Source organism: Lipophrys pholis (genome assembly GCF_963383615.2).
Source record: "Lipophrys pholis genome assembly, chromosome: 14".
Lineage (NCBI taxonomy): Eukaryota > Metazoa > Chordata > Actinopteri > Blenniiformes > Blenniidae > Lipophrys > Lipophrys pholis.
Genome location: NC_137633.1, coordinates 15,501,106 through 15,573,194, shown reverse-complemented (window position 1 = coordinate 15,573,194; position 72,089 = coordinate 15,501,106). Strand labels below are relative to the sequence as shown.

The following is a 72,089-nucleotide window of genomic DNA, read 5'->3' as shown; positions in this document are numbered from 1 at the left end:
TTACAAAACTGAAGCCTGTATATTTACGTTTCCAATCTTAAGATTTAACCTTGGTAAGCCAATCACGGTGTCTGAAGAGATTATTTTTTTATTTTTAAGAATTTTAAATAATTCAAATTGAATACATTTATAAACGTAAATATAAAATGATGCATGCAGCAAATTAATCAAATCATTCATTATTTATTTAGTTTACAGCCACCTAAATACTTGAAATTTGGTTTCATCATTGCATCTTTTCTTGATTTTAATATGCTTCATTTGCACATTACATAAATTTGTTTTTTCTTTCCTTTTTAAATGCATAGACTTCAAGCTTCCCTTCATTTTAAAGAAACATCATTCTATAACAGTCATTTAGAGGGTAACATCTGTCTCATGTGTGGAGATAAAGTCATTATATTATATAGAGTCACTTTAATTATTGTTATTTTTACCAATATTCATTTTATTTACTTAATTTTTGGGGGGCATAGAACTCCAAGATGGTGAGTAATTGTTTTCTGAATGGAAACATAGTGCTGCTCTCTTTGGAAATATACATAGAGGTTGACTGATATTAAGATTTTATCACACGTTGGGATGAATTAAGTGTTTTGCTGGTTACAGTTATGTTACAGCCACAATTAATCTCAGTTGACCTCTAATATATGAAGCTATTGGGCTATTGTTATATTTCATTGCACTGCGGTGAGAGCTCCACAGTTGGGTCTACTCTCTTATCGCTTAGTTTTTGTAGTTTTCTTATAGTCATATAAAACAGCCCAATAACATTTGAGTGGGATGGTTACTGGCTGGTCTGGCTTAAGTTGCATGTAGCCTCAGGTATGAATTTCACTCCACACTTCGACTCGTGTGACACAAAGAGGGACCGAGCCGTCCCGACGTGCAGCAGTTGCTCTGCAGCGTGCATGCTGACATGCTGACATCATTGCATCATCATGACTGAAGCTCACACGGCTCACTGAGCGCGGCGAAGCGTCAAAGCCAAGGAACTGCTAAACTGGGTCACCAGCCGCAGCTCCCATCGGACGCTCACCCAGCTGCTACCCAGCTGGATTGGCTGTGTATGTGTTTGCTTGCAAAGACGTGGAGTTTCCCCGCAGTCTCCTTTTAATGATCATTACTTCACTCAAAACAAGTGGCAGCAAACACAGCGGCAGCTGCAGCAGCTGCAGATGATGCTCATGAAACAATGAGACAGCTAAATGCTGCTGGGTACAGCCGGCAAATCCTCTCTTACTATGAGATGGCAGAGATTAAAGGACAGTTTCACACCCTCAGAGATGATCGCTCCGCCATGCTTTCATAAACTAAGCTCAAGTTAATGGTCCTAATTACAACATAAACAGTACAAATGAGTATCTCTCTTGATTGGAGAACACTAAATATCAGCTGCATCTGTATAATTATTTCACTGATCTTAAGGAGGAAAAGACAATTAAATTTCTGTAACAAATTTCATGCTTTAAAAAAAAATGACAAAGTCTAAGAAGTTATTTATCACATGATGTTCTGAACACAAAAAAACTCAAGTAACTATATTAACTTCCTCAGAAAGAGTCAACTAAATAAAAATGTATCTGGGATGCTGTATGAAACTGAAATCCAGCTAATTACTCTAACTTTATATGGCAGGATTTATGTATAGATGCACTTTTTTGTAACAGACGATCTCAGTAAATGTCAACAATAAAACTAATTCAGGACTGCAGGCAGCTGTAGCTGATTGCAGCTGACTATGGACAAAAGCGGAATAATCCAGTCCATCACAGGGCACACACAGACGCACACACAGACGCACACACAGACGCACACACAGACAGACAAGTTTGCTATTCAGAGTCACCAACGCGAAATGCAAGATTGTGACCAGAGAAGATCCATGAATGCACAGTGAAAACATTCCACCTCTTCAGAGAAAGGCATTAGTGCTAACCACTGCACCACTGTCAGTGAAGTTACACCAACTCTTAAATTGTGTATGGAACATTTGTTATTTTGCCTAGTCTAGTTCGATATCTGCCAAAGGCAACATTTTAAGCAATAAAATAGTTGTACATAGGAGTACCATCAGGTTGCATGAAAAGACATATCAGTCTTTTACAATCCACATTTCACTGTGCATGAGTACATTATAACAATTTAAAAAAGTAAATAAAAGTTAGTATTATTTATAAATCAGAATGAAAGAAAACGTCATATTTCAATTCTTTTATCATCATTATACAAAAGAAAATTATTTGACACTTAGTACACAAATTTCTAAATTTAACTCCAGTTTTTTTTCCCAATATGATGTATTTCCCACCCATCAATACATTTATTGTCTCCTTTAATGCTTAAATCAATATACTACAATAAACTACAAGGAAAAAATATTGAGTGATTAAGCTTTTTTCATTTCATAACAGGTGCTCATGATTTGGCAAAATATGAATTCAAACAAAAGAAGTGAAAAATATCCTCCTCATCTCCAGTGGCTGCTAATACATGTACCTGCTCCACCGGTTCTCCAGAAGATAGGCTGAATGCATGCTGCGGCTCACTGTAATAAACCTAAATGAACTCACTAACACGATGCAGCTTTTGAGGAGAAAAAAAAAGAGAAGTTTACTCTGCTTTGAGTTTGCTTTACACTGACATGATGGGGTGTGGTTGAACATCATCTGCTGTTTGTATCTCAATAGTGATCACCTCTGTCTCATTCACTCATGCTCTGTGTTTGGGGCAAAACAACAAAAAACAAATCAGCGGCTCCCAATACACAAGCATAATGACTTCATTTTTCTGCTTGAGAAGGCAGTCCTTTCAGGTTTTTCAGAGTTTTAGACCAACTCTAATTGAATCCCGACTCATGGAGGCAGAATTGAATAGTCTTGCCATGGTAACAAGGCTTCTTTGAAGCCATTTTCTAAGGCTTCCACTCCTTTTAAAGCGGTCTCCCACAGAGACAAAGATGCATGTGGCTTGCTGCCTGCATTCAGAGAATGTACAAGAACTACAAGAACGCATAAGTCAGCATCCTATTGCTCCTTTGTAACATGTAACGTGTCATACTAGACACACTTCTGCAAAAAATAAAATGTAAATGACATGAACGGCTATTGCTTGCAACAATAAATCCCCTCATGTAAGATTTGTTTGACATGTGTGTTTGTTAGTTTTTTTTAAATCCTGGAGAGGAACCCTCACCGTTGTCTCATGTGTGGGCAGGTTATGAAAGTCTGGAGGACAACTACGTTCAAGACAGCAAGATGGGCTTCGTCATCAATGCCATCTACGCCATGGCCCACGGGCTGCATGACATGCACTCCCACCTCTGCCCGGGTCACGTGGGGCTCTGTGACGCCATGAAGCCTGTCGATGGGAGCCACTTGCTGGAGTTTCTTCTCCACACGTCCTTCGCGGGTGTTTCCGGGGAGGACATTTGGTTTGATGAGAACGGAGATTCACCCGGAAGGTAACCCTGCTTTCTATTTACTTTCTGCTAAGACTCTATGTACTTATCAAAGGTATTCTTGGGAGAATGAAAGAAAATGGCATACATACAGTATGTATATTTTTTCATCTAGTCCATATATCAAAAATGTACAATTAGTTATCCACAGCCATTTTCTGTCATGGTGATCTTTAGTGAAGATGTGGTAAACTTTTTTTTGGTAGAAACTTTAATTAAAAACTGATGGTTTGATAAGGACTCAAACACAAAGGACAAGTGGAGACTTGATGGGACACAGGTGGAAATGATCAAGGTGAGAAAGTTGAACAGACGGACCAGTAGAACACATGACATTAGATGAGGAGACCGAGACAGAAGCAACAGACGTGAAAACGGACAAGACAACACAAAATTAAAACACCAGAACAAGGGAAATCATGACAAAATCAGACATGATTGAAACACACAAAGCACAAAACAAAACACCAGGACCTGGACCTGGACATCAGCAGCAGTAAAACGACATCTATGAACGCAATTCATTTCTTTATTTTTATTAATTATTGTTTACATCTTGTCTATTTGTGATTTTCATTCTGGGTGTGTCTGCCTGTCAGCCTTTGTTCTTAATGCTGCCATTTTGGCCATTTAGTAGTTTGCACAGTCAAGATAACTTCCTCTTGCGATGATCATCCGTCGTCTTTGCGGAGGGGAATCGTGATGATGATGAAATGCTGTGGTGAACCACAATGACTTACTGAATGGGGAAGTTCAGAAAAGGGTGACTTCAGTGTGACCAGACTTGAACAGACGATAGTTCCGCTGTGAGGCGAGAATGCTCGCCACTATACTACTGTATGGCTTTTACATTCATCTGGCTGTAATTATGTGTCGTGGTAGGAACTGCTGCCCCACAGAAACAATATGTTGGGCTAAAATCCAGTCTTGACTTGAGCCTTTATGTGTGGAGTCTGCACGTTTTTCTTGTGCTGATGTGCCTTTGGCTTCCTCTTACAATCCAAACACATGGATGTTATTATAATTGATTAATCTAAATTGGCCACGGGTGTGAGAGTTTGTACATCTGGGTTATTGTCTGTTTTTCCTTGTTTTTTCCTTGATACTCTGAGTGGCTGCTACCAATGGGTCAATTCGGGAAGGAATTTCCCCTCTGTGGATTACGCATATTCGTGCCATAACATAAAATAAATAAAAATTAAATAAAAAATGGGAGACTTCTGTGGGTTCATCATTTAACATTGCTACGGTTAAGAGTGGCTTGAGGTGAAGACCACACTTGGTGATCTATTCATCCATTCATCTCTGAATCCAGCTTGTATTGCTCATAAATATTCTTTTCTCGCTTTAGTTTTCTTGTTGCAGTGAAACTCTGATTCTCTTTTTAGGGAGATACACTTTATGGATCCCCTGAAGGAAATCATTTCTTAAATCATGAGTTAACCATAACCACATGTTTCAGGAGCAGTGGCCTGTGTGGTGCCCGGGGAACTGTTGTAGGTTAAGGGCATTGCTCAGGGATCAACAATGGTAACCTGGCAGCAGTTACATTTTCCTTTGACTGTTGGTATTGGAGACTCACCCTCAAAGATCAAAACAGACTGGATATTGTAGTAAAAGTGTGCTGCAAAATAGCACAAAATACACTCAACAACCTGAATGATTTATAAAGGACCTCAATCATGAAAAAGGCAAGAGCAATTCTGATTGACACCTCAACTATTTCACTTCAGCCAGCAAAGGCAAGGAGGAAATCAAAAGACTCTGCAAAACCAGGATCTGAGGTGGCAGCTTTCTACTGTTCTGGTTGTGTTTAGAAGATAGAAAGAGAGAAAATGATCGAGAGAGAGAGAGAGAGAGAGAGAGAGAGAGAGAGAGAGAGCAACAAGCCATATATACTGTACATTGTCATAAGAAGGTCTTCTTATTCTGTGATTTTCTGCTGGCTGTACCACAAATGTCCCAACAGAGATATTAAAGTTCACCTTGATAGTGCAGTGGGATTTGAACCAGTGAACTTCAGATCATAAGCTCACTTTTCTAACCTCTCGGCCCAACACCATCATGACCCACCGAGCTGTAATGATCGGCTTGCTTGGCGTCCTCTCAACCTGCGTCTCTACCCACTGTCAGGTACGAGATTAAGAACTTTCACCGTATGGAGTCCAGTGGTGTTTATGACTACATCAACATTGGCTCGTGGCATGAGGGCATACTTACACTGGATGATGAGATGATCCAGATGAACCGCAGTGACATGGTCCGCTCTGTCTGCAGCGAGCCCTGCTCCAAAGGAGAGATCAAGGTGAAGCACACGTTCTCGACATCACTCGTAAATCAACTCTGGTGAACTACATCTGTACCTTTGAATATTCATAAGATCTAAAATCTGAGCTATATTCGATGGCAAATCACTGATACATGAGGATTTCTAACTATGAATTTCCTCGGTAATGCATCCAGTGCCATAGCTTTGTCTATCTGATGCACATTTCTAAGTTTATTTTTCCCATTTTTAAAACAAATATATCATTATTTAAACAGAACGAGCCTCCATCGAGAGTAGACATAGGCAATCATAAAAATCTATTCATTTTGTTCATGTTTTATCAACCAGGTGATAAGAAAAGGAGAGGTGAGCTGCTGCTGGATCTGCACTGACTGCAAAGACAACGAGTATGTCCAGGATGAGTTCACATGCAAGGCTTGTGAGCTGGGCTGGTGGCCAGATGAAGAACTGGAAGGTAAGATTATCCCTCTTAAGCTCCACTTATCTGCTTTTGAAAACATTGTGGGGTACTGAAGAGAATGCCCGTTGTTTTTTTTTATGTTTTCTTTCTTCCTTTTGTAACTTCATGTCATTTTTTGTTTGTTTATCACTTTCTGTGACCTTTGCAGGAAAACACACATAGTCGGCCACAGAGCAGCAATGTGCTGAGCAGCCTATTTTCCAGTCAGTCCTTAAAAAAGATGGATGATGCAAACAATATGTGTTGCTATGCTGCTTCCCTGATTTGGAGATCGTATAAATCGAAATGTCTGCACCTAAAGTGCATCCTCATTGGGATTATAACTAATTCACTGTGGTTGTATACAAAGCCAAAATGCCCAAATTGTGTCGAAACATTTATGGACCTGGCTGTAGCCCCACACAAAAAATGTGTTTCCATTACTGGTTTCACAATAGAATGGTAAATACAAAATCACTGGAGTGTGACTCAATGATGGATAGTGTAGATGCAAAAACATCCAGCTCTCTATAATCCATCAGCAAAAAAAGTGTCCAACTGCAGCTCCAGATCAAGAAAACACCTGTTAGTTGACAAACATTCGGGCAAAACAAAGTCCCTCATCAGATAAGAACAGGCAATCTCGCTGTTGTGCAGGTTTGTCATCTAAATTTAGATGAATGTATGTTGCTCCAGTGGCCACAGGCACAGATCCTGTTGCATGATTGATGTTCCCTGAGATGAGTGGAGAATTTCCTGGTTTTAGAGTCCATGCAAAAAAAGTTAAGTTCCTTCAAGGTCTTTATACCTCTCCTCTTTCTACCTGTACCCTGTGCAGATTTTTGTAGCTCTATTTGACAAAACCCGTTCTGTCCTATTTTCATTGCTTTCCCATGACACCTGAGAGCCATTCATCATCTTCACCATTTTATCTGACAGCAGCCCTACTTTACTTACCACTCTTCTGGCCCACTTTCACCTTATATGTTGTTCAAAGACAAGACACTTTCCTAATAGGATCCTTCGGCCTTCACGCTGTTGCATTTTTTACCACTGGAAGCCCGGAGACACCCAGAAGTGGTGTAACGTGAAGTGCATGGATGAGGAGAAAAAAAATGTTCCTGGGCAGTTTTCTAAACCTCACTCTCTCACTGTTACCCAATTAATGAATGAAACACCACAAGTTGGATATGCAAAGTGTGTTCTCAGCATGACGCAGGAAGGAGATTTTATTTGGACCCATGAAAAACGCATGTCATTTACTTTGCCCTGCTGCACTGGTCTCCTTCTCTGCTGGCTGCAGTTCAGCCTGGCCGTGGCTGAGTAGAAACTGGTTTATTTATAGTTGAGCTAAAAACCTACTTAGATGCTCACTGCATTTTTGTGTGTGTGTGTGTGTGTGTGTGTGTGTGTGTGTGCGTGTGCGTGCGTGTGTGTGTGTTTGAGATAATTCAATCCAAGTACTGATGTATGGAACTGTACAATACAAAACCTAAGCTCCTATACTTTCCACTTTCCTTTAGAATACTGCACCTTATTGAATTGGTTTTGTTTGAATGAGAAGGAAAAAAACATTGAGCTGAAGCTGAAACCATTAAACATTTAAAAGTAGCTTTTAGGGTATCGTGACTGTGTTTTTATTCTCATGTTTTCCCCCATTTTAGGCTGTGAGCCAATCCCTCTGCGCTACCTGGAGTGGAGCAATCCAGAGTCCATTATCCAGGTAGTCTTCTCCTGCATGGGCATACTGGTGACGTCCTTCGTTGCCTTGGTCTTTGTCTTATACCGAGACACGCCAGTGGTCAAGTCCTCCAGTCGGGAGCTCTGCTACATCATCCTTGCTGGGATCTTCCTGGGCTACCTGTGTCCTTTCACTCTCATTGCCCGACCCACCGTGGTCTCTTGCTATCTCCAGAGACTCCTTGTCGGACTCTCGGCCGCCATGTGCTACTCGGCGCTGGTAACCAAAACCAACCGCATTGCCCGCATCCTGGCCGGAAGCAAGAAGAAAATCTGCACGAGGAAGCCAAGGTTCATGAGCGCTTGGGCTCAGGTGGTCATCGCCTCCATCCTCATCAGCGCCCAGCTCACTTTGGAAATCACCCTCATCATCATGGAGCCCCCCGAACCCATCAAATCCTACCCCAGCATCAGAGAAGTCTTCCTGATCTGCAACACCAGTAACGTCGGTGTTGTAGCGCCACTGGGCTACAACGGTCTGCTCATCATGAGCTGCACCTATTACGCCTTTAAGACCCGCAACGTTCCTGCAAATTTCAACGAAGCCAAATACATCGCCTTCACCATGTACACCACGTGTATCATCTGGCTGGCGTTTGTGCCGATCTACTTTGGCAGCAACTACAAGATCATCACTACTTCCTTCTCCGTGAGCCTCAGTGTGACTGTCGCTTTGGGGTGCATGTTCACACCAAAGATGTACATAATCATCGCCAAACCGGAGCGAAATGTTCGCAGCGCGTTCACCACCTCTGACGCTGTGCGCATGCATGTTGGCGACGGCAAGGTTGCCTGCCGAAGCAACAGCCTGCTCAACATGTTCAAGAGGAAGAAAAACACTGGAAACGGCAGGTAGGTTCGTTAATTGAGTCTGTGAGTGCCGCTCCTGAGGCACCTCAGGGATGCTGGTTTTACTGTAATTCCCTCTCTTTGGGGATTTTTTTATGTCTTACTGTACTTACATTCATAGGAGCACCTGTTGTAAAGTGTGATGGATATAGGTCAGTACCCAATTTCAACCTTTGAACTGTTAAAACGAGCATCTCTGTGTGCTGAGGGATGGAAAGTTAGATCATGAATGCAGAAAACAAGATTTCTTCATAATAAAAAAAAAACCCCATTAACAAATTGCATTACAGCCTTGTGCTAAACATGCAGGATTTGTATGGCCTTAATGCCTATTTTTTTTTATTTTGAGAATTCTCCGAGACCTTTTTTGAGCTTTGGAGTGGAGAGAGACAAGACACCACAAGCCTTGGCTTTTTACACTTTAAACTATGCACGGATTACCACTTTAAATCTCTTTATTGGCTATTTTGAACACCGGTGCAACAGTCTGTTTCATACCTCCAGAAAAGGTGTAATGATTAAAGTATGTATATTGTTTCAGTAGCACAATACCCTCTTGGTATCCTATGCTCTATTAATGGTAATTTAATGATAAATATATATTTTTTTGAAAGTTATTTTTATTTGAGAGAATACACACATATTACATAGAACATTGAAACCCATAATTGTATAGTATTTAACTCTCAGAAATACACACAGCAGACGCAAACAGACACAAAACCTTAAAAGACCCACACTCTTTTCTTCACATTTCCAAAAGGCGCAATCACTGAAATCTCTCCCATTCTGAAGATGTTGAATCCATCACTGTCTTGGAAAACCTGTAGATAATATGATATATGACTGAGTAATAAACCATTTTAAAGGGTATATTTAGTGAAAGTTGTTTTTAACAACCCAGAATCCAGAAAACATGGGATATGAAGGAAGATTGACTGAAAGGGAAACCTTATGATGATGAGACACACAAAGAATATTAAACTTGGGGGTCACTGGTTGAAATGAAGTTGTCTGAAAGATGTAAAAGAAATTACAGCGATGATCAAGGTCAATTCTGTCTCATAAATTATTGACATTATTTAAAAAAAAAGAATAGAAAAAAAGCTACTTTTAAAACAATGTTCCATTCTTTTCTGGACTCTGGAAATGTTGTATTTGTGTCCACCTTTGTTGGTCCCAGTGCAGTAACAGCCGTTTTTATTTTGTTCATAGTTCTAATGGAAAGTCTGTGTCATGGTCTGAACCAGGTGCAAGACATCCTCCAAAAGGGGATCATGTGTGGCACAGACTGTCAGTGCATGTGAAGAGACAGGAAGCAGGTTCCAATCAGATGGCTGTCATCAAACCCTTAACTAGTACCTACCAAAACACAGGCCTGGAGTTCTCTGACCTCAGCACCAAGACTTTGTACAACGTGGCCGAGGAAGATGAGAGTGAACCTGTCAGATATAACTCCCCTGCCACTCCCCCCATGATGGCGCACGGGCAAATGCCTCCCTTTGGGCTGATAAATGATGTGCACACGGAGGTGCAGCTGTATTCCCCCGAGCCATTGCTGCACAATAGTATCATTCCCCAACATGCTGTCATGTTCTGCCGACAGGAGGAGGTGGTGGTGAGCAAGCTTGACAGTCACATCCCCCAGCTTCGAGATATGATTAGTATGCCCGAGGCTGTGAGCGGTGGCATGCCGGTGTACCACCAGGCTCACATGATCCAGCAGGACTCTGTCCTGCCCATGCACCTCGATCCGTTTGATGTGGAGCCTGCCTCCCCTCTGCAGGAGGAAATGGAGAACGAGCGGTTCGGCCTTCTCCATGGCTACATGTGCAACAACGCCCAGATGCACGAGGAGGAGGAGGAGGAGGAGGAGGAGGAGGAGGAAGAGGACTTTGTCGCTGCTAAAGTAGAAATGGAGGACTCTCTGGCTCTGATGCCTCCCTCCCCTTTCCGTGATTGCACTGGACCTCCGGTGAGCCCGTTTCCCAACTCACCGGTGTCCGAGTCCATTCTGTGCACGCCACCGAATGTGACATATGCCTCTGTGATCTTCAGAGACTACAAGCAAAGCGCCTCCACTTTGTGAGGGCACACTCTAAGTTTTTTTTTCCCGCTGTACTATGTTTCCACATGTGAAATGACTTGTGCCGTATATGATGGGATATACTGTAAGGGAAAATCATTATGTGGTGCAACAAGCAATTTTTCACTCTATATAATAGATTTTACATTATAAGGGCGAGAGACAATGTGCCACATTCTATTCTTACATCTGTTGTATGAAGTAGTGAAAGAGTATCCTTATTACAAACATGGTGTATATTTCCAACATAAGCTTTAAGGATAAACTAAATATTGCTCTCAAAAGATGGATAACTAAGTTTATCTATGTATGTACATTTATGACTTAATGTTATATATACATAAAAAATAAAAGTGAGGTAACAATCAGAGGAGATGATTTCAAACAAGTTGACTTAATGTTGAATTTAGTTTGTGTGTAGTGCAAAAAAGAACTTTAACAATATCCTAAGAAATTAATGTTTTTTGTTAGACATTTATGTTCCCTCTATCAAGCATAATAGAGAAAATGGAAGCAACCGTTTGATCATTTGGGGGAAAGTCACCTGTTTTGCAAAGTTAGATGAGAAGACGTCACTCTCCTGATTTAGGGCCAAATCTCACATGAGTGATTTTAACATTTCTGATTTTTGTTAAGGCATGCACATTACTGTCTGCGAGGTAGCACTTTATGCATTCTGCATTGCTTTTTTTTTTAACGAATCTGATTAATGTGTTTCTGATTGAGAGATCATGTTCTGTTTACATGAACACTGAAAAAACTGCTCCGACTGATGAACACGTATGTACATGTCCATAAACACTACCAATAATATCTGATTCAATCAATGGCTCAAGCCCATATCCAACTTGATCCAGTTGCTTGCCATTTTTGAAGATTGACTAATTAATGAGTTTATTTGTATAAACGCAGCATTGTTTCCTGCTTTGATACTTGTGCTTTGCTCGTGCCGTTTTTCAAAAAATGCTGTTTGCAATGTGAAACATTCTGAGGTTAGTTAACAGACTTGTGCTCAAGGCAAACAGGGTTACACCACTTCCTCCAATCGGACCCTAATCTAAATTTCGAAGGCTAATCAAAGCAGATAAAAGTGTTTGCATGACACAATTTTAACCTGATCTGTGTTTAATCGCAGGACTTATGGTCATACATAGAACATATTTTAGTTTCGACCATCGAGAATTTGTTGTCAATTTTGTTGTTTACATGTATTTCACAGTTAGTGGTCATTAATTTCTAAATACCTAATTTGGAAATAATTAGTCTATTTATGCAATAATTGTTATTTAATCAAGCAACAGCCATGAAACACCAGCACAAAATCAATGACAAAAAATGAAAACCTGCATTCTGTTATAAAACAATTTGACGTTTTGACACACACACACACACACACACACACACACACACACACACACACACACACACACACACACACACACACACACACACACACACACACACACACACACACACACACACTTCTCTAACCTCGACGCCACCACTGCCCTGGCTCACCTTTACTCGAGTCAGAAAAGACACACAGTACAAGAAGTATCCATGTTCCGATCGAATTCTATAGATCCCCGAAATATCAAACTCCTCTTTCAGGATTAGATCATTGTGATACTAGTGATCAGTGATTTGTTGTGATTGATTGAGAGATTGATTACTGCCAGGCACTGACTGTATCATGAATGTAGCAGAGGATGAAATCAAGTGCCACGTATTTATTCAGAGGTTTGTTTGTCTTTTGTTTTTGTTTTTTTATTGTACATTTATCTTATTTATAATGCAAGTTTGTATCTTTTATATAATAATTAGACTTCTTATTGCATAACTGCATAGATTTTTGTATAGGATATGTTTCGTTAACGTATGAATTGTGTATCATATTTTGGTATACAGATGATATCAACAGTATATCTATAAATGTTACAGTATTAGAAAAAAAACATTACCTGTGGTTGCTGTGTGTTTGGTGATGTGCACCAATGGATTTCCTGAATACTAAGACTATGACAGCCTATTAAACCATTTAATGTGATGAAGTGCTACTGCTACCACTAGTAAAATTATGAATAAGCTACTTGCAGCCTGATAGAGGGCAAAATAAACTAAGCCTGATATTTTGAACAGTATTTGATGTAGACAAGCATTTGAAGGACACTTGTTCGATGGGAGTAAACTAAATATTTTGTATGCTTTTGTGTTTTGTTTTTTCAAGAAGTGGCTCTGTCTCCTCCCACAACTGTGCCATATCGAAAGTCAGCATTTGATTGCATGAGCTTAAAGGAAGAGAGTCAAAACATGATCAAAAGAAAAAGGAGGCGGGGAAAATGAAGTAAAACCAACTTTAATGTGTTCATTGGTTGTTTTGTATGCAAGTTTCAGCAAATCAAACAGTAAGATACTATTACATGCAGTAAAGCAAACTTTTCCTCCCTCTTCACTCGCCCTCACCAAATAGAAAAACATGTTAGAACAATAAAAATAAGATGAAAATAAAGTAATAGTCGTCGTCGTCGTCGTCGTCGTCGTCGTCGTCGTCGTCGTCGTCGTCGTCGTCGTCGTCGTCGTCATCGTAGTAGTATATATATATAGAGAGAGAGAGAGAGAGAGAGAGAGAGAGAGAGAGAGAGAGAGAGAGAGAGAGAGAGAAAATGACATCATCTACAGAATCAGCTCCTTTATTACTCATTGTTTTGGCCCTGCACAGTGTCGAGGGGAAGAAAACTTTTAATTTGAGAAGAGTCGTGTTTGTCTTTCTTTTCATCCACAACATTTGGGCAGTGATCCAGCCTGGTAGAGTTCCAATAGCATATTGCAAAAACTGTAACAATACAATTATGTTCGATCTAATCCAGAACCGGTAAGTATTTTCTCCAGCTCAGTCTTGAATCCAGATTTATGCACAAGGCTGTGGTAAATAATGTATTTATTCCCTCAAGGTCCAATTTTAGGAACATGTTCAGAGCTTACTACAAGGGTGCAAAATAGGCAATTGTGGTAAACGTAAAGGATCTGGAATGTAAGTTGTGTTTCAAAAGTGGACATCCAGTCTCTGTTCTGACCAGGAGACGATTGAGGACACTTCATCTTCTCTCCACATGAATTTTGCAAGGACAAAGACTTCCTGGCTGGTTTGAGACCTCTGCAAAAGTGACAGCATGAGCAAAAATATTACCATTTCTAGTATGCTGGTTATGGCATTCCCCTGACCTCCAGATTCTCCCCTGCAGCTCTCCTGAGCCACAAAGTTGTGTTTACAAAATAAACCAAACTGAAAAGAGTATTCATACCCCCTGAGTCAATACCTTTAGCTGCAATCACAGCTGAAAGTCTTTTGTAGTTTGTCTCTACCAGCTCTGCTCATTTAGAGACTGAAATTTTTGCCCATTTTTCTTTGCAAACTCGCTCGAAATCAGTCAGATTGAATGGAGAGCATCTGTGAACAACAATTTTCAAGTCATGCCAGAGATTTTCAATTGGATGAAGGTCTGGACTTTGACTTGTCTATTCTAACACATGAATATGTTGTGATCTAAATCAACCCATTGTAGCTCTGGCTCTATGTTTAGATTTGTTGTGCTGCTGGAAGATGAACCTTCGCCTTTTAGCGACCAACAGGTTTTCCTCCGAGATTGCCCTATATTTGACTTCATCCATTTTCCCATCAACTCTGGCCAGCCAACTTGTCCCTCCTGAAGAAAGGCATCCCCACAGCATGATGCCGCCACCACCATGTTCCACAGTGGGGATGATGTGTTCAGGGTGATGTCGGCTGATTCGCTGATCAATGCTCTCCTCACATCAAACGATTGGATGTCGAGCAAAAGTGTTCATCAATTCTGCATTTCTGCAAAAGCAGCACCTTTCTCAATAACCAGCATAACTATAGAACCATGTATACTGTGGCTCTCATTGATTTACTACGGTTAGTTTTTTTGATAAGTAAATGTCTTTAAGGTCATTATGGTCATTTGCTTTAGAACTAATTAATGGAAAATATAAGGAAAACAAGTTGTATTGAGAAGGCCAAAGATTAAAGTCGCCCGGACTTCAAACCTAAAAGCAAAAAGTAACACAAAGATAAAACCAAAATATGTGCTGATAACTCTTGAGAGGTTTTCTACTGTCGTTTTCAGCTTAATTTAACCAATGAATAATTGACAATCTGACAGATTATTTATTTATTTCATAGTTATACTTTAAAGCTACAGCTGGCCTGTGTGAAGCCACTAGTGGATCTTGTGGGTCACAATTATGCATGCATGAGTTTAGTCCATGCTGTAAGTGTGAACTCTAACTCTGCAGCTACATAGCCAGCTCCTGAAAATGTGTTCAAATATTAACAAACAGGAAAAACATGCATTGGGGTGGGGGGGGGGGGTCCAAACACTGAGCCACACAGTTCCATACACAATGATTTAAATCATCTCCTCCCTATTATCGCCATTATCATCATCTTCATTCTCCATGAAGCAGTTTCAGACTGAATTGATTCTGTGTTATAATAACCTTATATTCATATTCTGGTCATGTTTTCTCAATCATGTCAGTGCGGTAAGCCTCATAAAAACATCCTTTGGTGTGAAGCTAATTTTTCTAATGACGCTGTGCATACAATCAGGATAATAAACAGATCAGCACGACACAAAGCCTGCTGGGAAAAATCTGTGACACATAAGTCTGCACAAGTGATACATGTTATAGATTGACCTGCTGGAAGTGTAAGAGCCAGAAACTCGAAACTGATCGAGATTTTTCTTTTTTACAAGAAAAACTTGCTCCGTCAAAATTCATTATTGAATGTCAATCTATTCGAATCCATCTTTCAGTGTTACTTGCCTGTCGTGTATACAATTATCTGGTAATCACTTTGTGGCGACATGAGCTCAGATCCCTGCACAAGCGTATCCGCTCAGATTGATGCGGCCAAAAGCAGAAAAGCAAAAAACTGAAAATGATCAGCCTGACCTGATTTAACTAAAGGAAAGAGATTTGTGTGGATGCCTCGAGAGGATGGGCGTGCCATAATATGAACAGAGCAGACTGATACCACCATCTAGATGGATAGCAAATTACAAAAGCCTTGCAGATATTCTGAATTTTCCTATCTTGTACAGAGATTAAAACAGAATGGAAATCTGTGCCATGCCGTGCAGAAAAGAGGTCATTCAAATGTCGAAGAACAAGTATTTTGGCCTTTTTGTAGTAAAATATACCAATAGTTTAATCAGCATTATACACGTCCTGTTATTTATCCAATCCTACATTTTTTTTTTAACGATGAATAACACAGTGGTATAGTGGTAGGCACTGAGGAGTCAGAGCCAGAAGAGTTGGTTGGTTTCTAAAGCTGCTGAGAATCGATATATTTTTGAGTTTTCATTATACAAGTTATTTTTTGAGACAATTGTGAATCCTGTATCTAGTTTACAAATAAAAGTAACGCTAGAACTGATACTGAAAATCCACAAATATGATGTTAAAAGAAACAAAACGATCAAAACTAATTGAATTTAATAATACAAAATCAAAATGAAATGAAATGAAATGAAAGCTCAAACTAATGGAAAATACAAAAGTGAGGCCATCACAATCTTCATCCTTTCAAATCCAAGATGGTCTCAGGCCGTCCAATCGTCAGTCAATGTGTCTTGGGATTTTAGGAAGTAGACAATTTTAGGACAATTACACAAATGTTATGTTTTGAAAACCTGTATGAAGCTTGTTGCAACGAAGGAGACCACACAAAAAACCAGAACAACCTTCAACCGTCAACAGGTGATAGTTGAAAGAAAGAGAACTGCTGGAAAGCGAGTGGAGCAGAGTTTATGCAGCCTACTATTTATAGGAGGAACCGAACACCTGAGAAAAGCTCTACATTCCCTCATAGGCAGTACGATCAGGATTGGGTCCAACCCTCCACTGTATTGAGTAGAAGGGGAGATGGGTGGATGGGTGAATTGTGTGAAATTAAAGTATAATTAATCCAGAGGTAAGCAGAAAAACGGTGTCCTGTGTATTCACTGACATGTTGTGCATTACTTGGGGTATTTTTGTATACCAATCTGTTCTTTGCTGTCCCGATGTTTTACTTTTCTGTGTCCTTGCTGTGCAACAAGGGAACTGTTCTACATCCTGCCACCCGGTACCTGCACACTCTAGCCTCGGTCCAACTTCTGGGTGTCTCTATGTGAATCTACTAAATGCTTTTATTCAACCCTGAAAAAAGCCCTGTGTTTTTTGTTTTTTTTATTTCATTTGAGCATTTCCTGTGTTCAAGCTCACCTTCATTATCAATTATGTTACTGAATATTTTAGTTCTCTGATTCACCAAAGAACTGCTAAAATATAATTTTATAAAAGCACACTTATCAAAGACGAAATAGATAATCAGAAATCTTCGTGGAGATGAAAGTAGTTTTTATCATGAAAGCAGGGTGGAAGTTTACCTCATACGGCAAGAGAACAGGAAGAAGTAACACACAATTGCTAATTATGGATGTATGTCCCAGATACCAGAGACCTCGATTCAGGAGTCAAACAGGGATGGTGGCCCCGATACTTCATCACGTCGGACACAAAAGCTCTGCCTCATAACTTGTTGTTTATGAATATGACAGTCAGAATGGAAGTCACAGCCTCAGAAACAGATCCCCTTTCTTGTGCATTATTGATACAGCCCCATTCTATCTGCCCTCCAGTGTGCATTTTCTCTGACAGCATTTGTTTATATATTCATGATTCCATGAAAATTTCAATTTGGACAAACTTGTGAATAGGTTCATAAAGAGTAAAGCTGTCTACAGATCCCCTGCTGCACCTCGAGTCAAAAACACATACTTTGTCAGATAAACAAAAAAGTAGGACATGTTTTCAATAATATGTTTTGATTGTTTATTTTGCAGCCACAGAAGCAGTGTAGCAATCAGTAGAGTAGCAATCGTTTGAGTCTGGCTGTGGTGTTTCACTAGTGTTTCTGCAAGTTCTCCCTTTGCATGCAGCTGTTGTGCCCAGAGTGACACATTTTATGTTATCCCGTGTTTATTCAGTATTCACTCCCTGTAAAGCAGATGTTCTACAGCTCAGACATCACGTACATTGAACTGGTTCTTTGACATTCCCAAGTCCATCTCAATGTCAAGATTGTAAATCTTAAATGAGTGAAAGAACATATTTGAATCGACCACATCATGTACAACTAATTCACACAATAAGAGCGTCATACGCTGCTGTCCATGGTTCTGAATATTGGCTGGAAAACATCCCTCAAATACAACTGCATACCGTAAGGCGTGAAGGCTGCTTAACGCTGGTTGACTACGCCATCTAGTGTATAAAATATGCACGTGCAATTATAGAGAAAATGCTTTGACTTGAGAAATGCAACATACAGGATATGAATGTATAAACAAATACTTAGTCAGATAAACTAAAATGTAGGATAGTTTTTTTTTCAATATTATATTCTGATATTTAATATATCAGCCACACAAGTCGAGTAGGAAAGTGTAGTACTTTGTCTCCACAGCATGAAGATCCCCGGTTCGAGTCCGGCTGTGGTGCTTCTGAGCAAGTTCTTCCTTTGTGTACATGTGTTCCATCCAGCTAATCTGCTTTCTTTCCACAGCTCAAAAACCCTGATTTATATACATCGGTAAGTATGGAGGATGGATGGATCAGAGGTCATTTCTGATTTTGACTGTTCGCTAAAACTTTCAAAGAAAAAAAACAACTGAAAAAGTAAAACTGTATTATCTTGTACCTTCCAGGTGTATTTACAGTATTTGTTATGCAGGATGCTCCCCTTAAACTTTTATTTAGTAATCGTATTCATTTCCTGTGCTAATATGTAAACCTGATGCAGATAATTCAAGTTTTTAGATGACTTAGTTAAGAAAAACCAAATCCATAAATTAATAAGGAACCAAATAAATAAATAAATCAATAAACAATGTATAGCTCTTTGAGATGAATCACCTCAGTGCAAGACCCGTAACATGAAAAATCTAAAGAGCATACACATACAGATACACATTATACACAAAATCAGGACACCACATACAAATTTATCATCTTTTGTTGTTTTTGTTGTTGTTACGTAACTTAAATTATACTCATTCTTTTGTAAAAGTACTCGAGAAGTCAAAGGCATCAGTACACTTCTAGAAAAACTCACCTAAAGGTTCAATTATTTGTAAATGTAATACAACAGCAGGTGTTTGAATAACTATGAACTATGAAGTGTATAGAAATTGTGTGCAGCAGGTATTTTCTATTTTGAAAGAACAAATGAATCCCCTATAAAAGTTCAGATCAAAGTTTTCAATAGTGGGCATACTCGGTGTCGCCTTTTGGAAGGACATTATATAGAGCAAATAAGTATTAATACTTACAAAAAATGCGCATAACAAGTACCTTAAAATACTACTTAATTACAGCAATGTGAGCATGTTTGTAATTATCTCCTTCCACTTCTCTTATAATAGTATTATACTAATATAACTACATTATAGCCATTTATTGCTACAGCTCACTATTGACCATATTTCATTGAAAAAAAACAACTCCAGAGAATTAAAATCCAGGAATCAAACAGAAAACTATGTTATTTCACAATTTTCTTGAATCCTATGAGTCTCCACAAACAGTTGAATGTGTTTTACATAAAACATAGAATGGACTGACTGCTTTCTTATCGATCATGTATGATTTAAAGGTAAAGGCTTCTAAATCAGTAAAGAAAAGTAAGCCAATGGAAATGTAGGCTGTCTTTAAAAAAAAAAAAACCTGCAGATCACAAAGGTGATCGTCTAACCAGGTTTAGTGTAGAATTCTCTGTGGATGTAAAACAACCCATTTTTTCCTCCTCTGGGAATGTCAGACAGGAAGAGAAATGGCCTATTTCAATCTCCTGTACAACAGATTGAGAAACACGACAAAAGGTGCTGCCCTCATATCATATTTCTGTGGAAAGTTCTTTGGCTGGTATGTTTTGATCTGCAAGCACATTGACTGCTGGTACATTGTATGAGGCGAGGACAACTGTCAACAAGTTTCAGGTTTATTTGTTTCAATCAGGACCTTTCAGCAAGCAGAGGGTCGCAGAAGGGTCAGAAACTTCAGATTGATCTGTTGAAATGTACTTTTTCTTTCTTTTAAAAATGTTTTCAAAACAAATTGTTTTAACTTTGCTCACAATCACAAAGATTGTTACAAATAAATGACAAATATGTCTGTTCTTCTGACAAAATAAATGTGTTACATTTCTAAAACTGCATGCTTTCGTACTTTTTACTTTTTAAAATTACACTTAGAATTTATGAACAGCTTCACTGCCACAATATAATGTCTCATGAAATGATGAAAAGACAACTTTTCAACCATTTGATATTGCACTAGCACTTCAAGGTGGCAAAAGTACACATTTTCATGGATTATTGCGAGAATTAGCATAGAAAAGTAAATATATGAATTTTGCTGAAAGAGAAAAAAGCAAAAGGCTGTGAAATGTAGTTAAAGTGTAAACGTGGCTTTATGAAGCACACTTCTTATTTCACATGCATAGGATTGATTGCAGCAAAACAAGCTATTCAATATTTGTGTGAACTCATACAATTTTAGGAACAAACTAAAGATATGCATTAGTGGGCATTGCTAAAATGAAATAAATTCAATAGAAAAGAAATTATCCCATATAAGTGTCTGTGTCAGCATTAATCTATAATCGTCCATCATGTTGTTTGTATAATGTATGAGCACAATATTTTTAGAATTCTGCATAAATTTTAGGAAACCAGGTGATTAGTTTGAATGGTTAATGCTGATGTTGATAATGTATCAATAATGCTACTGCAGGCTATATTTGTAATATGTATTGTAGTGTTGTGTTCCTGCCCGGGGACTGCAGATGGAAACTAGCAACAGCTAAATCTGGTACAAAGCTGGTATTTTTCTTTAAGATTAATGTTTTGTGTACATGGTCTCTGAAAGATAAACAGATAAACTAATTCAAGGTCATGGAGAGCTGGAGCCAATCCCAGCAAACTCTGAGTGAACACAGGATACACAAGAATAATTTATAGGTCTTTCACAGGGCAAAGCGACAGTCACACACTTTCATTAACACCCCTATGGAGAAGTGACGACTTCTGCATATTTTTGGACTGTGGGATGAAACTGGAGTATCTGGAGAGAACTCAAGTAGTGCAATGAGGCAAAAGTGCAAACCACTGGGTCACAGAGCATTGGCGCTGATCCCAGCTCACTATGGGCAAGGCCAGAATACATCCTGGACAGTTCACCAGTCCATCACAGGACAAACACACAGAGACAGACAACCACACACACTCACATTCACACCTAGGGGCAATTTAAGAGTCACTGGTTAACCACACATGCATGCTTTTCGACCATGGGAGGAAACCCATGCACACACACACACACACAGGGAGAACATGCAAACTTCACATAGAAAGGCCTGGATGGTATGTGAACCCATGACCTTCTTGCTGAGGCGAGAGCACAAACCACTGTGCCAACATTCAGCATTTTGTCAAGTGAATAGAATAATAATCTTTACTATCTGACAGACCTCATTCAGTGTATCTAACCTAACATACATACTGTACATACTTGTAAAAATCACCTAACGAAGAGGGTTAAGTTTCAATTAAATAGTGCTGTTATTGTAAATGTTTTGATGTGAGGTGTTAAGATAAAAAATGTATTTTAACGTCTGTCCAGGCAGAAAGGTTGGCGGCGAGGACAAACAGAATCTATTTGTGGTATCACTCGCTGGTCATCACATGATCTGACACGGTCACAGAATGGTCCGTAACACCCGGCCAACATCCGGGTGCTCCCAGAGCGCAGGCTCAGTCCCCGCTGCAGTTCACTGCGTTTCCGTAGCCGAGCTGCCTGCTACCCGCTGAGACTGTTCTGCTGGGGCAAACTGCTCACGGAAACGATTGATCCGGATTGAATAGAGCCAGAGCCGGACACATAAATGGCGGATTAACACCCACATCGGAAAAGGACTCGTTAAATCAATGATCGTGGGCCGGGTGGTTTTGGAGAGTGCGCTCGAGACACCCTCCGTAACATGTGAGATGTAGACTGGAGGATATTAACTGTGCGTTATTCCGGGCTAAACTAGCTAGCGGCTACCCCCTTCTATCCGATTTATGGTGGCTGGCTCGATCCGTTTTCTCAACCGTCGCGTCTGTACCGGAGGAAAATGAAGAAGTTTAACATTAGGAAGGTGCTGGACGGCTTGACAGCGGCTTCTTCGTCCTCCTCCTCCGCCGCCGCTCAGCCGGGTACTCCCAGTCAGAACGACGTTGTCCAGGAGACTCTCCAGTCGGAGCATTTTCAGCTTTGCAAGGTGGGTTTCCGTTATTATATATGAAAAAAAAGAAGGGCTGCTTTTGCACTGTGACAGTCAGATGACAGCGGCGTGACCGAACACTGGCGTTGTTTTCATCCCCATCAGAGCTGCTGCTGCTGCTGCCTCTCATTGGCATGACTATCAGTCCATATAGTGCGCACACACACACAGACACATACATGCAAATCACACACATCTAAAGTCTTCATATTTAAAGCACAAGTTATGGCTGCAGTGGCGTTTAATAACAGGGGGCGAAATCAATTCGAACCACTTCCACAGGCTCTTGTCTTGTGGGTTGGATCCAGTTTCTCCAGTCAGCCAGCTCACATAATCAGCTCATAATCTTACAATACAACACTCGCATGCCTGTGGCTGGAATAACTCCTCCGCTCCCGAGGAGAGGGGACATAATCCACACGTCAATTCAAGTGTCAAAGTGGAGTTGTATTAGCTTTGGGACACAAGGAACACACAGTTTCTCTCAAAACTAGACTGTAAATGTAGCTGCTCCTGAATATGCCAAGGAAGATGTGTGGATTTTTTGTTTTGTTTGCATTTTTATTTCCTGTGCCGCCCCCGCCCCCCTGTCTTGAAGAGGATAACACATATAACCTAAACTAGTGGTTTCCCAGGTCTACGTTCATTCCTGTAGGCAAACTAGGAAGGTTCCAACAAATGAAGCTTGTCAGCCACCATCCTAAAATCACAGCCATCGTTTGAATCCCAACCTGGCAGTCTCATCATGCAAGATTTCCTGTTGCTAAATTTTGCCTGGTTGAGTCATGCTGGCTCTCGGGTCTGACTGTGAAGATTTTCCCTGAGATGTGTTGAAACCTCTCTGAGAGCCCCCCCCCCCCCCCCCCCCCCCCCCCCCCCCCCCCCAGCTGGGAGCAGAACAGGTCAGCTCCCAGGTTACGGGCCGGGGCATTACCCGCTACGTAATCCTGCTACAAACTGTACACAGCTTAGCGGTTGGTGGGCTAAATTCACCAACCTGAAACAATTGAGTTACAGAAGCCTGATGATAACATTTTGGTGGCTGGCCTCCTGAGAGGCGCTTTCAATGATGCTGCGGGTGATTATCAGCCTTCGGATGGATGAAGATTGATTTATCGCCGTTCTGTGGGGCTGAGTTTACACACATACATGTCAGGTAGTTATTAGGGAAACATCCCAGTCTCCATTTGCACTAATGTTTATGCCTTATCTAATTTATTTTCATAATGAGACTAATTTTCCACATTGATGGATTACGTATGAAGGGCATTAGGATGTTTTTTGTTTTTTTTTCTCTCTCTCAGCTCATGCCAGCTTGACCGTGTAGGAGATGATTGATTAGCAGAGTGGAGGTCTGATATAAATTCTGCTCTTTCCTTCAGACTGTGCGTCATGGCTTCCCGTATCAACCGTCCTCAATGGCTTTTGACCCTGTACAGAAAATCTTGGCCATCGGGACTCAGACTGGAGCTTTGAGGCTGTATCCTTTTTTTTTCCTCTCGCATGAAAATGAAGATGGACACAAAAGGAAAGTTAAACCTGAGTGATTCAACAGTTGTTGTTTTTTTTAAACACCCCAGTCCTTCATATGCACACATATAAACACCACCAACATCACCCCTGGGTCACGAGCCATGTCCAAGTTCCTGAGATTGCTTCACATCATATGACCAAGCGACTATTAAGCATTCTGGAGAAATCACATGATACGTGATCACGTCTGCCCTTTTGTCATCCATTGAAAGGAATATCCAGACTGCAGTTGAGGGAAGTGGAGGGTTTTTAGAGGTGGATGCTTGGTGAGGAAGTGTTTGTGTGCAGCCAGCAGCGTTCTTCTCCTGGAGCACCCGGGCTCATTAGTGGTATCTCTGCAGTAGCATGAGCAGCTCCTCTGCCATATGCCGAGGAGCCAACCTCATCAACTGCGCTGCCCATCCAGTGCCAGAATGCCACTTCACATGTTCTATAAACATAAGTGGACTTACACAACACAAACAGACACGCACAACCAAGCTGCTACTGCATGATGTTGCCCCCCCCCCCCCCCCCCCCCCCCCAGGCACTGGGAAGTCATTTTTGTAATTGTTTGTATTCGAGGATTTAAAAAAAAAAAAAAAAAGTTTTTACAGCTAAACAAGTGAGAATAAGTCGAAGCAGCAACACTAACCTCTGGATTCGGTACTTTCAGACGTCACGTGAGTTGGTTCATTCATATCCATGTTGCTCTTTCCCCCTATGCCCCGCTCAGGAGGTCCATCTGCTTTGTTTAGATTTCTATTAGAAGCGCTCCCGTCCTCGTCTTTATCCACTCTCCAGATTAAGAGAGTGCTGTGTTTTCTCAGTGCAGAGGACACACACACCGCTTCCATGTTGTCCTAATGTGCGAGGTGGAGCTGATGGGGATTATTGTCATTCAGGCAATTGGTCCATTTATCAAAAGACGGGCTTTATCGATCCACCTCATTGCCCCTGGAGTTTGGAAACGCTGCCACAGCTCAGTAGACAGAAGCTCAATGAGGTGTCTACAAGCAATAAATGTCTGCTTTTACAAGATCTGTCTCTACTACAGTGTTTTAATCAGCGTGTTACTGTAGTCACTTCCAGCGCTCGTTTTGAACCCTAAACATCAATTGTACGTCATGTTTGGGTGAGAAGAAACTCACTTGGATCGTGGTGAAAGGAAAGAGTTTGAACTTTCCGAACAGGACCTCACATTTCCTCCCTTTTCCTGATTCAATTTTAACACCTAAATCTATACTGTATAGATATTTTGATGTGAATTGGCATCAGTTCAGGAGGAGGAAGTTTTGTGATGCATTTTTATCCATTGATCTTTTATGGTGCATCCTGGACAGCTCACCGGTCCATGACGGGCCAAACTAAAGGAGAACGATAATTTAGAGCCACGGCTCTGGGAGAAAACCCGAGCGCATGCAGGAAGAACATGGAAACTCGCACACAGGAAGGCCTCTTAAGCCCAATACAGACTTGAATCTTCTCAACAAAAACATAAATGAAATGAGTATAACGGCTTTCATATGGAACACAGTCACAATAACTTCTTGCTCTCATGATCATCGGTCTTCTTTGTCAGGGGGAAAAACTGCTGATGTTGAAATGCTGTGGTGCACCACCATGGTTTACCTAATGGGGAAGTGTTGATGTTCAAACATTGTGACTTAAGTGTGAGATGTCTGAAGACTCCCAGGAACAGAGAGGAAATCATTGATAAGCTCGACGGAGCAGAATGGTGTCGGTCTCATGTGATCTTAGATTTTAATGATTTACACAGGCTGCGCGACATATTTCTTCCCTTTAGTGGATATTTAACTGATCTATGAATATTGGGAGGGGTTTAACTAGAAACAGTGAGTCAGTTATTTTTACAGTTCCTGAAATGTCTTGTTTGCTGAAATATTACAATATAGTAAAAATAAATACTGCCTCAAAGAGTCTTATAGAATCCGCATATGAAATGTAGAAGTTAGGAAATCAGAAAACAATTCTGTACGTTACATGGTCTTACTTTCTCTTGCTTCTCTGATCACAGTGGAGTATTTTTTGCTCCTCATGTGTGGAAGGAAGTACAAAAAAAATGCCTTTACTTGCTCACAGCAGTGATAAAATCTTGTTTTGAGCTCTGTCTTGGTAATTTCCTGCTAGCCCAGAAAGTCGCTTTGCTCAGCAGTGCCATTAACCTACATTATAACAGAATCAGTTCAGGGTCTGCACACCTTTTCTGTGCATGAGCTCATGCTCACACGAAAATGAAAAGGAAGAAGGTGCACCTTGTTTTTACTGTGACAGAGTGATTCTACTGCATTATGATAATACAAATATGCAGCGGCGTTAGATTTGAGCATCCTTGTGCTTCCGACTGCTTCTCTGGTCTTATTTATGCATGACCAGAGGGCTCGAAACAGACTTAATGACTCTTCGTCCTCCATTGTGGACCGGTGGAGACATGAAATCCATTAATAATTCTGACAAATGCAGTACAGGATTGGTGAGGCCACGAGCTAAAACTGGCCGAAAAGGTTATGGGTGAGTGAGAGTTCAGTTGCCAGCAGCCCTCCGCCTGGCGCCAGCTAAAAGTCTGTCCCTCGGCAAGGGAGATGCCCGCTGGTTAGGCTGTCCTGAAACCGTCTCCCGCAACCCCACCTTAGTTTGTTTAAGGCACCGAGGGATTGTTTGATCACAGCTTGGTTTAATCCTGTTCAGGGCTATTATGCTGTCTCAGCTGAAAACGGACTTAGACGGCGAACACCGTGGAGCTCCTCTTTGACGCGACCGTTCAGAAACAGTCCACCTTTTTTTTTTGCCTTCGCAGCCAATCTGCCCGTCTGGCGGTTGCATGATTAGATCCTGTGCTGTTGCTCTCTGCTGCAGGTCTCTGTGCACAGGATGTGTCTATAAGGCTGATCACACGCTGCTGGAGAGAAGCTCCCCTTGTAAAACTTCTCACTTCACAAATACGTGGCGGTGGCGCACAGCTGTAGCCACAACTTTTTTTTTTAACATGCATGCTGTTTGAGTGTCTGGCTTCAGTGATGAAGTTAGCAGTACGAAGTGAGAGTTAAGTTAATCACACTGCCGTCACTCTGGCTGACGCATGTGAATAAATACGGAAGACGGGGCCCACTGAATTTATTTATAACTCATCGGTTTGGTTTTCTTCATGATCTGGTTGTTGTCCTTTTTTTCTTTTTCTTTTTTTAAGACGGCAAATTTAGAATGTCAGCTTTCCTCTTGTTCAGCAAAATGATCAACATTGAAAACCCCGGGCATCAACCCAGAAACGGCGGCTTCGCCATGTAAACCATCAGTCTCACATTTCCTAAGAATTTCTTCCCAGTTTTCTTTGACTAAACTCTCCCAGCTTTGGCCGAGCGGGCGTGGAGTGCTACTGTCAGCATGAGAGCGGCGCTGCTGTCATCCAGCTCCAGTTCCTGATCAACGAGGTTCGTTCTCACTAACTGTTGCTTCTGTCCCCTGCCCCGCCCTGTCACTCCTTATTTGTCCTCTCGTCTCCCGTATGTCTCTGCCCAAGTACGTTTTTTTAGCCAGTATCCATGGCAATTAATTAGAATTTCATAGCCACATGTTTCTGTGATGACCGTACTTATGCACATATGCTAATAATACAGTCATATAAAAAAAAATTTAAAACCTGTCAAGCCACAAGATTCTTTGTAAACACTAATATGTTGTTGTTTTTTAACCACAGGGGGCGCTGGTGAGTGCCTTAACTGACGACAGCATCCACCTGTGGAACCTGAGGCAAAAAATCCCAGCGATCCTGCATTCGCTCAAGTTTAACAGGGAGAGGTACGGTAACATGCGGCAGATTATGGAAGATCAGCATTTAGTTACATCTGCAGGTTTCTTCATTTAAAAGCAGGGGAGGTGCTTTGTGACTGCAATGAAATATTAATTTTTTTTTTTTTTACTTGGGGCAGTAACTATAATCACATTTCTGTTATCTTCAGTGCTCTTAACCTTCATGTCCACACACGAGGGACATTTTGCACTTTTCTAATAGAACAATAAACTACTGACAACTCCCCAAAAACTACTAATAAATAATACAAATTCATACTTTTGCATTAAAATGGTTAAAACTTCTGATCAACTTTCATCCTGATCAAAATGATAAAATATCTCAACCCTTAAAATACCAGCTTGATGACTCAATGCTTATTTATCAGTAATATATTCTGCTGTTTGTTAATGTTTAAGTTGAACTTGGAGGTTGACTGTGGTTCGATAAACTGTAAATGCATGTCAAATAAATATTCAATTATGAATCAGATAATGATTTTCTTTTCAGTCAGTAGAAAAATGCAATTTTAGCTGTAACAAATGACAGGCATTATATGCGCAGGTCTACAATGAGGAAATAACTGATTTTAGTGGTAAACAGTAAAAAATGCCAAATTAGTCATTGACTAAAGAGTAGAGTAAAGTAAAGTGATCCCTGAGGGTTAATAATTAGCATATATCTGCATTGTTGTAGTGTTGCTTTGACACATTAGCTGATCTGTATGTGTCCTTATAACGACTCATTAATGTTCAATTTGAATAAATGTCCAGACAGCAGCAGACGGGTAGTATGTTTTTAGTAACCACAGCATCATCATGCGGCCAATTTATAATATATATTTGGAATAAATGAACCAATAAAATGACATTATACTGACAAATATCATTTTGAATTTGTGCAAACATTTGGTCACTAGTTTATTTGTAATATCGACAAATTTATAATCATCTTGTTAATCCACAATTTCCATGTTTAATGAAAAAATACATTGAAAATTGTAGCTAAACACGATAAAAGTGATAACATGGGGTCAGTCAGTTGGACATTGTAGATGTACTGTATGACTGAATGCATCTTCCTCCCGGTTGAGGAAAGACAGCAGTATCTACTGTGCTCTTCCTCCCCGCTGATCTATATATAGTCTGGCTTCATTAGTGTGACACAGTGCATGGCCTTTGTAATTAAATCTTAGTCACTTGCCTCTCCTTCCAGTTGGACCAGCATGATTAGGGACAAGGGTGGCCCTGTGAATGGGATTTGAGTCATGAGACAATGAAACGCTGATGGATCCTGATCTCTTGCAGAATCACATACTGCCACCTGCCCTTCCAGAGCAAATGGCTGTACATCGGCACAGAAAGGGGAAACATCCACATTGTCAACGTGGAGTCCTTCACTCTCTCAGGCTACGTTATTATGTGGAACAAAGCCATCGAACTGTAAGTCTGGATTTCAAAACACCCCCCACCCCCCACCCCACCCTCCCTTTTATTCACTGCCGTGGTTTGCATATCTTCCTCACGCACTCGTGCAGTTGACACTCGACCAGGAAACTTTGAGTTGCAGGAGGAATGTGGAGGCCTGTGTCTGCAGATACAGTGCGTCCTGCTGGCTGAGAATACTGTAACTCCGATCAATGTGAGGGCGGTATGGAGGTGGTGATTGTGCCTTGCCAGGACTTGCTGTTGAGACTTCTGGAGGTGTTTGCTGCCTGATTTAACTGAACATCTCTGATAGGAAGTGCCCACTTAATGACCCCAGCGACTTCTCCGGCGTCACCCACTCTCCCATGTGATCGCGCACTTTAAACGATCACAAGGAAAACAAGTTGGTTTTTTTGGGGGGGTTTTTGCAGCACATCCTGTGCATCAGATATTCGACTGTGTTACCTGTGGGATAGCTAATATAACTTGTCAAGGGTCAAACGTAGGTAAAATTCGATTTTGTGTGTCTTGGTTATATTAGCAATGCAGTGCCTGTTACCACGCATTGAGTGAAACATATATCATCCATTCCTTGAAATACTACAGCCCAGACCGTTATCTAAGTGTGTTATCAGTACTTTAAAATCAATTTGTCAAATTTGAACAATGTAAAATATGGAGGGGAAAAAAAAGTATTAAAATGACAAAAATTGCACATATTTGACCATTATTAGATCAATCTAAATTGGGTACATTGCGCAATAGATTCGGGTAAAACATTGGCTGAACTCTCTCATAAAAAGAACCCTAAATATGATGTACTAGTGTTGTGTACTAAAGCATCACTTTTCGTAGTTCTTAATCTATGATGTTGTTCGAGTTAAAAGCATTCATGTGGCAAATTGGAAAGATGCTTTGCCAGAGTAAGGGGGCAAGAAATACCAGTAGCGCTGATCGAAATATTTAGCCCAACAGTTTATTTATTCAAATTATTCTGATTTTAATAAGTGTTCTATTATTAGTTTGGAATCAATATCGAAACTTGGACTGGGTAAACATATTGTGAAAAATAAGGAAAACAACAACTGAGCCATTAGGACTTGTTCTTTTCAAGTCATCTTTCCAGCAGGTGAACGGGTCAGCGAAACAAATTGATTTCAGACAGTGACTGACAGGTAAAATTTTCCGTGGAGTACAAAGGTGTGTGCGAGGCTGCTGGCAAAATCAGATAAATTGCTGTGTTAGATGTTGGAGTTGAAAGTGTCGAAGCAAAGTACGCCATCCGCTTAGTTAAAACTCTCAGTAACAGACGAGAGAAGGGAAATGATTCCTCCCCCCCACCCCCCACCCGTGTGATTGTGAAGATGTGGTGTGAAATAAAGATTTAGTGGAGGAGCGGGCCAGTCTCTGGGAGATGAACCCTTCCCACACACCTTCCCCTTCGTAGTGTGCAGCCTCTTCACAAACATTTCCTCCCGCGTGTTGTAGTGACTTACTCTGCAGCTTCTTTCGTCCTCTTTGACGACGAGGTGCTTTCATGTCACAAGTTCTCTTGTTTTCTGAAGCGTAACAGTGTTAACACGCTGGAGAAGTCTCCTTTAAAAACAACCACCCCGCTTTGCTCCGTTAACCCCAATATTTTAATAAACACCCCATTCAGGTTAAGAAAAAAACAACCCAAAGTGACACGTCAATGGCTGTGTGGCAGGGCGAGAGACGCATTAATCACGCGACACAATGAATCAATGAAGACATTTGTTGTAGACACTTTTAATTATCCAGGCGTCAAGCTCTTTGCGGTCAATGAGCTCCATACAGCCCGATTTGATCTCAACGGACCCAGACTGCTCAAAAGCTGGCATTATAACCTATGAATATTGAGGTTTTTCCTCACTTTCAGTGCAGAAAATACAAATACCTCCTGAAAGTTTTCACTTTTTACCCCAATGTGAATGTGAAATCTCTCGAGAAACCCTGTCGCATCTTCAGCTGTATGATTTCTGCTGCCTTTAGCAGGTTTTTGCAAACTCCCCCTCATGTTACAGCTTTGTCGCTAATGATATTTAACTAGTTCTAAGGTTAGCAAGCTTTTACCTCACTGGTCTCCTGGCATTATCTGTCCATTTCTTTCAAATTTTGACCTCTAATCTTAATGAAACAATCCAATCCCCGGTGGACAATTTTAAAACAGCAGTTACACGTTTGATATTTTAACACTTCATCCATGTTTTGTCCCACTGCTGTAGACTGCTTGTGTCTTTAGAAAATGACTGGAGCAGTCGGTACTGGGTGTATAGAAGTAGACGTGGGCTAACGGTTCCATCTTTGTGAGCAATTCCGATTTGGAACAGGGAACTGCACAAGTGGCCTCGAGTTTGAGCGTGGAAAGCTTCGGTACAGTTGCTCTCATTGTGTGGTTCATTCATGTAAATGAGATGAAATGTGATCATTGCCATCTGAAGCTTTGTTGTGTGCCAGACAAACAAGCCACTTTGGATTATGTCCAAACAAACTCTGGTGCAGTGCAATTAGTGTATGAAACCAAGTGTGGATCGAATATCTCCAAATAGACCAAACAAAAAGATGCGAGTATTTCAAAGGTTGTATAGGCTCTTGATGAGGGGGTACGTGGTGCGTTTAGTCCACCGTGCAGCTTTGTTATCATCAAAGTTTGGAGAGTTCTGTTGTTTTTCATGGTGAATCCAGTAGAAGCATATAATCACTCAGATAATTTATTCTTCCAAATTTCATTTAAAGTTAAACTCCAAGCTTTCGTGTCCTACTTTTACAGTCAGCAAATCATAAGAAGGATTTTTTGTTTAATTTAACTACTTTAACAATTGTCCTTGGAGGCAGTTTAATGTATTGTATTCATACTTTGGGTGTAATAGTTGCATAATAAAACAGTTAGTCGTATTGGAGGCGTTCCAGGTCGTGGTAATTACCTTTTGGAGTTTATATCTTGGTGCGTCACTGCGACATCTCTGACTGTATCGACTCATCAGCAGGCATGAGGTCATTAGTCAGTGGAGCCAGACCACATTCAGAGGCAGCAACACTTTCTTCAGGCCAGACCTTCACTTCCTCCATGGCCCATGCTCTGTTGCCACGGTGATCCAGGCTCCACACTCGTATAATCTCTCATAGACCCTCATGTGACCCTTCTCCCTCTGATGTGTCATGTCTCTTTCTCTGCTGCACTGATGCACATTTTCATCCTATAATCTTATTTTCTCTCTCTCTCTCTCTCTCTCTCTCTCTCTCTCTCTCTCTCTCTCTCTCTCTCTCTTTATTTGCACAACAAAAGATCACTTCTGATCTTTTGACAACTCTCCTAATGGCTTCTGTGTGCTATTATTCCCTCTAAAAGCCACAGAACATATTTCAGACACATTTTACTCATCGGCTAGATATTATTTTTACTCGCTAAAAAGCAAATATTCTTACATTTCTTTGGTCTTTCTGCTCACAGATCCACCAAGACACACCCGGGGCCTGTTGTGCACATCAGCGATAACCCCATGGACGAGGGCAAGGTAACTTTAAATGCTATATAGTCTGGACAGAGCAGATACATTTCTACCCCGAGATGTGAAAGAAGTTTCCACTTTTTATTATCTGTTGGTATGTTCTCGGTTTTTTTTTTTCTGCTCCAGTGCATCGGCACAGTCTCGAGCTAATAAAATGTCAATGAAACATCACATTTTGGTGTCACAGTGAACGAAAGTTCCATATTTTTCGTTGAATAATAGTTCCTAGAAATGTCTACGTTAATAGATTGAGGGGAGGATACTGCTTCATTTGACAGCACAGTGGTCTGAATACAAGTTAAATACATAAGCAACTGTGAATATAAATAAGCAAATAAAATGTGTTGTTAAAATATACAGTGCCTCACAAAAAATCTAAACCTTTAAAGCAATTTCTTCTGTCAGAGAAATATGGTTCCTAATAATAGATTCACTTTGGTTTTAGTCATTAGTATTCAGTGAGCTTTAGTTTTCTGAAGTCAATAAGATTAAGCCTGCAAATAAGCAATTATCTAAATAAAAAGTTGATGTAACATCAACTTATGAGGTTGTCTATCATTCAATATATTGTACTGTGTTAGGTGGACTGGTAATATAAAGCTTTATAAATGCATTATAGGAGATGATCCACCCCTTAAATATTTCAGCTCCAGACGGGGATCATATAAATAATCCAAAGTTTTCATCCCGCCATGTAAAGCCAGCCTTAGTAACAGTTTATGTACAAAATGTTGCTTCAGAGCGTTTCAGCTGAGCCGCGCTCTGCTTCTCTTGTTATTGCAGCTCCTGATTGGATTCGAGTGTGGTATAGTGGTGTTGTGGGATTTGAAGTCCAAAAAAGCTGACTACCGCTACACTTATGATGAGGTAAGGTGTAATTTACTTTTCCTTTTTTCTTTTTCTTTTTTTTGTTCTTTGTGAGGTCACCAGTGTGCTGTGGGTCATCTCAGTGTTTAATCCTGTTCGGCTGTATTTTCTTTCATTTCCTTATTAAATGATAATGAGGTTTGTCGAATACATCAGATAATATTATTTTGTGTTTTACTGAAATAAACGTAATCTGTACCTGGGCTGTAGAGGCCTAGAGGTTATGTGTTGGAATCACATGACCCACTTTGACGAGCCTGGAAGGAAGCGGCACAATGACAAAGAAGGAAACGAGTAAATAAGTAAGAATAGAATCGCCGTGGTCTGATCAAATAGAAACCCAGACATTGGAGTTGGAGTTCAACAAGGCAGTGTGTCTGAGATGAAAGAGAAGACTGAAGCAAATAAAATAAAATGCCAGTGTTATTTAAATCAAAGTAAAAAAAAAAAAAAAAGAAGATGTTTCAGTATCTAATGGTGTGGTGCGGCATGTTTTCCAGGCAATCCACTCAGTGGCCTGGCACCATGAGGGGAAACAGTTTGTTTGCAGCCACTCCGATGGCACTTTGACCACGTGGAATATACGAGCCCCGGCCAAGGCTGCGCAGATCATCACACCGCATGGTAGGAAGCTGTTATGTACACACACAGTTGTATTGTTTACATAGAGGAGCAGAGGCATCATAAACAGAGGAAACGTACGTCTATTAAAAGAAAAACACTCAGTCCACGTCCTACAATTGTCAAGGTGTGACTGTGTTAAAAAAAAAAAACCAAACAAAAAAAAAAAAAAAAAAAAACCCAGATGGATTGCAGTAATATGTCCATATGTGTGCATGCATGCCACCATATGCACGGTGCTGGTGCAGTTTTAACCCGAGTGTTTTGGTTTTTTTTTCCTTCTGCTTGACCTCCAACAGGAAAGCAGCCTAAGGATGGAAAAAAGCCAGAGCCATGCAAGCCTATCCTGAAAGTGGAATACAAAACAACAAGGGCTGGGTAAGTGTGACACTGGCAAGTCTCCACCCATCCTGTGTCTTAACCGATTCTAGTTTCAGTCTATATCCTGCATTTGAAGTGGCCTTTCCTGTTTTTCTGCCTGAATCTGACAAACCAGTCTTGTTGGCAGCATCCTCGTGCTGAAGAGCTGGAAACACTGTTCATTGTTATTGTTGTGATGACGATACAGTATAAAAGGGTCTCCGCCATAACAAACGTTGCATCGGCTCGCGCAACCTGTGCATTATGTTGCGGTTACTGATTATGGTACGTTCCCATGAATGTGCCATCAAAACGATCACCTCCACTGAGATGAATTCAGTTTTTTTTCCTCCATTTTTTTTTTTTCCTCAGGTATTTGAGGGCAGGGATAAATATAGCTGTCATTTTAATTAAAAAGTTGTCTCCTCCCATTAACGATCCTCTTGAAATGGGGCCAAATAATCTCCAGAGAAAAGCACAGCGATAACATTCAGGGTCCCTCTTTGCCCATTTACCACTGATTAGACCACAAGTTGTTTTGTTTTTTTTTATCCTCCACACGAAACCCAATTTTCTTGAACAAGCAATTAAAGTGTGCGTGTTTTTGTGAACCCAGGGACCCATTCATGGTCCTGTCTGGAGGATTGTCTTATGACACAGTGGGGAGGAGAGCCTGTCTGACTGTGATGCACGGGAAGAGCACTGCCGTCCTGGAGATGGACTATCCCATTGTTGACTTCCTAACACTGTGTGAAACTCCATATCCGAATGGTGAGCTGCAGCACAGACCAGATGTGCTCAATCGTCTTTTGATACAATACATTTTTTATTTTACTTTAATATTGTGCTGCTTTGTTTTTGCCAGACTTTCAGGAGCCTTATGCTGTGGTGGTTCTCCTTGAGAAGGATTTAGTTGTAATTGACCTGGGACAGATTGGGTAAATATTCAGCTCCATTTGTGTGTTTTTATTTATTTTTTTGTCATTGTGCTTGAAACTTGATATAACTTTGCTTCAAAAGACCATCAAATACCAATAATAAAGTCACGCCTGGGATTTTTTGAACTATTCTGCTTTTACATCTGGTCAACTTTCAATATCAGGCAGTTTCCATTCAATATATCTGTCAAGTACTGAGAAGCTCATTATAGATCTGTGACATGCTGGTGAATCTATTTCATTATTGGACAGTCTCGAAGTTTTGCAGGCCGTCATAATGACTCGTATATGAGCGCAAAGCTCTATCTCTGCTTCATGGTAGTTGTTGAAATGGCCTGGGAGTTGTGGTTAGAAGAAGTCCGCATGATGAATCAAGTCACAGGGTAGGAGTGAACGGGTTAAATCAAAGAAACAAGATGTGCCACCAGGAAGGAGAAAAGCCCCTCTGGAAGGAAGAGGTGGGTCTTATATGGGCTGAAGACAGCAGTCAGCTGCTTTTAGATTCCTGATCGTCAACCAGGGACCTGCAACGCCTGTGATCAACATTAAACACCACCTACACAGGCTTCTTTTATAATACCATAGGGCCATCAAACTATATTGACTGCGATTATAATCCAAAATACTTACTGCCTACTACTTACTGCCTAATTTTTCACAGCTTTTTAAAAAAAAAAAATTTTAAACAAGTTTGGAGTTTTTTTAATCACTTAATTAACACTTTGTTAAAATAAGCCTTTGTCAATTGTTTGGACCAAAATATTTTTTTTGCTGTCATCCTTACTTGAATATATATCACATTGTTTTACACCTCTGACAATGTAAGTTTTAGTTGTCAAATGTTTGTACTTTATTCAGTTTTTTTTTTGTTTTTGTTTTTTTTTTAAATCATAAAGTTTGAAAACAAAACAAAAACGGGTGAGGTGACGATGTGGAAACAGTTCAACCACATTTATCCAGGAATTATAGTATATTTGGGGCAACCAATTCAACATACCGCTACCTTTATTATTACCAATTATTACTTCTGATAACGCATCAAAGCTCTTAAATGCACAGATTTCTTTTCACTTATTTTAAGACAGGAGTAATTTATTCCTTATTGTCATTCATTTATCACATTTACCAGCACAAGATGAATATTGAGCTGCAGTTTAAGTGAAAACCGTGCGTCATTGCTTTGGCAGGTATCCGATATTTGAGAATCCGTATCCTCTAAGTATCCACGAGTCACCGGTGACCTGTGTCGAGTACTTCGCTGACTGTCCTGCTGAACTCATTCCTGCACTTTACTCCGTCGGCAGCCGGCAAAAAAGACAAGGTTACAGTAAGAAGGTACTACCGTCTGTGTGTGGAGGAAAACGTGATCTTATTAGATCCGTTTTTAAACTGTTGGAGTGGAAGCTTGCAGAAGGAAGATTCATTCCATGAATAATTAAATATGAAATGCAAATGAGGAAAAAAATATCAGCTTAATAAAATGTGTTTTGGTATTTTGACAGGAATGGCCCGTCAGTGGAGGAAACTGGGGCCAAGGCACACAGAGTTACCCAGAAATCATTATCACAGGGTTAGTAGTTTTTCAATTGATCATTCATGTATTAGACAATAACTATTTGTAATGTTTCATATGCATTCTCCCCATAAAAACAGACATGCTGATGGATCAATCAAATTCTGGGATGCTTCTGCATGTGAGTAGTTTTGTTTTCAGTCATTTGTTTTTTGGAATGGACAATTTCTTTTTCTTTTTCTTTTTTCTTTTTATTCAAAGTCACATTTTTGTGACTTGCATTGATTGCCAGCAGTGACTCAGCATGACTTTCTTGTTTCTTTCTGAAGTGATGCTTCAAGTGCTGTACAAGCTGAAGACTGCCAAAGTGTTCGAGAGGGCTCGCGGAAAGGAGGAGAAGCCCAGCACGGACATAGTGGACGAGGATCCGTTCGCCATCCAGACCTTGTCCTGGTGTCCCGAGAGCAGGATGCTCTGTGTGGCCGGAGTCTCCGCTCACGTCATCATCTATAGGTTCAGCAAACAAGAAATCACAACTGAAGTTGTTCAGGTTGGTGCCCAGTCATGGTGCAGTGTTCAGTTTGGTCTTTCAGTATTCTTTAAATTCTCAACATTTAAAATTTTTATTTTCAGCTTTGAGTCACACATGAATACCTCAAATTCCAAGTACTTTTCACATTAATGCCTAAAAGGGTAAACTGAAGATAAGAAATTGTATAATAACTGCACAATGTTGCACGTTGACCCACCGTCACATGAAGCCGCTAATCCGATCATGTCGGGTGTTGGCATTGATTATTTTCCTGTTGCAAACGCTGTCCTTGAGTCTATTTGTTAGAGACCTCAGCATCCTGAATCTCCTGCTCCAACACTCGCTGCCCTCGGTATGTGCAGCCTCTGCAGAGGTCTGTTAGTGGGAGAATATATATCAATGTGACTTTATATAATTTTACATCCTGAAATTAAAACATAGGAACAAAACATTGCTCAACGTGCAAATATTTTCAAGAAAGTGCGTGTTTCTTTTTTTTTTCCATACAGACAAGGAATTCCATGTATAATCCTTGAAAACATACAAGTTTGTGTTTTAGTATGAGGCATTAGAAATCTATTTTTCTGTTTTTTTGATTCCCTTTGTTTAGCTTCTGGAGGTGCGGATGCAGTGTGAGTTTAGCGACGTGGACTCTCCTGATCCGGGAGGGGCGCAGACCCCGACTCTGCCCGCATCCGGAGCTTCCCCCAGCCCTCAGGAGACTGAGCTTCCTACTCAGCAATCCACAGGCAGCAATTCTTCTGATGGACCCCGAGACAATATACCCTGTCTACAGTACGAACTTTCATGCTTTCTTGCCTTGTTTTTGTGAAAGTCTTAATTGGGCTCAGGCTGCCACGGAACAGACTGACACACTGATGCGAAAAGGAAGCCTCTCCAGTCTGTTTCCCCAATCTTTTATCATTTCACAAACATCCTGAATATTCTTAAAAAAATCCTTGAAAAGTTGTAAATAGATACGAAAGGACTAACTGCAGCAAAGGTCCTGTAATTCTGTCTGTGTCTTACCCAAGCAATGGTAATTCATTGTGTTGTAAAGTGGGGTCTGTTGTTTCTTCCCGTTGTGTGTCTACAGGGTGAGGAGCTCCCCGCTGAAGCAGTCTCCAGGCTACCAGGTGGAGCTAGTGATCCAGCTGGTGTGGGTGAGCGGGGAGCCGCCACAGCAGATCACGAGCCTGGCAGTCAATTCCTCCTACGGCCTGTAAGTCTCTGTGGCCTGTACATCCCATCATTTTCTGCCCACTCGTGTCGTGGAGGATCTTTTCTCGTAGCTGTACTTGCACTAGATATGCATGAGTGAGGAGATTTTAATTTCCTCCTATCTGGGGGCGGGGCGGGGGGGGGCGGGGTGTGTGTTTGTGAATCAGAACTGTCAGTAAAGCCAGTCAAAATCACAGCTTTGAGTTGTCTCACCCTTCTTGTCTTTCAGTGTTGTGTTTGGAAACAGTAACGGTCTAGCTGTGGTGGACTACCTCCAGAAAACTCTGCTTCTCAACATGGGAATTTCGGAGCTGTACAGCCCGTCTGACCCCTACCAGGGGCAGCCCCGCTCTCCACGTAAAGCCCGGCAGCCTTCCGGAGGTGAGCTGCACTCCACCTTCGTCGTGTTCGTGCGCTGATCTCTCTCTGAGCGCTGTGAACCCACCGCACCCACTGCCCCGGCTGTTTCAGTGGACGCTCTATTTATTTATCCGTAGCTTTAATATTCCTCATTGTTGAACTCTTGTCTGGTTGGTGGCAGTGGGTTAGGGAGGCCGCGGTGACACTTGGCAGCTGCCCAGACTTCGCACCATGAGCACCGCCCCCTGCAGTAGCTCCTCTCCCTCAACAGGGGGCATCGCTGACAGATTCTCCATCTGTTCAGTTGGACACAGCAGAGACAGTCCAGCATGCATGTTGGTGATCCATGCAGTCTGAGCGGAAGCTGCATCAGAGCTACTCTGCTGGTTTTCTTAAGATTTCTTTCACTGACCAAATTGATGCATTAGCTCCTTTTTAGTCATGCTTGTTAATGCGGTGTCTTTCGTTTGTCTGTCTAATCACCCTGTCAGTCGCTGTGTATATTCATTCGTTTCAGTCTCAGTAGTCTGATGCTCGCCTCAAAATGAAACGTATTTCTTTCAAGCTGCAGGAATACTGATAAATACTCCTTTTGCAGTCACAAAATCGAGCAGCAAGCCACTGAGACTCAATGCTGTCTTCTCATTTGCACTTATGGCTTCCAGTCTTTCTTGTCTCTTACTCTTGTTTCCTGTGATTTGGTGAAGACATTCCACCTGTGGCGTCTTGCATGTCCAGACTGTCTAACATGTATTCTGAGTCTGTGAAAAAACTGCGTTCATCTCACTTCAGTAAGTTATGTTGCATCGCAATCTATTCTCCTCACCCCGCTGTGTCATTGTGTTCCTCTCAACCCGCGTTTGATCTCATGAAGATTCATTTCTTGGTTTTGATGTAACACAGACACACAAAAAAGACTTCTGTCTAAGCATCAGCGCTGATGTGGGCGGGCAGATTTGAGACATCACAAAACCAGGAAGTGTGTCTTTAAACCCTACCACCTGCCGCACTAGATAAACAAGACTGAGTCAACCGATTTGTTCCTAATCTGAGCAGGCTTGTTTACTACATTGTGTGAATAGCTATCCTTGCCTTTTGTTCAAACACACGTGTCGCTCCTATTCCTGAAGGGCCACCGTCCTGCATGTTTCTGACACGTCTCGTGAGTGACTAATTATTGGCTGCCTGCAGAGCGCATTGACGTCAGATTCACTGGATTCAGCTGCGTTCCAGCAGCATGTGTTGTGTAGCATATAACTCGGCCTCCAATCCGGATGAAAGGAAGCAGAAGTTCATAGAGTACATCCTGTATAATAACAAGACTACCAACACAATGTAAGAAATGTGTGATTTTTGAGATCCTGATATATTCATACAGTAGGTAAGCTTTACATTGTAAAATTTTACATCCGTTTTCTTTTCTTCTTTTTTTTTACATTTTCTAATATGAAGAAAAGTAAGAAAAACATATTGTAGAAAGAGGTAATCTATTATGTATTTGGGAAAAGAATCCTTAAAAAAAAAAACCGTGGTAAATGAATTGTTTTACCCATTCATTTTTTCTACCAGCGTAGGGGATCAACTGGAGCTTATCCCACCTAAAGGTTTAAGTTTAATCCTAATTACCTCAGACAAGGCAGCTAGATTTGTAGGGCAGATTTCAGCAACGATTCAAAATGCTTTACATTAACAAACATGTACAGTCGGCCAAAGGAAAAGTGAATGAAAGCGAGAGATTATTGACAAATGCAATGAAATCTAAGCTATCAAAGCAATTATTCATTCATTCATTCATTCTCTTCCGCTTATCCGTTTCCGGGTCGCGGGGGTGTCAGTCTGAGCACCATCACCCAGATCACAATGCACCGATTAAGAACCTTCCTGCAGGTGGTGAGCCCACAGGAAGCAATTACCAAGAAGAAAAACATTAAGAATATGAGTAAAAGATTTGTTGACTAGTTGTAATATCAGTAGTTTTGTTCAGTCTATTTAAAACTGAATCATGATTGGATAAGGTGGTGGATGTCAGATTGAGCTGTCTTCCAGCAGGGAAATAATAATTGACAATATGCAGAATTGTGGCCCCTCCAGGACCAGGATCCTACACCTCTGCTCTAGGAGCTGAACTTTAATTAATTTCATGTACGCTGTAGGAAGCACCTCTTTAGGAAAAGTTACTCCAGAGAGGGACTATTTCCTCTGTAATTTTAATTACAGTTTCTGTGGCTCCCACAGCGCTGTGTGACTCCAACGACGGGTCCAACACCTCAGAGGACCGCTGCAAATCACCTACTTCAGGTACGTCTCATTGTTCCTTTCACACTGACCTGGCAACCCTCCTCGGGGGGCGGGGGTTGTTTAACTGTAATTCTTGAGCAGGGCCGGCCAATCCGAACTTCTCAGGTTGTGATTGGTAAATCGAACTCCTCTGCTTTAATCGTTGCCGTTTATCATGTAGGATCCACCTCACCGTGCAATTCAGATGATGAACGAAAGCAAAAGTTCATAGAGAAGGGTACTGTATATTCAAATGCAAGTCTTCTTAAATGTTAACGTGTCTGTGAGGTGGCTGAAGTTGTCTGATGTGTATTTTTAACCCTCATTTCCAGTGAAGTTCAAAAGCAGACGCTTTTCCAAGACGGTTGCCAATGACTTTGGTAGTGTATCCACTGAATGTATTCTCCGTGATTACTCAACTCTTTCTCTCTGAATGGCGGCGTCCCTAACCAAACTGTGCCTTAATCCTACTCCAGCCTGTGCGTCTTTTGCCAGTGAATGCCTTAGTACCATTACAGAAGTGCAATTGTGGCTAATCATACAGATTCTGGGGTTCTTATAGATGGTTAATGAACTCAAATCAAGATTCTTTATCAAACGCATGTCAGGACATCTCTTAAATGAAGGCCGGAGATTTTCTATGCATGTTTGTGTCATAATACTGCAGGCTGTCGTTAGATAGCTGTGGATGTAATACTGTGAATTGGAAGATAATACTTAAAAGCTGTCCACATTTTACTGATACAAAGGCATAGAAAATCTGCCTCCTGCCTCAATCTTTGCAGCACTAACGTCTAACCACCAAAATGAATGACTTATTCCTCTTCAAATCTAGACACCTCTGTGTATGTTTCTCGTTGCAGGGCTTCAGTTCAGTGTTGAAATGTTTGGCTATCCACTGATTTTTTTATTATTTATTTTCCCCTCTCCACCTACTCTTTTTGCATAACTGAATTGTAATTACCTTGTTTCTCGACTGCCTCTTGCTTTGTTTGACAATACAGACTCCTTTAATTGTCTGTGATGCTTCTCATTTGTATTCACACGGTTTCCTGCGGCGTGCTTACAGACTGTAATCGGCAACTTTTGGGGACCCACTGAAACGGCAGTAATGCTGGCGATGAGCAGCATAAAGAAAAGCAATAACCACAGTCACTTCCAGTGGGTTTGAAAGCCAAATGTTTTACAGTAAGGCTGGTTTGCAACAACAAGGAGGAATTTTATTCAAGATGAGCTCTAATCAATGCTTGGGGGGAAAAAAACGGTTTATAATTGCTTAAATTTATTTATGATTTCATGACATCTCTATATGTAGATCTAAAAATAGTATCTAATGGTAATTGTGTTAATTTTTTATTGTGTTTAACACTTAAATGACTTACAATAGGACTTGTATAAGCATCAAGGAGCAGCCAATGATCATTTTAATTACGTAAATATGCAGATTTTATGAAGACTGTAAAGGAAGAATTGTAACTCGGTGGTGTAGTTGATAAACTAAAAGTAAGACAAGAGTCCGGGCAAGGGTTTGAATATTCTCCATGTATCTGCGTGGGTTTTCTCCGGGCACTCCAGTTTCATTCCACAGTCCAGAAAACATGCATTTGGCTTTAATTGGTGACTTTAGATTGCCTGTAGGTATGAATGTGAGTGTTTGTGTGTGGGTGTGGGTGTATCTCTGTGTGCCTGCCTTTATCTGAGTCAGCTGGGATCAGCTCCCCTCGACCTATACTAGATAAAGCAGTTCAAAAGATGGAAAGGGGTTTAGATTAAATACATTCTTTTTCTCACTACCTTTTAGACGTATGTATTGATTAGTATGTGCAGATGTATTTTGGATTGCACATCTAATTAGACACCTTCATGGCTTTAATGATGTGTGTATTTAATGAATCAATTCTTTCTCTGTTCTGTATTTTGGACAACTCTATTGTTAGAGAGGCATCCTGTTTGTATCTGTTGCCTCTCTGTTTCATGGAATACATATGCATTCATCCATCTTCTATGAAGCAGACACAGAGAGACAGTCAATCACACATTTTTACACATTTTAGAGTCACCAATTAATGCCAAATGTATCCTCAAACACATAATTTAGGGATAGAACCCAAGTTGTGGGAGGGCACCCATGCATGCACAAGGAGATCATTCAAACTCCACATAAGAAAGGCTCCCAACTGGACTTGACTGGTTAAAATCTTTCTGTGAAGGGAGACTTCACTACCCCACCATGCAGTATGTGTATATATATATATATATATATATATATCCTGTTCTGCAGCGTTACAGCAGGCGAAAAACAGCATTACTAATGTATACTTGTGATTTTCTATATTTTCCAAAGATACAAGGTAAAATCAAAGTTGGTTTTACCTGGTAATGCCTCTATTATTTGGATAAAACCCACTAAAACTAAATAGATGTTAAAAATATATTGAAAGTTAATCACAGCTTTGGAGCGTATGTAGCTTTATCAGTCTTCTCCACACGCTTTATCCAGTTATTGTGAAGAGCTGGAGCCTCTCCACCCTAAAGGTTTATGTTGGATATACACTCATTTAAAGAGGTTTTAAAGTTTGGTGCATCATATTTGGAAACATTAGAAATACGTTCTTAATTTCTTATTGGTGCAACCCAGCCTAAAAAGTCCCCAAAAGTTGTCCTTCAGTTAGTATCGCCACTCTGCACTATGTTATGATGGTTTACTTGAGGGGGAAAAAAGCCATAAAATGCAAAAATTCTAATTACAGAGTCCCTGCTTGTGATTTAATGTAACTGTTATTCCGAGTTGTGATTCTTTCCTCATAAAACAGGAGTGTTTGTTTCTGTTACAGCCAGGATGTCTCGGAAAATAAGCTCCTCTTGTGAGCAAAAGCCAGACCAGGGTAAGCACAACCGAATGACTTGAAGTTTCTGAGAACTTCTGTGTTTTCTTGCAGGAGTGTCATCTTGTTTGACGCTTCTTCTTCTTCTGCTTGGTTCACGGTCTTAAAGTGCATCCTGTCGTTGAGCCGTGGTGCTGTGGTATTTTTCTGCTTGTGAAGTTGCGATGAACACTCTTTCTGTTTGCGTTGGGAGCAGCGAGGAGGGCCCAAGGACGGCGCTCTCTGACATGTAAAAAGCGCATTAATAGTGAGAGAGAAGTCAGGACGGCGGCCATGATGAGCCAGAAGGGGGCCATCTGTAGAACTAAGTCAGCCCCCAACTGCTGTGAGTGGACCAGCCGTGGTCTGACTTGGGCTGGAGTGAGATCCCTGGTACTAACCCTCTTCCCTTCTCACCTCTACTGAGGCTTTTTGTCCAAAAGGGATTAACATGTGACACTAATCCTTTCACAATGATTGTCTCGCTCTCTTTGAGGAAGCGCCGCTGTCTTGTTAAAAATCTCACTTTCCTCGTTTACAGTTTTTGGCTTGTGAAGAACTCGCAGGATGGGGCAATGTTTTCTGTCTCCTTGTGTCTCAGATCTTTGTGCGTTTCTGTTGGGATCCCTCATTTTCATTGCTGTCAACTCGGCATAAAGGCATTAATAATTCCTCCTCCCTAAATGCCACTTCTTCCCCGGGAGTTGGAATAGTCCTACAGCTTCTTTTTTTTCACATTGAGACATTTGTTGATACGGTTGCTTTACATTATGCAAGACCTTCTCAATGTTAAAAAAAAAAGAAGACAGTTGCTGTTTTGCTTTGTGTTAGCGCTGTCTCATCTTCCTAAATTACATGAATATAATAGAAGGCGTCCCCTGTGAAGCTTTTTGCCCACAGAATGTTGCTCTAACCTTGTGACACGAGCTTGTTGTTTGCTCTCAAAGGTACTCACCGCCTCACCTCTCACATCTGACACAAATCACTTCCTTATTCTACTCTTTTTCTCTGCTTGACCCTGCTGTCCAGACGCCAAGGAAAACTCATTCACACGCTCACGCAGTTCCAGTGTCACCAGCATAGACCGAGAATCCCGGGAGGCCATATCGTCCTTCAACTTCTGCGAGAGTTTCTCCAGGAAGACGGACGGCCAGGTCAGCCCCTGTCTGCTGGTGGGCACCACGCAGGGCTCCGTCATAATGGTGGCCCTCAGCCTGCCGCCGGGCGCGGACCAGAGGCTGCAGCAGCAAGTCGGTATCGCCTCCTGTGGTAAGAAGCTCAAAGAAACGTCCAGAACTGTCGGTTACCATAGATCTTCCTCGTCCATTTGCATGAAAGCAACACTTCATTGTGGATATTATTTTGTGTTACAAAACATTGTCGGTGTATGCTTTGGAATCCAACTGCCCACATAAAACAACAATTACGTTACATTAAGTGTAAAATTCATAAGAACACTTTTGGGTTTGAATTCTAGTTATAACAAGAAGGGCATCCAGCTTAGATTAATATCCAGGTCTACAGTGCAAATTTACAAAAAGTGGACAAATCACAACAAATGCCGTTGGCCCAGACATAAACAATATATATGTGATGTTCTTTTAAAGTAAAAAAAACTAAAAACAAGGTGAGTAAAAGTGCCTCATGGTGTCACTTGAAGAGGTATTAGATGAATGAATGAATGAATGAATGAATGGATATGTATGTGCAAGAAAGCAGTAATATTTGTCCAAAAATGCTAGTTAGAATAGTTGATTATCTTTGTAATAAAGTCAGATACCTTTTAAAAATGTATTCTAAGTTGTGTTCCAACAGAAATGAATAAAATAACAGCCACTGTTTTTTGTGTGCTATTATGTACTGTCAGTTTGAAGTAACACCCTTAATGTTTCAGGCACAATGGTCGAGCTCAAAGGAGGCATTTTAACGATGGCACTGCTGGACTTCACTGGAACTCTGCTGCCCCCTACCTACGAGTCGTGGTATGACCCAAATGCCTCGGATGAAGAGAAAGAGAAGGTCCGGAGACGCAGGCCAGCCTCGCCTCCCTCGTCACAAGAGGGCCAGGACACTCAGTTTGCCGTGCTGTGCTCGGAGAAACAGGCCAAAGTGTTGGCCATGCCCTCTCAAACCCGCCTTTACAAACACAACATCACAGAGACGTCCTTTGTGCTGCGGGCGGACATCGTGCAGATGGCCGGCACCAACTGCATCACCTGTTTCTGTGCTAACGGGCACATAATGACTCTGAGGTATCGTCATGACTCGTCCTCTGCTGATATTTGAATCGACCTTCGATATCTGCAAACGTATGACCTCATGCTCACTGCTCTTTTCTCGGCCCCAGCTTGCCCAGTCTACGGCCTCTGCTGGATTTCAACTACCTGCCGTTAACAGACATGCGGATAGCCAGAACGTTCTGCTTCTCTAACCTGGGCCAGGCGCTGTACCTCACCTCTCCCACTGAGTTCCAGAGGATCACCTACAGCCAGGAGACCTGCGATAACCTGCAGGTCAGATCCATTTAAATTCCTTCAGTGATCGTTACTGCATGCCAGAATCCTTCATCAAGAAGGAACTTTCCCTGTGGATTTTGGAGAAAAGAACCTAAGACGTAAAGAGATAGATCACAAGCTGACATTGTGTATTTGTATTTGGTACATGATCATTTTGGAATATCATAGTTTTTGCTTATCGCTATGGGAGTCAAATGTTGCGATCATGCTACTTTATAGCCACTTTCCAACAGCAAGCAGCAATATAGGATATTTTAATAAAAAATAACAATTAAGCTGCTGAAATCTGGACCATGAGTGATCATTAGATTAGCTTTCAGTAGATTGGCTTTATCTGATTGAAATTACTGTGGGATTAGTGAAGGTGGTGTAACCCGATTCACGATCCAACCAGAGTCCATGCAAATGGGATATCAGATTACCTCCCACTGTGAAGATTTGTGCACGTTTGTGTGTCAGTGTATTGAGGAAAACCTGCGCTGGCAAAGTACGACTGTTCATTTCACAGACATAAATAGATTAATGGCTCAGAGAACGTAAAGTTCACAATAGTGACGCGTTGAACACAGTCCAAGAGACATTAACAGAGTTATCGTCAGTACTGACGGGCTTCAGGGTGAAGCTGATGTGGGACCACACGGGAGGATATGTTGATATGTTTATTCAGTCTTTATGCAAATAAGACAATCTGATCCCTCAATCAGACTGACCACAAGTGACCAAATAAACGCAGCTCGGGAGCAACAAAGGACTTTGAATCAGGTCGATTGTACTCTGGATATTTTATTAATGACAGAAAATGTTTTACAGTTTATGTTTCTTAAATGAGGTGATCGTTATATAGCACTGTATTAATCCCCAGAGGAGAAATTCCTGTGTAGATGTACTGATGGTTCTTTCTTCCTCAGGAGATGCTCAGTGAGCTCTTCACCCCCGTGGAGACTCCAGAGGCTCCAAACAGAGGTTTCTTCAAAGGCCTTTTTGGTGGAGGAGCTCAGTCTCTGGACAGAGAAGATCTCTGTGAGTGTCGACGGACTTCAAGTGTCTGTTAAAATACCGATTTCATGGTCAATTTGAACATGTTTAGGTTTCGGGCCTCATCAGCATTGGCAGGCTTTTGACTTTCAAATCATGATACCAGTTTCAGATTTTACCAGCTTGAGATTTTTATACATTATCTTCTTGTCATAATATTTTCATACAGAAGTGTCCAAGCTATAGCCTGTGGGCCTACCGAACCAGTTTGTGTGGCCTCTAGCAATTATTAAGTATTATTTATCTACATTTGAATGACTGCGAGGTTGAAAATACGAGCAGTAAAGAGATATACTCTATGTTGAATGGCCTGGACTGTTGTGTAAATCTTCTGTATGTGGCCTTGTAACAACCAATAATTTATCAATTTTAACCATTTTAAATGTAATAAAGCCAATAATGACTTGCCAATAATCTAATAAAACCAAAACATAGAGCATAATTGAAAGGGAGTGTTTCCTCAATGAATGAAACTGACCACTGAACCTATTTTTTTAAATAAATAAACTGTACCAGAACTGCAGCAAATATATATTATTTCAGAGAAATGCAGCTGTAGTTATATATTTCAATTTAGTGACGGAAGTTTTTGCCTTTTCTTTTTGTTAAAAAGGCTTTTACATGTTCATATGTCCTATCATGTTTCTTTACATTTGCTCTTTCATTTGTCCCTGTTGTACATACCCTGTTATCTCAATATTTGGTAATACCACACAAGCCAAATTGTTGCTTTAAATAATTGTTAGTGCTACTTCAATCAACCCACAATTAATGTCTTAACTTATTAAAATATTGCAAAAATGTTATCACAATGTTGGCTCCTATATTCTTACAAGATTGGAAGTCATTATGTTATTTGTTCTTATAAAATGTGTATTTTAATATTTTTTTTAATCTTGCCAGTCGGTGAAACGACTGCCGGTAAGGCGTCCCGTAGCCTGGCCCAGCACATTCCCGGCCCGGGCGGCATGGAGGGCATGAAGGGAGCGGCGTCGGGGGTGGTGGGCGACCTCGCCCGAGCCAGGATAGCCCTGGACGAGAGAGGACAGAAGCTGGGCGAGCTGGACGAGAGAACGGCGGCCATGATGGCCAGCGCAGAGTCTTTCTCCAAACATGCTCACAATGTACGGACATCAGATCAGATTATACGCTCACAGCTCTGGGTTTGTGTCGTTCTGTCGTAACTTTCCTCCTCTTTCCTCTCAGATGATGGTGAAGTATAAAGATAAAAAGTGGTACCAGCTCTGATGGCAGCGTGTGGAGCAACGGACTCTCTGAATCACGCACAGTATCTCTGAGGAGCTGCAGGTTCCTCTTCTTCTCTTCTCGATTTCTCTCCACCGGGGGGTTTCTGTTCAACAGAATCATGTTTTTTTTTTGTTTTTGTTTTCTTTTGTCCCCCTCTGCACAATACCATCACTCTGTTACCTCAGTCAGTCACCAGAGGACTGCTGCAGAGTAGACCCTGGCCAATGGACATGGAAAGAAATGGAAGAAGATAAGGTCGAAGGAATCTCTCGTTCAATTTCACCTGAGAGCAACCAGAAGAGAGAGCGGGACCTTTCATTACCCATCATGCACTCGTATATGTCTCTCATATATATAAACACACACACACACCTTGCTGTTCTGTTCTGAAAGAGGAAGGACAAATCTGCAAAAAATCTACTAGTGGTGGCCTGACTGCAATTGTTCATTTTCCTTTTTCCTGCCCTTTACGGTGTCTGCCAAACACAGCAAACTTTAAACGAGGAGAAAAGTCTGATGACCCCCTTCTGTCCTTCAGAAGTAATCAAAGCCAGTGAGCAAGTCGGGTTGTGAAGAACCGATTTAATCAATGAAGGACTCGTGTCTGTCTAAATTATGTTTGGGAGTTTGTCCTTGACCTTTCGTCAGTCGGTTTTTGTCTTTCGGTTTTGGTCCAGAAATGGCCTTTTTCAAGCACTTAAAGCAGTAAAAACAAGTAAAGAACAAGGAGATGATGAATCTGTTGCCTCTCATCGAATAAGGGCTGGTAGTACACTAGTTCATCACCGACCATACCTTTTACAGCATTTTGCAACCAAATTGTTTTAAGTGCGACCGACAGCTGGAGTTCTTTTTTTGTTTGTTTGTTTGTTTGTTTTCCTTCTTGGATGATTTCCCTCAGTTGAATTATTTATTGAAGCAGCGTAATAGATAGGAAGCAAAGTAAGTTTATATGTTGGGCATTCATTTTTTTTTCTTTTTGTGTTTGTTTTGTCAAAAAAAAAACTAAAAAAAAATTGCACAAATTAGCGCGCAACATGTTTACCCCCGCCACCCCCACCCGACCCCCACCCCCACCCAATGAAGAGTTTACATTGACCTGTCAGAAAACATGAGTTGATACACTGGAAACCTCCTGGAGATCTTTTATTCTTCAAGCTTTCAAGAGGTTGTAGCAAAGTCATGTATGAGAAGGACGGTGTGTATGGGGCAAGACAAAGATTGTCCTCTTAATATAGCTCGCATAAATGTATATTTTGGTTAAAATCTTTATGTGACAAAGATCTATTAATACATGATCACTTGATTTATTTTTCTTTTGTAGCTGATTTTTTTCTCTTTTTTTTTTTTTTTTGCCTCGATGTGAAGAGAATTAAAAAAAAAGCATGTGTCTCTTCACAGCACAATGGAAGTAATACTGCTGTCTTAGTATCTGTAGCTGCCAGGAGAAGTGACCGAGCGCGACGTGCCGTCAAAGTCGTCTCTCTCTGAATCATTTTACTTCAAAACTGTTTCTCCTCTGCCTTTTGCCTCATGACGCGTATACGCCAACCTGTACCTATGTGTGTATCTGTGTGTCTGTGAACATACATATATTCAGGAATATGTGTATGGGCGCCACGTTTTATAATACTACATAGATGCAGTGTATTACAATGGGTCTTTTGAGGTTTTTGGTTTTGCTTGAAAGTGTTTTTCAATGTGATAAACTAGAATTCTATTGTCATTTTTTTTTATTTGTTTTAGATTTTTTGGGTTTGTTTTTCATGGGGAAGATGCTGCTATTTGTGTCACTATAGGAGCATCATCTTGCTGGTCTTTTATTTTTGAAAAGCGAAACAAGACTTTGTCAGTCCAGATTGCTGCCAAATGTTGTAAATAGCGGGGACAGCTGGGCACAAATCTGACAGTGCAGGTTCAGGCAATGTGACATACTGTACGCTTGCGGCCATGTTCTTTTCTGACACCAAAGAGTTGCTTAAGTTCACAAAGTTGTCTTGGTTTTTTTTTTTTTTCTTTTCCCCCAGTGAAGAGTTAGTTGAGATAATTTGAGAGCACTTTTTAAGTCAAGAAGTCTACTGTGATTGTGTGTGTTTTCTTTGGGGGCGGGGTGGTGGTAGATTGGCTTCGCTTCTTCTGGTGGGCATGACACCTTCATCACTGTCCTGAACTGCTGTACATGGGCACAGTTGTGAAGAGTTTTCACTCCAAAATGAAATATCCACCAAGGGAATTCAAGCAACCATGTGTGGAAATGAAGACTGCATACGTTTAGATCAAATTGCATTTATTTCAGAGTATTAGTGTGTACACTTGTCAGTCACACCAAAAAAAAAAATGTTTTCCAAGATGGATATACCGCATTTTGGAATAAAACCCTTCACTGTTCGGTGGCTGGTTTTAATGTACTCTACTGTATACTACTGAGAAATCCATTGACAAGAGCAGTTTTATGGGTTTTGCACTATTTTTTGTACTCGGAATACTTTTTGTTAGTATGATTTTGACGCGTTTCTTCGTTCGTGTCCCATTTTTCTTGTTTTTCAGAGGACCAAAACATGACAGAACCTATGCTTAAATCTATGTCGTTTGCCAATTATGCTGATTGCTTCACTCTCAGATTTGTTTTCAATGTCAGGTTAATGATATTATGATATATTTATATATTTGAAAACAATTATATATACTTTTAATTTCAATAATCTATCAAAAATGAATACCTTTAATGTAATTTTGGGATGGAATAACTCACATTAATGTCCTAAACTATTGTTGTGCATAATGATCCGTCATCCATCCGACATGACAGTAAACATTTTCTGGTATATATTGAACATGTTCATCTCAGATTCAAGCTTTGCTGCTGCAGGATGATCATCTCCTTTCGGCGGGCCGCTGAGTCTTTCTACAAAGTGTGGCCTCGACTTACAAGTGCTTCAGTTTGCAACATATATGTCCTAAATGGTCTCTTATTGCACATTGAAGGATGCATGATATTAAGTGTTTACAAACTTGAAACAACCATGTATTATCCCCTTTAGAGATTGTCTGTTCCGGCGTTTGTATTAATCACCATGTTGAACAAAAACGGACGTTCTCATCACACACCAGAAGCGTTGTCCCATGTCCATTTTGATCATGCCAGTTGTATACGTGTGAGAGATTATATTTATTTTACTGGTACATCTGTTAATGTTACTGTTTTGCTTCATGGAAACTCCGGCTTTTCCCGGCGCTGTAGAAATGCATTGAAGTTGAAGCGACGCTCGTGGCACCGTGCAGGAGAGCCCGGGGGGGGTTTCTCCGTTACCATACTTCCATCCGTCTGTCTTCTGGGATGAATATCTGTGGAGTTGCAGTATTTTCTCATAGTAGGCAATTTTTGTACAGTTTTATTAAAACAAATTTCACATGGATGTCTGACTTAATCTGCTGCCACAAACAATTTAGACTGTAGATACAATATATATAGATATTATTGTGCAATGGAAAATAAATGTAAAACCAATCATAAGATTTGTCTTGTGTTTTATCTCTTAAGCTCATGGGAACTTTACTCGAAGAACTATAAGTTAATGTAAGTTTGAGACTTTTTTTTTTTTTTTAAACAAAGAAAACAGGAAATAGCTGTGTTTATTCCTGCGTGTATGGTTGTTGGAAGGATGTTAAAATTAATAGTTGCAAACTTAAAAGATCTTCACTTGTGCTCATATTGAAACCACAAAACAATATAAACAAGAGCAGTCAGATTTCTGACGTCTGCCAAATAGGATCACCTCCAATATTAAATGGAATCTCCCGTGGCCTAATATCTGTGGTGAAAATTTCAACAAGATCCGTGCAGTAGTTTTGACGTAATCTTGCTAAACAGACAAACAAATATACGCTGGTGATTTTATTATGTCCTTGGCGGACATAATGATTTCCTTGTCACATCTTCTACACACAATTATCTCAGAAGAAATAAGCTGGTCTTCCCAAGACAACCATCTCAAGATCCCATCTCACCTTCTAATTAATGTGAGCAATGTTTCACTCAAAATCAATCATTTCAATTAGGGGGGGCTAATGCAGTTTTTTTTTTTTTTCTTTTAAGGTCAAACTTAAATCTTTCCTGCTTGATAAGTTAATAATCTGAACTGACTAAGGTCAAATTTGACCATTTTCTAATTGCACTGCTGTAAGTTTAATCAACTGGGAGACCTGTATTGCTCTGAGCTACTCTCCTTACCTTCAGATGACTGCCAGTGCATGACATTAACATTATGTGTGTCTCTGCCGTGTTCGTTGTGCTTCCCCCTCTCTGGTATTCCTGCAGGATCTCTCTCTGACAGTGGACCTGGAAGGTCATGGTCGGTGCCTCCTGCTGCCGCCTTTCAGCTTGTCTCCGTCCTCTTACAATCCTCAAAAATCCGCCACCTCTGAGTCTGATCTTTCCTGGTAGAAGAAAGCAAAAAGCTTTGTCAAACACGTTTTTAAATATCCTCTTTTATTAGTAGTAGAAGTAGGATTATTTTTAGTATTACTATTAGTATTTTGAAAGTAACAAAGTTTGCTCTTATTAAATGACCAGGATAAATATTTTGTTAAGCTGATTCTGGGCACAGTTTTTTTTTTTTTCTAGGTATTCTCCTCCTACACTTAAAAACACATGCATTTGAGGTCAATTAGAAGTTCTGAATTACCTTTAAGTGTGAGTGTGTAACTGTCTGGTAAGGTTGACTGCCAAAGATGGAGAAATCAAATGCACTCTCATACAAACCTAATGGCAACAACAAAATAAATCTCCATTTCCTTAAGCAAGGCAAGTCTGTGAGATCAGCCTGGGAAGTTAGAGAGCTGAGAGAGACCTTCTTAGTAAATGAGAGTGATGTCCACTTTTCCACAGTGAGCCCTAATTATTATATATATTTTTTTTAACTATTATATATTTTTATTAACCTTGTAACATTTTTCTCTGGTATCTCAATTCTACAGACTTTACATTAACAAAGGATTCCATATACCCTTAATGACCAATTGGAGGACTTAAAAAACATTTCAGAGCCAATAAAGTTGCATATCTAACCCACAGTGGTGACCTGTCCACTGTGGGAATCAAACCTGTGAACACCAACTCCACAACTGCACCATTTTTATCGAGTGTTTCCACAATTAGTGTTAGTGTTTCTTATTTTGCTATTGATGTTCGACAACTATATTGTGTTTGTATGATTTTGCGCATTTAAATTGATGCAGCGTTGTTGCATGATGACCCTGCCCTTGCTCACAGTAGGCTGGGATTGGCTCCAGCACCCTGCGACCCTGAACTGGATAAGCGGGAGAGAAGATGGATGGATGTTGCATGATGAAAAAAATACTTTAAACGTAATTTAATAATTGTAGTGCTATATATTTATGAGTTGTTAGTAAACCAATTCAATTCAATTCAATTCAATTCAATTCAATTCAATTCAATTCAATTCAATATCCTGCACTTCCTAGGCTCGCCTGCAGGTGTCGCCATTGCCTGCCCCCCTCCGCTGTACCAGGGCTCAGAGCGGCTGCGGGAGCCGGAGCAGCAGCATCATCCTCCGGCCGAGCAGCGGGGTTCAGACCGGCGGAGGGAGCCGGAGCAGAAGCAGCATCCTCCGCACACACAGGAGCTGAACCGGCGAGCGGAGCGGACCCGCGGACAAAACTTGATCGCGGAGAAAATCAGGGGCAGAGTAAGCTGAAGACAAGTGTTTTCTGAATGGATAAACATATTGTTTGTACATTTTATTTGCCTCCCTCGCGCTGGTGAGGTAGTTTTAAACGATGAGCGTGGACCGTTGAATGTTTGATGGAGCTCTGACTTCATGGAGCTCTTCAGCTTCTGGGATGAACCAAACAAAGAGGAAAAGAGGATGAATGCAGCCTGAAGAGACGGCTACAGTTTGTTTTTTTTCACCTCCCTCCATGTTTTACTTTCACCTTGATTTTAAATAAGTTTTTTCATCAGCTGAAGACGACTGAACTCTAAGTGCAAGTAATGTGTCTTAGATTAAACCATAATGCCTTAATTTAACTTCACCATTACCAGATGTTACATCATTGTGGGGACTTTTTTTTGCATTATGCTGACTTGAAATGCTTTAAAGGTGCTTTTGATTAACTTTCACTGTGCTTCCTCTAAATATACTTTAAAGTCACCTTGTGACTAATAGATGCTCCTTATCTGGAGATCTGAGCCAGAGACTGTGAATGAAGTTGCAAGGAGCACAGGAGATGGTGATGATGATGATGATGATGTGCACATAAGGTAGATCTTCTTAAATCCCTTATGAAAATGAGCCAAGGGCCAAATCTCGTCCTCCAGTGGCTGTCGAAGCTCCACCTGGCCCAGTACGTGGAGTCCTTCCTGGACAATGGCTACGACGATCTGGAAGTTTGCAAACAGATCGGGGAGCCCGATCTGGATGCCATAGGCGTCCGCGTTCAGTACCACAGACACAGGCTGCTCGCAGCGGTGGAGAATCTGAAAGACGACGACAGAAGGAAAGCACCTGGTTACTATTTCACTTTAGAGCCCCTGGATGCTTCTGCCTGCCACCACTCCTCACACTCCGACTTCAGGACACCACCCGGGTCACTCTCACAGGCCGCAGGGGCACACCAGCCCTCGTGTCCGGGAAGCCACGACCTGAGATTCACACAGTGCAACGACTTTGTGACTTATCCCAAACTGAAGCTCAAGGTTCTCATCCGGGATAAGCTGGCGAAAGATGGGATCAACCTGGGACAAGCACCTTACACCCACAAGGTAGGGAACGTCCTCGCGATGAGTATAGACTGGGCCTTTAAGAGCTGTCACATGAGATTTTATATGCTTACAATGTTGTGTTCGTGATGAGAAGTGTGGCGAATTTATATGAAGGTGCTGACGTGCCGTGATTCTTCTTTATTGGTCCGAGGATGTGTTGGTGTCTCTGGCAAAAGTCTGCAAGGGCTCGCTGCAGTGTTTGTTCACTGAGAGTATTTATTTATAGAGCTCAAGTTAATTGGATTAAATGTAGCTGAGTTGAATGAGTATGGGATTTTACGTGACCCACCAAACTTTATAACACTTGTTTTTGACACTTTCTTGATATGAATATATGAAATGCTGGTCTTTAGGGCTGCACAGAGGTGTATAGTGGTTAGCTCTCCTGCCACACATAGACCGTATCCCCGGTTCAAGGGCCATTTTAAAGACCTTTTGGTGTAGAGTTTGCATGTTCTCCCTGTAGATGGAGGGGTTTTCTCTGGGACGTGTTGTCTTCCTTCCACAGTGACTATAAATTGCCTGCACGTGAGTTCGTCTTCAATTGGACTGTCAATATGGCCACAGTCACTCATCTGAACAATCAGAGCTGACATCTTTTTTTTGCTCTTTTTTCATCACATAGTTGACCAATCGCTGGTGACGATGGACTAGATGATGTGCAGGGTCAGCAAGTACCCTGAGAGCTCTATGAAATCGCTACATGTGACCTGTAAAATCTGTTCCCTTGATTCCCTAAACTGCCTTACGTTCTTTCACTGAAAATATTAACTATTATGAATATCGGACATACAGTCAGAATGGATCTTTCAAACTGATGGCCATTTGTCTTTCAACTATCAAATTAATCTGTTCCATATTGAGTATATTAAGCCATATAACAAATTAGGACATTTTCCCCCACATAATTGTACTTATTTTTAAATAAATTAATTTAAACAACATACATATCTAAAGAGATGACTTTTTACTGAGGCAAACCATAAGAATGTGCCCTCCTAAAAGAGCCAGAACAGCTATCAATCACTAAGTTAAAATGGTTGCTTGTATTTTGATCCACCGGTTTCCTGTGATTCCTTTGTTGTATAGAATAAACGTTGCTTTAATTTGTAAATTGACATGCTTTCTATTGTATAAGAATTTACAAAATACAAAAATGTTTTTACTTTTCTTTTTCAATTCATCGCTAAATATTGTTTTATATCACCCAAAACTGTACGGTATGCGGAACACACCCTCGTTTTCCTGTATTTTCTGTTAAACTGTATAGGTGGCGATTCATTTACAAGAGGGAGATATAATCCAGTGGAGGTGAAGGCTTTTTACAAAAGAGCTCACACATAGTGGGAAAGAGTTAGAAATCCTGCTCCGACCCCTGCACACAGAGGTCTCTGGGACGATGCATCAGTCTGCCTTGACAACAGATGTTCAATCTGGATGATGCATTGACTGACAAGTGTGCTGCTTCTTCTGCATGTGCGATAACCCCGCACTTTGTGTCGTCTGTTAGTTAATGTAATTGCAGAGAGTAGTTATTCTGCCTTGGCATCCACCGAAGCCATTCTGCCCATAATACACTCAGCTAATGTTCGGACGGCAGCCAGATGAAAAGCAGCGACACATTTGGCTTATTCTCAACAATCTGCTGCTATCTGTGTGGAAGGCGTGATTGATGGATTCTGGCTTTGATTGAAGTGCAGACATCCGCCCGTAGCCAATACATGTTGAACTGGTGGCATGAATTTGTTTTAGTCATACTGCGAAACTTTATGAGGGATGGATTCCCGCTGAAGAGCACTGCTGGACACCACACCATTTGGCCATAGCTTTACATTTTAATACCTAAGGTACCGTTATTCTGAGCAGTGGTGCTGGGCAGAGAGACCTCGCTTTTAATCCACAATCACACTTGTCTTAGTTTAGTCTGTGTCCAGCAGATGCAATTTTTAACGTGCTGCTCATCAACAATAAATGTCCTTTGGACCAGAGGTGTCTTTCTGGTGTCATTGAATTGTCTGTGTGTCTCATCAAACCGTAAATATTTGGAGTCAGTCGTTCACATATCGTTTTATGTAACAGTGGTGGAGTTTCTGTTGTGTGCTGTCTTCATCGTGTCAATGTTATTGATGAAAATGTATTTAGAAAGACTTCTTTCACCCATCTAAAGTGCCCTTTGCTCTGCAATAGTTGCATGGTGCCTACGGTACTGAGCGCCACTGTTACAAACACATACTGTCCATTAATGATTCAGAGGCCACAAACTACTAAGTGCAACGGCTCTTTCTGATTCACTTTTCTAGGTTACAGTCAATACGGGCACAGCTTTATTCACTTGGAAAAGTTCTTTTTACAGTTGATCACGGTTAAAAGCGCCACAACTCTTGGAGTCAGCGTAGTCACATGGAAGTTTAAAGTTCATTCACAGAGCCAAGCCTTTAAAAGATGTGACTGGATGAGATTTTACTAAAGCGAACGGGAGGGTTTACAGATGCAGCCACGTCAAATTGAGAGTGACTGTGATTCACAAAAGAATTATGTTGAACTTAAGTTGAACTGTGGGTTTCAACATTTGGCGCGTTATGTCATCACTGCTGCGTTTCAGTAGGAAAATGGGTCATTCTTTTTGGCTCATTACATGTGATCCTCCTTCGTAGTTACATTGTAAAAACATGAATCATCTTTTTATACATTATTGGTGTGAACACGTATTCCTGCAAGATTTGGAGCTCTCTAAAAACAGCATTGTGGAGCAGGTTGGCCTTCACGGGTTCATCAGATTTAGCCTATTGAACGTTTGCAGACTGCAGGTATGTGGGTCAATGTTGGCCATCTCCTCAGCAGGAATAGCAGACAACAGCTTCAGGCAAAGTGTGACTCTTTTAGCAATGCTTCGTCTGCATATCAGTACATCGCTGCGCCATGCATGTATTCACAATTGATTTACGATCAGGATTGTGATTAGAGACGAGACAGTCGTCTGGAAAATGGATTATTCTGATGCACGTCATTGAGGTTTTGTTTCCTGTGCATTTTGCCAGAATTACCATCAATGGATGATTTTAGTTAATAACGGGAAAAGAACATTTTAAATAGACTGAAATTGGTCCCTGGGTTTTAAACTATGATTATGAACAAGCTTTCATTTTTTTTTCTTGTTCTTCTCACAGTGGCATTGATTGTACTTAATTTATGTGAGAACAGAGTGGTGTGTCCCCTCTTGTCCACAGGATTTCTAGTGATTAAGAGCTATAAATCCCACAATGCCTCTGAGCCTCAGTCTAGGCTTGGTAGCAAATCAATTCCCAATGAGCAGTGTGATGCCCCCCCCCCCCCCCCCCCGCCCCCCCCCCCCCCCCGCCACACACACACACACACACACACACACACACACACACACCCAAGTGTCACTCTCGCATGACTAGTTCACGACTTTGACAAAGAAGGGGGGGGTTAATACTATTAATGCTGTTTCAGATGTAAATCACCTCATTACTGGCTCCAATTGGAGCCCAAGAGTGATATAGAACAGGGTTGACATAACTTACATGAAAAGGAAGCAATAGAAAATTAAATATATAGCTATTGAGCCAAGGTGGCAGGTAATGTTTTTTTTAACAGACAACTGTTAGTGGTTTGTGTATATCTGCCAACAAATGGAGCTGGATTACACAGTAATTATGCTGGAAGTCGTAAAAAAAAAAAATGCACACGTTTATGGACAAATTGTGACGGCTACACAACTGGTTTTGGAGCAATGATTCTCAACTGGTGGGTGCAGTGTCGACCCTTCACACTCCTTCACAGCAGGTGGCCATAATGCCTTCTAATGTGAATTTAATACCGCCATTTCACACACCAGACAAAGACCCACAAACTGTGTTTACATATGCTAATAGAGCTCGGTGAAACACAGGTGCGACGCAGAGTAGGGGATGGGAATTTCATTATTTTGAGGACAAAGGAGGAAAGAAATGTCAGTCTGTGATTCGTGTTGTCATGTAAAAGAAAGAAGCCATCAAAGCTGAATTGTTTCATTTCATATTTGTTCTCGAAAACACTGACATGCTCGAATTCTCAAACTGAAGAGTTGGTTTTAGTTAAAATGTAGTTAATTGAGCCTAAATGGGAATACTTCCCTCTATATCACAATTTGATGGCCATTTTGGAGTTTATTATCAAACTTCTAATATACAGTATGTGTTCACAGATGCTTTTGACAACAGCAATTTCAGCCTTTATGCATCATTCTTTGCCTCACACATTGATCCAACCGGGCATTGACATCTTGTACCCTTGATTCCCCACAGTAGGCCCCAGTGGCAGCACTAGTTTTTAGTTTTAGTTTCTGTAATACGCAGGGTTATTACCCCACTGCCCAATCCCAAACATGGAGAGCCGGGGAATCGGTATTTGATCTCTACCCGTCAACCTGCTCAGCATGCGTGGTCCTACCAGAAGTATAATACTTCAGCTGTCAAAGTGAAAGAAACACACAAAGTATCCCAGCACGGTAAGGTAGTGATCCCATCGGGATAGAATTATTTGTGTTGGCGATCTGTAATATTCTGTTCAACCTCAAGTGTCAATTCAACCACAATCACTAGTTTAGGGTATGTTGAGGTCATGTGGGGTGGTCCTGGTCTGCAGTGCTCAGTATCTGTCAAAACGGCCGAAGAGAAGAAAAAAGTTGAACTGGCGACAGAATCATTGGTGGCCAAGGGTCAATGAAGCGTGAAGTCCTGTGGCGGCCATACATGGTAAAGTGAAGGACTCTGCAAACATCTTTGTGGCAGGGACCAAAGCATACTGGACATTCAGAGGTCTAATGGCAGGCAGTTGATCATATTGGCTGTTTTTTGTATGTTAGAATTACTTTTGTGTAGTTCAGTGGATTAAAACCATATTGTGTACCACATGTATTAGAATAATATAAAACTATACAGCAGACTAATGCTGACTGAGATGATGAGCATGCTCTGTGAATGAGGCGAAATACCAGTTTTCTCACTATACTTGGCATCTGCTTATAAAGTTTTGCAGAACTGTGCTGCCTGTAGGTGATGGTTTTATGTTTAGGGGGGACTGGGATACTTAGTGCTGCTATACTTAATTATGGACAGTTTTATACCAGACATGGACGTCAGAGTTAACAAGAACTGAACAAAGTGGTTTTAAACCTTTCGAGAACGGAAGAAAATAATTACCTTTAACATTTGTTTGTAAAGCAGGCCCTACAAATCCTTCTGATTGTACGGATCCTCTTTCAAGCTGTCCTCACAAAGGGCCTAAGCTCCCCTGAAGTCCTGTTTGCAGTGTCCTCAGTTAAAAACATCCCTGGACCGGTGAGCGGAGCAGAGCTGCTGAGAAGATTTGCCTCTGTTGCTCTGCCAGAGAACAAGCAGAACCAGCAGGCTGCTTTTGACAGAAGAAAAGACAGCCTGAATAGAGCCTGGAAAAATACAAGGCCCGCAGCAGCTGACAGCTGTCGCTGCCTTTGTCACTGTAAAACGGGGGCTGAATAAAACCGTTTTTTGTTGAACAGTGGCTTTTAAAACACCAGCAACGACTTCAATGTGAGTACAGGTGGGACATGACAGGAAGAAAGAGCCTTTGCATATATATGAATGAGATGAGTGGTCTTGTTGTTTAGTTAGTTGGTACCTGGAGTCATTTTGTTGTTGTTTTACTTTTGTGCTTCATTTGAAGTGTCACATTTAGTTTGTCACTTGCATGTGGAGGGTCCAGCTCTTTTGTCTTGGAGCAACAAAGATTCTCTGTGTTCTGATTTTTCTTTCACAGCTTAAGGACGTAACCAGGGGGAATCAAAATCTGTAAATGTTCCTCCATATAAATGATATCTTTTCCAAACTTTATTGACGATTCTGATCTTTCACTTGGTTTTCTATAAAAGTAAATTTGGTTACTCTCCTTGTTGTGATAAATTATGCTGGATGTGTCTGCATTTGAGGTGCTAAAGGAAAATAGTCTAATAAGTCCACTGTCATAGTTGAGAATTGTCTCTCCAAGTATGCTGTGCCTTTTGGCCAGCTCTCCCTTGAAAAAGAGAATGTCTCAAGTGATTTCCTAGTAAAATAAAGCTAAAATTAAAAATTAAAAAAAGGAGTCGATGAATGGATGGAAGGACAACACTCCAAAAAGCACAGTCCAATCACCCTCAAAATACTAGTCTACGTCATAACTTGCCAAGTGGTCCATTGTCCAGAATAATCCACTTTGGTGTACAATGAATCTGCCAGTAGGAACGTCACGTAGGCCCTTTGGTTTGCCATTCCTTTGGCCTCTTTTGCATATTTTACGATGCCTTCTATCCTTAACTCTGGATGCGCTCCAAGCAGATGTCTCCCAGTCTGGATAGCACTGAGTCCCAAGTCGCAGTAGCTTGCATACAGATGCCAAGTGCTGTGGTGCATGTTCAGTCTTCCAGTATCCACAGAAACAGATAATCACACATATGTTCATTAAGTTTACGAGCATAATCAGCGGGCCGCAACATGCTGATACATTTACAAACATATACACATAACCGGTCAGCTGGAAGTTGGCTCCACGATATATCACATTACTATTCGGACATCTGCTATGCCACTTTATCCAGCTCAGAGTCGTGGGGCACTGAGCTGATCCCGGTCAATGAAAGGTACACCCAGGACGGGTCACCTATCTATGTCAGGGCAAACACAGAGACAGTCACACACACTCCCAAACACACTTACAGGCTTGAAACACCAATTAATCTCTCATGGACGTTGTTGGATATTGAATCGCATCTTTATTGGAATTAATGTCTTCCAGTGAAGAACTTAAAAACCATGGGATGTAACTAGATCGTGTGAACATAGAGTAAGTAAGCTTAAAATTGTTTGATATTCTCTCTGTCATCAACTAAGTTTTTTTTTAGGGTGTAAAACTGAGTAACTCCCAGCTTGTCTGGATCACTTCTTGACACACGGAGAACTCTGAAGGTTTTTCTGGTTTCATACAGACAGCTCAAGTGTACAGCGTTGTATGTCTGTCTGAGCACATGAATGAACTATATGATCATGTTACAGTCTGATTTTGATTAGCATGTCCTCTCTCTCTCTCTCTCTCTCTCTCTCTCTCTCTCTCTCTCTCTCTCTCTCTCTCTCTCTCTCTCTCTTCTGTTACCGCTGTCTTTCTCCGTCTTGCACTGTAGGGTAGGCCTGCTTGTGGACTTTATTCATGTTCTGTCAGTATAGATTACATCAAACCACTGGGCGATTACCGGCATGTTGCTGGATTATTGTTCAGATGGTGCTCAACGAAGGGGGTGGATTGAGAAGCATTGCGTAGAGCACTCAAAAGCTTAACATACCACAAACATTAGACGTGCCTACAGGTTAGGACCTTGTCTGGCTTCTTTAAACAGCAACTCTGTTGCCGTACCGCCAACATGGATGCATTCATCAAAAACACAGCTGGCAATGTGTCAGCATGTATTTAACCTCTCAGTGTAACATCATAGAGCTGCGTATGCATATGTTGCTCTTGCAGGGAACATTGTCCCATGCATAACGTAAAGTGGGCAGTAATGACCTATATGTGTGAATTTAAGATTAGTATTGTGTAGGGTCACTTGTTCTGTGTATTTACATCTAGCCAGTTAATTTCCACTCTGAATGACGTTCGGCTCCCTTTGAGGTGAATCCCCAGGAAGAACATCTGGAGGGGCTTTGCCTAGAGAAACCAACAGACGTGCACATACTTAATGACTAGCAAGTCATGCTTATTTCAGACTTACAATTTCTGCTCATGAACTCATGCTTTATTTTTTTCCCATTTTACTCCAGTTGTGTTCTGTAAACATTTTTTTTTTTTCTGTAAGCTCACCCTGCCGCCAGCCTTTTATGCCCTTCATTGCATCACAGCTATTATACTTCAGTTCTAAGTAGGTCTTTGAAACTAGGTGCTGCTCTCAGAATTTGAATCACTTTGTGGTGGAGAGAGCCTCCTTTCCTTTGTAACTGACTCACAAAAGAGGCAGCCACAGTGAGAGACAAGGATTGAAATGACTCCGTATGGATTAATGCGCAAAATTCTGCACTTGTGCCGCTGTTTCCAATCCAGTCTAATCTCAACCTTTTATAAGCCAGTGAACATCTTCCTGTTTCTGTCAGACATTGAAGACAATCCTATGATGCATGATTGAATTGTTCTGCTGAGCTTTGTGGTACAGTAGGTCCAAGGTGCTGCTGCTGGTCTGTTCAGACTTACTGTGGTAAAGTATCTTCTCCTTCCAGTCAATTCATCTGATTGAAGCATTTACCTTAAGAATATACAAAAAAGAAATATGCTTCAACAAAGCATTGTACACATTAAAGTCCAGTACTTGCAGTCCATCATATTTAACATAAATTTTTTCACATGATAAATTATATAGTACAATGGTGGTACTCTACATGTATCCAATCTTACCGAACAGAAATGTGAAATTTAGCGGATTCAATGACCTTTTTAGGCTTGTAATGTGAACAGTGTGTGATTTATGTCAGTATATTGCTGCTGAACATAATTTCTCATGTTTAAATGACACTCAGGTTGGACTTAGAGACCTTTCTGTGTGGAGTTTGCATCTTTTCCCTGGTTATGGATGAAAATTCTCCCCCAAACACATATTGAAGCCAAATAGTTTGAATCTGAGTGTGTCGTCTGTCTCTATTACTGTACAGTATCGATCTGGTGTAAATTTGCAAGTGAAAAAGCTGCCTGCAGTCTTTGAGAGGAGGTCTTCAGTGACCCTGGTCATGTTCCATTACAAAAGTCTCACCACTCTTTCCACCAGGCTTTTGTTTTACTGTATTTGCCAGCACTAGCGAGGTTGGAGGTTAGTATTTCCAGTCAGTGGAGCAGAAGAACTCGGCTAGTAGAGGAAAAGTACATTACTCTAACATGGTTAAATGTTTCTTCTGTTATTTATTCATGAAACACGTTTTGCATTTTACATGATTGGATTCAGTGTATTGGTGTGATGTAAAGGTTTCATGTCATTTATATCGGTTGTCTTAAGTAATCAGGGACACTGAGAGATGAAACGGATCCTAATCTGATCAAACACATTCATTCATTTGCCTAAATTATTTAGATTGTTTGAAAAGAAGTAAATGTGAGAATATGGGATTTTTTTTTCTTTTCAGGATCGACAATAACTCTGTTAATTAGACATCTCGCATAAGATGAACAAGTGAATTTCAAGTATTTTAAAGTTTGATACATAGAACTATTTATACTTCTTGTTTTGTCATATTGTCATGATTTATTGAACCAACTTCACTATAATGCCCTTATACCCTCGGGCTAAACGCAATAATCCATCCTCCTGACTGTGTACACCACTGAAACACATTGTTACGTGCCACCAACACAGGCTTTTAATCATTAGAGATATTGTAATCTATTAGTCTTGCATTTATTTTGAAATATAGGTCATGCATATAGACGCAGCTTATAGTTTGTTTGCATGCTCTGACCAATGTATTAGTGGTAATTCCACATGGCACATATTAATAATGTGTTCACCGTGATGTGGTGCATTGAGCACAGACGTTTCGAAGGCAGTGAATTAAAGGCAGGATTAATTCACATAAGCTGTTATAGGGCTCCATGCTTGTGTTGTTTTATTTCTTTTTAGTAAAACTCTAGCCTCAAATAAAGGGGTGTATTTGTGAGGTATTAAATGAAACATTACAAAATCATTGCTGAGCGGTTTCCATAGTATGAGGTGTGTATTCCCTGATAGCTGGAGAGCTTTGGCGCGACACAGCAGCAGGAAAAATCTGAGAGTCAGCAGGATTTTTCAATTATAAGGAATAAATTACGCTCAAAAGAATTAAGTGAAGGATATAATGACTGTTTTATCAAAAGACACATTCGGACAAAACGGAATTTATTATAAGTGTAATAGACACAAAAGTCCTTTTTTAACGGGGTTGCCATAGCAACGTGTACCAAACACTTTGCTATTATTTTCACCAGACGTCTTTCCAGCTACAACTGGGATTCGAGAGCTTGGGGGCACACTGTGGTTCAAGCTCTATGGAGAGGCTCCTCCTCCTTTATTATGAAATCTCCTGCTATGGCAGAATATCCTTAAAGAGAGCAACTGACATAATTATACCTCAACTGTAGCTTTGCTGTTACACACACCAGTCCCAGGTTTAAAATCTGATCAGAAAGTTGCACAAATTCACAACAGTGTGTTCGTTTTTAAACGGTATCTGTGAGAAACATATTTTAGATTAAAAAATTTCTCCCCTTTTTTTATGTCACAAATTCACAACTCTTTCAAAAAGAATTTGACAGAAAGTAATTCATGTCAAATCCAAGCTTTAAGAAGTTCAACCAAGCTGCAACACCAAGTCAGCTGAGGACATTAACAGCCCTCTATTACCAAAATCATGTTTGGTAGGCAGTTTTGCACCGCAACCGCAAATAGATTTATTTTTGTTGCATTGTCTGAGACGCTGGGCAATCATTTTTAATTAAAAAACCTCAGCCTTATTTGTTATTACACTGCTCTTTCACTATGTTGAAGTTTATTTATTTGTATGTCTCGGACTCCCTTTGCATTGCAAATGACAAAAATCTAAAGTTTTACATGTCTTGATTCAAATGTTAAGTTGATTTTCATCGCCAAGGTATTGAGCCTCGTCGTGCTTTTTTCATGCCCTCACCCTGCAGGTATACCTGATATAGTCAATAGATTACTTTCATGTTTTAGAGGCTTTTGTGGCCCACACTAAATCTCAGGCTGCCAATCCATATGTTTGATGTTTTGGCCCATTAGTGACTTGCCCTCGAGGCCCAAAGGATTAGACTAACACCACTGTTTCAGCTTTTGCAGGGTGCCCTGTCATGACATGTATCCATCAGATGCAGGAAGATCAGAGTTGGTCTTTTCTGTCGCTTCTTTTGTTATCAGATAGGAGCAGCTGCTCGATTTGAAAGAGAATATAGGAGATTGAGCAAAAAACAAAAAAGAACCAAGATTGAATCTCTTACTATGAAGTTCCATTGCACATACAGTATTCTTATTGTATCTGGACCCATTTTAAATGGAACAAAGTGCATGTATAATTTATGATTTTGTTTGTCTCCTGTCATAATGTGGATATATTGCTCAGGAATGTTTTGCAGAGCTGACCCTCCAAAAGCAAACAAGGTCACAGTAGTGATGTTGCAATGTCATTCTATAATTTAACAAAATGTGTGCCGGATAGTGAGGCTATACCCCATGTCACATCAGTTTGCGTTTCCGTGTTTATCTAGTGAGCGGTGTGCTGTAGCAGCTTCTCCACAGAGCCCACCGCTGACTCCACGTGTCGGTAGTCTGCACAAGACGAGTTCACAGCTTGGTCTCCATCCAGCTGTGTTTTATTGGTCAGATCAGAGTACGGTCCACCCATGCTCGTGAGCAATCATAACGTAAAGAAACAACATTTGCTTGACCTTTCACTGAGGCTATGGGCATAAATATATAGCTAGAAAAGCCAGGGGTCAAACTCCTGTAGCGCAGAGAAGACAGTATCTTTAGATCATGACCCACTTTCCACTTCTCTTCTCCTCCACAGTAGTTAAGACCCTCCTCCCTTATGAATTTCATATGACAATTCATCTGACACTGTTGCCACAACAAAGTGTAAGCTGAGCTGCTTTCCCTGTGCAATATTTGCATAGTATTCAAAGCCATGTGAAATTAAAGGGATGCGATTGCTAATTTCCTCCTCATTATCTTGCTTTTGATTCACTGGGAATAATTAATGCGTTTAGTGTTGCACTGTCTACAAACATAATGTATTCAGTCAAAGAAAATATAAATAGAGCAGCTTGGCCTATATAGTGCATTTCTTTGTTTTGCCTCCGGTTTCAACCATTAGCCTCCTTTTTTCTGTCTCAGTGGATTATTATAATCCAGCGTGACTTCATGTTTAGTCATCTTTTGTGGGAGGTGTGATGGGATTTTTGACGTTTCCAGATTGGTGCCATCATCAAATCAACGAGAAGCTGCTCACATCCCACCCACATAGAATAAAGAACATCGAGCTGAATTCAGATTGTGGAAGGTTTCTGCAGCGTTGTTGCACATATATGCCCAGGATGATAACTGAGCCTGTAAGCCATTACCATTCTGAAAGTAGATTCTACATTCGAAGTGATATGCAGACTGTGTGCATTATTGCTTATGTAAGTTACTCCACAGAAAGCATATAAAGCCATGAATTGCATCGACCTGCTGTCTACAGATACTGGGGTCACTTACTAACATAATCAAGGAGTTTATTGTATACTCTTTAACCAATTTCAAAGCTCTAATAGCCGTGGCAACAGTAGCTGCCTGAAGGGGAGAAACCGAAATTGAGGTTAATGCTTGGGTGACCAGAAAAGTGCGTTTGTGTGCCACACGTGACGGGTCTTGACTACATTACCGGTATTTCACCTCTGATGCCCTCATCAAACATGCATTGTTTCTATTTTGCAAACTTTAAAAGAAAGGGTTAAAAGAACCCATGTCACGCAACTTATGAAGAACGGAAAGAAAGTGAGTTTCAGTGTGCGTGTGCAAGCGTGCAGCTTTTTCCTAATATTCCTGTTTCCTCCCACAGTCCCAAAGCGTTTATCAATGTCTCTAAACTGCCCGTAGGTGTGAACGTATACAACCGTGTATCTCTCTGCATTTGTCCTGTGGTGGACAGGTGATGTGCCTAAGGTTGTTCCCTACCTTCACCCATCATCAGCTGGGTTCAGTTTCAGCCCCCCCCCCCCACTGCGAACCCCAGTTGGATAAATTGGGGTCATCTGTGACTGACTCCCTTAGAAAAAGTGGATATAAACAATAAAGTTTTGCAATAACTTCCTAAACTGTACGTTTCTCTCTTCTGTGGTCCTTGATTTAGCTCATCAGCAATAACATGGCTCATGTTTCTCACTGTTTGCAAAGCAATTACCAGTTTGTTCTCATTGTTTTCTTTCATTTTCTTTGAAGGCTCACATAACATCCTAAAGCCCGCATTGATTTGTCTTTGTATTCCTGTTCATCAGTCTCATCAAAGTGCTGCATATCTTTTACATCATGACGAATGCGTGTGGTAACTCTTCTGAATAATGGATGGATGGATTTTCTCCTGCTTCACTGATGATGTAGTACCATTTTCTCTCCAAAAGCTTGTGAGGTCCAGGCTGTGCCCCCCCGGTGGAAGTCGATGGCTGCGAGCGAAGATCTCGGTGTAATAGTTCATATATCTGAAGGTTTCTCTGAGAAGCTCCGAGAAAGCGATAATGCTGTTAGAGTAGGTTTCAGAAACCATTAGGTTGGGTGTCGCCATCAACTGAAAGAATCAGGGCAAACCAAATTGTTGCACTCCATGTGGCTACGCATAGCCACATAAGAAGTATACGGTCTGCTTTGAAATATTGATTTAGTCTTTCTGTGTCTCTACTACCACACTACTGCACTTTGATCACTCTCCCCTTGACATTTCCTGGGAACCTGCGACGTTCAAGGGCTTCACTTCTTTTCTGTGGCGCCTGTTTGCGTTGACACGGCAGCGTTGGCAGATTTGAGAGTGCTATTCTCTTGTGCTCCCACGTCCGATGTCTCCACGTTTATTGCAGAATCTTGTAAGAAGGGAGTAGAGGAAGAGTTGTCACTGTTTATGAGTTTAGTCTTTCTTCTTTTGGCATGCTTGGACCCATTTGCGTGCAATTTAATTTGAAAAAGGATTGAATTCAGGCAATAAAGTGAGATGTATTCATACAAAGAAAGTTTTACAAACAGACTCCGCCAAACAAAGGATCAGAACATATGAGCTGCACACATACGTGGTACATTTTTTTGAGTGGGTACTTTTTAGAGAAATGTTTTCACCAAAAATGTATTAAGTGAAATACTTGTATTAAATCCAAGAAACAGCTTGAAAACTTCTACATGAATACAGTGATAAAGAAATGCAGAAGAGATGCAAACTTTAAGGTGTGTCAAATATTTAACTTCTGGCGACTAAACAAAAGCTCTCTGCATTGTCTCGGGCTTATAATTAGGCTATATTTGTGCTTATTCCCCAAATACCACAGAGTTTGCATGTTGGAGTTGTCTTTTAATAAAGCTAGGAGCTGCAAGGCTGCCAAAAACAAAAAAACCAAGCCCAAAAGGGCCAGACGAGCCACTAATGTTATAAACATCCTGCGGTGTGCCAAGTGGCTTAGTGAAATGTTAAATGAGATGCATTACGGCCAAACCGACTCATACCGTTTAGCACTCCAGTGGGCCAAACATGGTAGCTTGAGTAAATCCCTGCCTCACACTGCCAACATGACGATATTATACAGCGTATGTCAACAGAGCTTATTTTGAACACGGCCAGAAAAAAAAAATGACAGCTGACAGAAATCATTGCTTGATAGGGCTTCGTCCTCAGATAAATTAGTACTAATTAAAATGTTGTCATAGGAGGGCTCCGTTTGAGCTGCTCTTGAGTCACTCTGTGTTTTTCATTTTGGAATGGCAGAGATGTTGGAATTAATGGGCTCAATTCAATCAATTACCATTTGATTAGGGAATTCCCTCTGGCGCGGCTAAATCAATCCCTATCGGTTCATCTAATTGTGGCACTGCTATAGCGTCCGTTTTAATATAATCTTTAAAATGTAGGACAGAATCAGGTCTCTCCGTTCTCCTTTCTGACAGAAAGAGATCTATGTTTTTTTCAGTGTGCTTTTTAATTGGATGAAAACCATGTCAATAAGTCATGCTATAATTGGTGAGAGCCACTTTCCAAGCTGTTCAGACACATTTGCATTTGTTTTTGTTTCTCCCAGAACATTTCTCTTTTCTCTTGGAAAATACGAGACAACTTGACACTGCATGTAGATTTGTCGCACACCTAACACACGGACAAAACTGAGAAGCACAGAGACGATTTTTCGTGTCTCTACTGTCTAGTCAACCCAGGGACATTTAATGCAATAGTACTATGTAGAAAGACCTGTTTACTTGAAGATGCCAATATTGTCTTCTCAGTTGTTAAATAAATCCTGATTTTAAGTATTTTTTTTTTTTATTTACCGGCTGAGCTGTTACTGCATGTGTTGAGTTGTGATCTTGCTGTGGTGTTTTCTGTTACTTTGTAGTCACATTTGCTATTTGATTGAAAATGTGTTGCAATATTTTTTCTGAGATTCTTTAGCTTTGTTTAGTCTGAAGGCAACAAGGTGAATGCACCTAGTAACAGGAGCAGAAGTCTTACATAGAGATACTTTGCTCCTCTATCGTGTATGAGTTTCATTCAGGAGTCAATGATAGCTTCAAGAGTCGTCTCACTTCAGCCTCGCAAAAGAAAAAAGACATATCTTCCTGTCAATGTATTTTGAACAATTAGAGCATGTTTAGGACAACACATCTCCATATTAAGGATGATTTGTTTTATAATAATGCATTGGTTTTATAAAGTGCTTTTCAGGACACTCAAAGACACTTTACGTTGCATTATTCATTCACTCTGTACTCGATGGTGGTAAACTACATATGTAGCCACAGCTGCCCTGGGGCAGACTGACGGAAGCGAGCCTGCCAATCTGTGCCACTGGCCCCTCCGACCACCACCAACCACTCAGTCTCACTCTGCATTCACCCAGGCAGTTTGAGGTCTGACATGTTTTTTAGTTATACCAGCCATTTGAATTGTACTGTTTTTTTGTTCTATGGCTGCATCATTGTCTGCCTTACAGGCCAAATGTTCCTCTGGTGTATCACTCCCATTAAATACTCACACACACACACACACACACACACACACACACACACACACACACACACACACACACACACACACACACACACACACACACACACACACACACACACACACACACACACACACACCTCTGGCCTTCGCGGCAGCTCACACTGGCATGAAAACGATGCATGTCATTGTGGCCTAACAAGTAGACACTGATCATATGTTTACAAGCAAATGTCCTCAGGACTTAGTCTCACATTGCTGTCAAATGCTATTTCTGGAGAGCGAACTCACATATGAGATTAAAACTGATTTTATTTTCTGACTCTTAGTCAACCAACTTCCAGCATTGTGTGATGTGCCAGTATGCTGGAGGCCAGCAGTTCAAAGAGCTGAGCAGTGGTGCATTCATGTACGTACTTGCAATATGATTATTGCTTGAATTTAATTTTGTGCCTATTTTGGACAGAAAGGCTTCGATCTCAGAGCTGCACACACAACGTTTCAAGTGAATCAGCTATTGTGTGTATTAGAAAGATCTACCAGAGAAAAAGTGGCTGAGAGAGACGGTGCAGCAACTGAAGTGAGCAGTAATCTGCAGTGACTAATATTCTCAATCCGTGAATGGGAATGATGGTAGCTAT

At 40.9% G+C, this 72,089-nt stretch overlaps 3 protein-coding genes across 5 annotated transcripts in view; all 3 read left to right on the top strand.

The window, feature by feature from the left end:
• The window catches only part of grm1b (glutamate receptor, metabotropic 1b), a gene marked incomplete at both ends in the record, with an annotated part of 20,709 nt that extends 9,842 nt beyond the window's left edge, over positions 1-10,867 (top strand). Inside the window, 5 exons of the mRNA XM_080480613.1 lie at positions 3,217-3,463; positions 5,594-5,765; positions 6,078-6,204; positions 7,854-8,781; positions 9,994-10,867. Of these exons, the coding sequence (XP_080336739.1) occupies positions 3,217-3,463; positions 5,594-5,765; positions 6,078-6,204; positions 7,854-8,781; positions 9,994-10,867 (2,348 nt within the window). The remainder of the gene's footprint in view (positions 1-3,216; positions 3,464-5,593; positions 5,766-6,077; positions 6,205-7,853; positions 8,782-9,993) is intronic.
• Positions 10,868-21,764: 10,897 nt separating this feature from the next.
• Positions 21,765-50,877, top strand: stxbp5b (syntaxin binding protein 5b (tomosyn)). 3 transcript variants are annotated; one of them, XM_080479337.1, is made up of 28 exons: positions 21,765-22,259; positions 23,645-23,742; positions 27,142-27,223; positions 27,490-27,590; positions 28,890-29,024; positions 32,482-32,545; positions 33,323-33,406; positions 33,907-34,030; positions 34,327-34,405; positions 35,004-35,158; positions 35,253-35,325; positions 36,513-36,660; positions 36,828-36,895; positions 36,979-37,019; positions 37,168-37,388; positions 37,981-38,165; positions 38,467-38,592; positions 38,821-38,972; positions 41,187-41,249; positions 41,410-41,466; positions 41,561-41,608; positions 44,063-44,113; positions 45,122-45,361; positions 45,987-46,344; positions 46,440-46,605; positions 47,517-47,628; positions 48,547-48,767; positions 48,850-50,877. In XM_080479337.1, exons 1-28 carry the CDS (start codon positions 22,113-22,115, stop codon positions 48,889-48,891), a joined length of 3,441 nt encoding a protein of 1,146 aa, XP_080335463.1. In that variant the 5' UTR covers positions 21,765-22,112; the 3' UTR covers positions 48,892-50,877. The 3 variants fall into 3 exon arrangements, with proteins under 3 accessions (XP_080335463.1, XP_080335464.1, XP_080335465.1); XM_080479338.1 differs by lacking the exons at positions 41,410-41,466; positions 41,561-41,608; XM_080479339.1 differs by lacking the exons at positions 41,410-41,466; positions 41,561-41,608; positions 44,063-44,113.
• Positions 50,878-55,201: 4,324 nt separating this feature from the next.
• On the top strand, positions 55,202-55,787 carry LOC308119709 (sterile alpha motif domain-containing protein 5-like; the record flags this gene model as incomplete). The annotated part of the gene is made up of 2 exons (XM_080479859.1): positions 55,202-55,675; positions 55,770-55,787. 2 exons carry the CDS (start codon positions 55,202-55,204, stop codon positions 55,785-55,787), a joined length of 492 nt encoding a protein of 163 aa, XP_080335985.1.
• Positions 55,788-72,089: the final 16,302 nt, after the last annotated feature.

Bases quoted from the DNA above. Each gene is read 5' to 3' on its own strand.
- stxbp5b (XM_080479337.1), top strand. From the start codon at position 22,113: ATGAAGAAGTTTAACATTAGGAAGGTGCTGGACGGCTTGACAGCGGCT. The intron at 22,260-23,644 runs GTGGGTTTCCGT...TCTTTCCTTCAG, and splicing joins AGCATTTTCAGCTTTGCAAG to ACTGTGCGTCATGGCTTCCC. The intron at 46,606-47,516 runs GTCAGATCCATT...TTTCTTCCTCAG, and splicing joins AGACCTGCGATAACCTGCAG to GAGATGCTCAGTGAGCTCTT.